Source organism: Megascapheus bottae, chromosome 12 (assembly GCF_031878675.1).
Source record: "Megascapheus bottae isolate mThoBot1 chromosome 12, mThoBot2.hap1, whole genome shotgun sequence".
NCBI classification, from domain to species: Eukaryota; Metazoa; Chordata; class Mammalia; order Rodentia; family Geomyidae; genus Megascapheus; species Megascapheus bottae.
In genome coordinates, this window is record NC_143520.1 from 4,634,399 (window position 1) to 4,706,487 (window position 72,089).

General features: G+C 36.5%; 1 protein-coding gene and 2 pseudogenes across 2 annotated transcripts; 1 reads left to right on the forward strand and 2 right to left on the reverse strand.

The window, feature by feature from the left end:
• The first annotated feature begins 6,433 nt into the window (after nucleotides 1-6,433).
• Cwc22 (CWC22 spliceosome associated protein) lies at nucleotides 6,434-58,326 on the forward strand. Of its 2 annotated transcripts, none has more exons than XM_090342528.1 (20): nucleotides 6,434-6,527; nucleotides 14,290-14,429; nucleotides 22,143-22,210; nucleotides 23,565-23,690; nucleotides 26,655-26,897; nucleotides 28,137-28,265; nucleotides 31,475-31,643; nucleotides 31,974-32,027; nucleotides 34,975-35,110; nucleotides 35,202-35,408; nucleotides 35,492-35,554; nucleotides 42,593-42,697; nucleotides 43,800-43,881; nucleotides 45,638-45,698; nucleotides 49,593-49,670; nucleotides 50,360-50,512; nucleotides 51,874-52,001; nucleotides 52,446-52,547; nucleotides 52,640-52,860; nucleotides 57,004-58,326. In XM_090342528.1, the coding sequence occupies exons 2-20, from the start codon at nucleotides 14,403-14,405 to the stop codon at nucleotides 57,585-57,587; spliced, it is 2,736 nt and encodes a 911-aa protein (XP_090198654.1). In that variant the 5' UTR covers nucleotides 6,434-6,527; nucleotides 14,290-14,402; the 3' UTR covers nucleotides 57,588-58,326. The 2 variants fall into 2 exon arrangements, with proteins under 2 accessions (XP_090198654.1, XP_090198655.1); XM_090342529.1 differs by lacking the exon at nucleotides 6,434-6,527 and adding an exon at nucleotides 9,618-9,638.
• Nucleotides 19,473-22,131, reverse strand: LOC150056121 (solute carrier family 7 member 12 pseudogene; annotated as a pseudogene).
• Nucleotides 24,761-24,891, reverse strand: LOC150056122 (U4 spliceosomal RNA; annotated as a pseudogene).
• Nucleotides 58,327-72,089: the final 13,763 nt, after the last annotated feature.

Below are 72,089 nucleotides of genomic sequence, written 5' to 3' on the forward strand. Positions count from 1 at the left end.
TTTGGAGTGATTCAATTTTTTGAGTTGTTGATATATTTTAGATATGAGGCCTTTGTCCGTTGTTTGGTTGGTGAAGATCTTCTCCCACTCTGTAGGCTTCCTAATTAGTTTACTAGCTATGTCCTTTGCCATACAAAAGCTCTGCAGTTTAATGCAGTCCCACTTATCCAGCCTTTCTCTGATTTGTTGTGATTCTTGGTCCTTATTAAGAAAGTTTCGACCTGTGCCAAGGAGGCCTAGTGTATCTCCTATTCCTTCCTGTAGAGTTTTCAGTGTGTCAGCTTTTACCTCCAGGTCTTTGATCCATTTGGAGTTAATTCTAGTGCAAGGTGACAAAGCAGGATCCAGCTTTAGTTTTCTGCAGGTGCTTAACCAGTTCTGCCAGCACAACTTGTTGAAGAGGCTGTCTTTCTTCCATTCTATTTTTTTGGCTCCCTTGTCAAAGATTAGGTGGCCATAGGTCTGTGGTTTAATATCTGGGTCCTCAGTTCTATTCCATTGGTCTTCAGGCCTGTTCCTGTGCCAGTACCAAGCTGTTTTGAGAATTATAGCTCTGTAATAGAGTCTAAAGTTTGGAATTGAAATTCCTCCAGCACTGTTTGAATGAGTAATCTTATTTGAAGACTGTAGGAAGAGAATTCCTCCTGTACACATGTTCACAAAGGGAAGCTTCAAGGAGAATTTGAACCATGGATCGATGGACCGATCTAATTAGTAATGATTAGGGTTTACCAGATGAATTTCTTTAAAATTCACCAGTTGCCAACTCAAGCTAGTAGCAGAAGTTGATGCTACCCAAATGATACTGATTTAGTAGTCACAGAAGAAGGTAGTAGATTTGGTGTCATTGAGACTTCCACTCAGATTTCTAAAGAAGGCCAAGTATTGAATGGGAGGGAAAAGATAGTGTTGAAGATAAGAGAGTGAGACATAAGCTGCGATGAAACCAAGGGTGTTGGGATGTAAAAGCTAACTTCTGCCAAGGAAATCCTCTGTCAATGACTGGAGCCAGCCTAATAGAGAGGGCATTTGAACTGTGGCAGTTAAGGCCAAGCAGCAGGGCTGCCTACGCCTGTTAGAACTCACATTTTGCCACTGTGTATCAAAGATGCTGGAAATGGAACTATAAGATGTAATGCTTACAAATTGGAAAAATCGCAAACCAACAATTTATCGTGTCACCTTAAGCGCCCGGAAGAAGAGCAACAAACCAACCCTAATTCCAGTAGAAGGAAGCAAATTATCAAAATCAAAGCAGAATTAAATGGAGTCCAAAAAAACTATAGAAAGAATCAACAAAACAAGGAGTTGGTTCTTTGAAAAAATTAACAAAATTGACAGACCCTTAGCAAATCTTACCAAAAAAAGAAGGGAGCATACCAAAATAAACAAAATCACAGATGAGAATGGTAATATCATGACAGAAATTACCAAGATCCAGAGCATCATGAAGGAATACTTTTCAAACCTTTATGCCAACAAATTTGAGAATCTAGAAGAAATGGATGAATTTCTAGCCAATATTAACATACCCACACTGAACCAAGAAGACCTAATCCAACTAAACAGGCCTATTTCAAGCACTGAAATAGAAATGGCAATAAGAGAACTTCCACCTAAGAAAAGCCCAGGGCCAGATGGATTCACAGCTGAATTCTATAAGGTCTTCAAAGCAGAGCTCACACCAATACTCCTCAAGCTCTTCAACGAAATTGAAAACCAAGGCTCTTTGCCAGACTCATTCTATGAAGCCAGTATAACCCTCATTCCCAAACCAGATAGAGATTCATCAAAGAAAGAGAACTATAGACCCATTTCTTTGATGAATATTGATGCAAAACTTCTCAACAAAATACTGGCCAACCGTCTTCAGCAACTTATCAAAAAAAATTATAAACTATGATCAAACAGGATTCATCACAGGGATGTAATGCTGGTTCAACATACGTATGTCAATTAATATAATTCAACATATCAATATGAGGATGGACAAGAATCACATGATTGTCTCAATAGATGCAGAAAAAGCATTTGATAGATCCAACACCCCTTTATGCTAAAAGCTCTGGAAAACTAGGAATCCATAGTATATTCCTCAGTATAATAAAGGCTGTGTATGACAAACCCACAGCTAGTATTATACTTAATGGCGAAAAGCTAAAGCCATTCCCTCTAAAATCAGGAATGAGACAAGGTTGCCCACTCTCTCCACTCCTCTTTAACATAGTATTAGAATTCCTAGCCAGAGCAATAAGGCAAGAAGCAAGCATAAAGGGAATCCAAATAGGGAAAGAGGAAGTGGAACTTTCCCTCTTTACAGATGATGTGATTCTATATTTATTTATTTATTTAATATTTTTATTGTAATTAATAAAAGGGTTACATGATATTTGCCAGATAGAGGTGCATTAATTCACATACATTGATATCCTTTCACATGTCTTGTTCCCCATTACACTCCCTCCCACCCCCCATGATTCTTTATTTAAAGAACCCTACAGACTCCACTCCCAAGCTCCTTGAGCTGATTCAAAACTTTGGCAAGGTAGCAGGGTATAAAATTAACCCTCAAAAATCAACTGCCTTCCTCTATGCCAACAGTGAGAGGAACGAGGCAACAATCAGGAAAGCAACTCCTTTTGCAATAGCCTCAAAGAAAATAAAGCACCTAGGAATTACCTTAACTAAGAATGTAAAGGACCTTTTTGATGAAAACTTTAAAATCCTGAAAAAGGAAATTAAAGCAGAACTGAGGAAATGGAAAAACTTCCCATGCTCCTGGATTGGAAGATTCAACATCGTGAAAATGGCACTCTTGCCAAGGGCTATCTACAAATTCAATGCAATACCCATCAATATCCCAATGTCATTCTTTAAAGAAATAGAAGAGGCAATCCAAATTTTCATATGGATTAATAAAAAAAACCTGTATAGCAAAAACACCTCTTAGCCAAAAGAACAGTGCAGGAGGAATTTCAATACGAAATTTCAGACTCTATTACAAAGCTATAATAATCTTGCACAAGAACAGACCTGAAGACCAATGCAATAGAACTGAGGACCCAGATATTAAACCACAGACCTATGGCCACCTAATCGTTGACAAGGGAGCCAAAAAAATAGAATGAAAGAAAGACAGCCTCTTCAACAAGAGGTGTTGGCAGAACTGGTTAAGCACCTGCAGAAAACTAAGGTTGGATCCTTCTTTGCCACCCTGCACTAGAATTAACTCCAAATGGATCAAAGACCTGGAGGTAAAAGCCGACACACTGAAAACTTTACAGGAAGGAATAGAAGACACATTAGGCCTCCTTGGCACAGGTCAAAACTTTCTCAACAAGGACCAAGAAACACGACAAATCAGAGAAAGGTTGGATAAGTGGGACTTCATTAAACTGCAGAGCTTCTGTAAGGCAAAGGACATAGCTAGTAAACTAATTAGGAATCCTACAGAATGGGAGAAGGTCTTCACTAACCATACAATGGACAAAGGCCTCATATCTACAATATATCAACAGCTCAAAAAATTGAATCACTCCAAAACTAATCTCCAAAGTAACAACCATCCCATTAAAAGATGGGCCAAAGACTTAAAGAGAGTCTTCTCTGAAGAAGAAACAAAAATGGCCTATAGACACATGAAGAAATGCTCAACATCTCTGGTCATAAAAGAAATGCAAATCAAAACAACTCTAAGATTCCACCTCACTCCAGTTAGAATGGCCAGGATCAAGAAAACTAATAACAACCGATGCTGGAGGGGATGTGGCCAGGAGGGATCACTACTACACTGTTGGTGGGAGTGCAAACTCGTTCAACCACTATGGAAAGCAGTATGGCAGTTCCTCAAAAGACTAAACATAGAGCTCCCCTATGACCCAGCAATTCCACTCCTTGTCATTTATCCAATCATCCAGAAACAAGGACATACTAAATCCACTAGCAGAATGATGTTCATTGCAGCACTATTCACCATAGCAAAGATATGGAACCAACCCAGATGCCCCTCAGTTGATGAGTGGATCAACAAGATGTGGTATTTATACACAATGGAATTCTATACTGCTGTCAGAAAGAACGACATCGGCACATTTGTAAGGAAATGGAAAGACAGAAAAAATCATATTAAGTGAAGTAAGCCAGTCTCAAAGGAACATAGGCCCAATAGTCTCCCCCTTTTGTCATAATCAGTAGAAACCTTGGTGTTTCCTAGCAGAAATTTACAATAGAACAAAATCTGGAGAATTTAGTCCAAATAGTACAACACTAAATGTAAGGTCCTCCAGGATAATGTAACAAAAGCCATATAATGAGTGATTGTTGTCCGTTATCTCTCATCTCTTTTTCCATCCCTTGGTTATCTCATATTGTTACAATATTTCACCTTGTTATCTGATATATTTTATATGTGCTTAATTGTTTTTTTCAAATTGGATAGGGAAGGGGGGAAATCAAGATAAGTGAGGGGGGAGGGGGGGAGGAAAATGGGGACCATGTCATGAGAATGGGTATTGATGTTTGTGAAGTTATACACCTTCTATCTGGTGAATATAATGCAACCCTTCTATTAATCACAATAAAAAAATAGAAAAAAAGATTTAATGTTTACTCTTCTGGGCTTTAATCTTGATTTGGTCTCATCTTCAATTTATGTTCCCCATTCCTCCCTTTTGAAATAGAAATACCTATGCTGTGTCAATTATCATTAATGTATAGAGGGTGGGTTTTTTTTGTTGTTGTTTGTTTGTTTGGGCTTTCTCAAGGCTAGCGCTCTACTAGAGTGAAAGCATCATTTCCAGTTCTTTCTGTGTATACATGAAGTGGGGTTAGGATCCAATAAATCACAAACTCCGACTGATGTAAAAAGTCTGAAGTTTCGTGGGCTGGGGACCTAACTGAACTCAGAAGTGAGCGTCCTGGAATTCAGAGAGCAGGGGGTTTATAAAGGCATAAACCACAAGTAGCTGTATATAACCACACACAGGTGACCAATAAGATTACATCACATAATTATCCTGGCCAATGGCTATATTGTAACTGTATAAGTAAACATATCATTTTAAAGGTTAAGAAGAATGGGTGCATAAGAAAGTGAGCGGATTACAGAAGCAGAACTATGTGTTAGTCTTTGCAAAATTTATTTATTTATTTATTTATTTATTTATTTATTTATTTAATTGCCAGTCTTGGGGTTTGGACTCAGGACTTGACCACTGCCTTTGGGCTTTCCTCAAGGCTAGTGCTATACCACTTAAGCTACAGCTTTTTTTTTAAAATTTATATGGCATTAAAGAATTGAATCTGAGTTTTCGTGCATATTAGGAAAGTACTTTACCACTAGGCCAAATTCCCAAGCCCATCTTTGCAAAGTTTTAACCACTTGATTCTAACTTTATCCCCACAGCTCATTTGCCTGGGGATTTTCAGATAAGCTCCCTGTTTGTCTGGGGGGCTTTAGGTAGCCATTAAGCCATTTCATATGGCACCAAAGATTGGAACCCAGGGCTTCATGCATGCTAGGCAAGCTGTCTACCAGTAGGACATACTCCCATCCCTGAAGATTTAAAAAGCCTTCATATAACTGGGAATTGTCTGAGGACCCCAGGCCTGATTGATTAAAGCTTGGGAAAGATAAAAGTTTATTTGTAATTAAGAAGAGAGTTCCTACAACATTAACAAATGATGTAGCTTTTAGGTGTTCCTACTATTAAAAAATGATGCTTAAGCACTTTGGTGCCCTACCTTCGAAACCTGGACAGACTGTTGTTTCTGAAAGGTAACTATCTCCTTATCCATGCAACATCTTGCCAGGTGATACCTTAAGCTAAAATAGGTGCTTTAGGATCATTGCAAAACAGGTTTCATGGTCTTATGTGTTCCATTCATTTGGTCTTGAAACATTGAAAATAAGGTTTGGTCATGCTTATGCTTGATAGGCTTTTAGTCAAACTATTTGCAAAAAGACTGAAAAGATTATGTATTCTCCCCAAAATCTCCAGGGAAAGATTAGGGGAGACGTAATGGTACAATTGTTGCTCAGTGTGAAAGTTGTGGGCTGAGCACCCAGGATGAAAAAAAAGGGATTATTTTGAGGAAATTCTGCCAGTAAGAATACTCTTGGCCACTGATATCATGACTAAATTTCCTTTGAGGGAGGCTTAAGGGGCTCCAGGAGGCTTATCGCTCAGCGGGACTACATTTCCCATCACACCCTGGGCTACCCTTCTCGTTCTAACCAGTCTGGTGCTGTCGTCATTTCCTGCCGCCTAGCAGATGGATGCTGGATTTTGTAGTTCTCGCCCATTTCTCTTTGTCGCCGTCTGGATGATGGGAGACTGTGGCCAGCTAGTTTACTTCTAAGGTGGTATGATGACCCGATGGTACAGCTCCTTCGTAGTGTAATTCCTCAAGGTCCATTTAGTGTACGTGTTTTTTTTTTTTTAATCACGCTCCGCCTTTCTTAGTGCCGGTACCGGGAAGGGGAAGTGACGTACATCCGGTGTCATGGCGGCACGGTTGAGCTTTAGGTAATTATCCAACTCCGTGGCGTGGGCACCGGCGGCGGGCCGGAGTCTGGGGTGGCGGGCTTCCTCGAGGGGCGGGCGGGGGAGGAGGCGCAGAGCAGGCGCGGGTGCGGTGGTCTGCGGTAGGCGGCACGGGGCGGCGAGGGGCTGCGCCCCCGGCGGGGCCCCGCGGTCAGGGGCGGGCGGGGAGCCGGGCGCTCGGCCGAGCTTCCGCGAGGCGCGGCGGGAGGCTGCGTTCCCGCGCCCGCGGGGGCCGCGCGCCGCCCGCGTGCGCCGATGGCCGCCCGGTCCGCCTCCCCGGCCCCGCGTTGAGCCGGTTTAGAAGCGGTGTTGACGTGTGGGGTGCGCGAGCCGCCCTGGGCTGTCGCTCACTCCGCCGGCGCTCGGCGCTGCGCACGCGTCGCCCCCGCGCGGGCTCCTGCGCCGTCGCCGGCCCTGCACGCAGGCTGCGGTCCCCTCTTCCGCCGAGCCCCCCTCCACTTGGCAGGAGCGCGACAGTTCGTGGGTGTGGGTCTAAGACAGGGTTCTGAATCTCACTGAAGAAAAAGTCCTCTTCCCGGGAGGCGGGAAGAGGAAAATGCCGGGGAAGGTGGTGCTAGATGGGTAAAAAAAGAAAAGTGGGTTTACGGCGCAGCCACCTTGGCTTTTCAGAGGATGGGTTTAATAGCACCTTTTACAATAATCTGTGCCTTGACCTGTCCGTTCTGCCTGTCAGGGCAGCAGGCAGGGCCCGTTATCATCCTCCTGTGGAAAAGGAGCTGAAAACAATTGGTATTAAAAGTTGTTTGAACCCAGAGAAACATGACTGCAGGAAGCCCCTGTGAGGAGAAGAGACTTGACGGTGTTGGAGCTGGGAAGCTGCTAGCACACTAAAATTTAAACGCCACTCTTGATCCAGAGCATAGCGGATGTTCTGGGGGCCAGGTTATCTACCCTTGACGTTCCTCATCTGTGCAAGTGTGGGTGATGAGATGTATCGTGGATGCCAGAACCCCTTACCACTTAGAAATTAAGAAAGGTGGTTCATATGATCACTACACACTGTGTCTCAGCTGATAAGTTATTTTTGCTTCCATTCCTGTTCTTTGGTTCTAAATATTATCCTTTGATGGCTTCCTTGGGGAATTGTTCTACTCTTCTGTCTGAGGTCATGGCTAGCACTTTCTTTTATCACCTGAACCAAACCTCCACTGCAGCTTTTTTTTTTATTTTATTTTTTTGGCTAGTCCCAGGGTTTTCTCAAGGCCAGCACACTACACTTGAGCCACTCTGCCACTTCTGGTTTTCTGGTGGTTAATTGGAAATAAGAGTCTCCAGGACTTTGGTGTCCCTGCTGGCTTTGAAACGCAGTTCTCATTCTCCTGAGTAGCTAGGATTACAGGCATGAGCCCCTGGCACCCGCCAGAAGTATCATTTTGTAACACTTCTATAACAATTAGACTTATTTCTCTCCCCCCCTCTCTTGCCACTCTTGGGGCTTGAACTCAGGGCCTGAGCACTGTCCTTGGGCTTTCTTAAGGCTAGGGCCCTTCCACTTTCTGTGTATCCGATACTTACGCATGCTAGGCAAGCACTCTACCACTAGGCCAAACTCCCTGCCCTGACTTTTCTCCTATCTTTCACTCAAATTAGCAGTGCTAATTTGTTTTATTTTATTTTATTGCCAGGGTAATGTATAGAGAGGTTACAGTTACATTTGTTAGGTTGTAAGATGCATTACTTCTGGCACATTGATACCTTCTTATGTTTTTGTCCTCCCTCCCCCCATTCCCTCCCAATCATCTTGTATTCCCCCTTTCCTTCCCTATTTTAAAGAAACAAATAAATGTATATACAGTACACCAGGTAAAGTCAGATACAGTAACCACATGAGATTAATCGTAAAGGGAAAAAAGAGAAAAGAAATAACTTAGGTAAGAATTTTGTAGGTCAATATTTTGTAATTAAACGTGTTTCAATAGTATGAGTAATCTTGTCAGTGTATATTTAGGTTTATTTAAGACTTTTTATTTTCAATATTGCATAGTATTTTCTTCAGACAACCAAGATTTTGGGGGGGGGGTGGGAGGTGGTCATGGGGGTTGAACTCAGGGCCTGGGTGCTGTCCACAGTCTCTTCTGCTTAAGGCTAGTGCTCTACCACTTTACTACTTTGAGTGACAGCTCCACTTGGGGTTTTCTGGTGGTGAAGATGAGAATCTCACAGACTTTCCTGCCCAGGCTGGCTTTGATCTATGATCCTTAGCTCTCAATCTGAGGATTTTTTCTCAAAGAAAGCATTCTCACGTTTAAAATTTACCAAGGTTGGCCTGTGGTCCAATGCACAGGTGCAAACTAAAGAACATTGCTTTGATTCCTGTTTGCTTTAGCAGTTGTATGGTGTTATGCTCCAGTGACTAAACACACATATATATAAGGTGGTAGAACTGTGCTGTTCTTGAAGTAATCTAGAAAGCAGTGCATTTTAGCCATTGGTTGGATATTTTCTCATGGTCTGAATTTTTTAAATGTAATTTTTGCAAATTAGTGTTTCATAACTTGTAGTAGTCTGAAGTACTTAGAAATATTATTGATTGAATATTTTGTTGTCTAATGCTTTCTGAAACAGAAAAATGTTTGTCATGTTAAATTGGTGCTCCCAGGGCTTTATCTCCTATTGTAAAATACCCTCTTTGCTGAGAAAAACAGGTATGATTTTGCTGAGTTGCTTACTTGTGATAAGGCAAGACATTTAATAATTCATCATAAAATTCACATAGCGATTCTAAGAAGAGCAGGACAGCTATAAACTCAAGACAGATTGCTCTCTTTGCAGGGATTTCCAATTAGTCTTAAGTGTCAAGCATGAGTATGTTGAACTCAGAATTTCCCTATAGGCCTATTCTGTATAAATCTGAACAGTGATAAATATTCCATGCATTTCTTTTTGTGGTTGTTGTTAGAACTGCAGTAACAGTCTACCTACAGTATTGCCAATGTTACTCATATCCTGAGATTTGGAGATATGTATAAAAGATGGTACTTGATTGCCAGAGACTTATTTGCTGGAAAAGGTTGAAAAATAAAAGGAGATAGATAACACCAATCAGAAAAATAAGTTGATTAAATTATTAAGGTAACTTGAAATATAATGCAGAAAATTTATGTTTTGAAAAATGTGGATAGGCTAGCAAAAGAAACCTTTTAAGGAGAGAAATGAGTAGCAAAACAAAATGCTAAGTTTTGGCGGGAGTTTGGCCTAGTGGTAGAGTGCTTGCCTAGCATGCATGAAGACCCCGGTTCCATTCCTTGGTACCACATACATAGAAAAAAAACTGGAAGTGGTGCTGAGGCTCAAGTGGTAGAGCTCTAGCCTTGAGAAAGCCCAAGAACAGTGCTTAGGTCTTGAGCTCAAGCCCAGGACAGGCCAAAAAAAAAAAAAAAAAGCTACGTTTTATACAATAGAGTTAAGTGATTTATTTGATTGTACTGTATTTGGTTAAAGAAACTTTCAGATGGTGTATTAACTTAATTAAATATTGTAAAGGATGAACAGATTCAACAGTGGTACTCTGTAGAAATGAATTATATAACTTGTGGGTGAGGCAGGAGAGAAAAACTGGGAGCGAACTAGGAAAGGGGATGATATTGTTCAAAAAGAAATGTACTGTTGGTACAAAGGAGATTGGGGGGAGTTTGGTTGTGGGGCCTGGGCACTCACTGTTCCTGAGCCTTTTTGTGTTCTACCACTTGAGCCACAGTGCCACTTGCAGTTTTTGAGTCATTAATTGAAGATAGTGTCTCGTGGGGACTTTTCTCTTGCTGTGTTCAAACCGGGATCCTCAGATCTCAGCCTCCTGAGTAGCTAGAATTACAGGCGTGAGCCACCAGCACCCATATGAAATATACTCTTTATCTGACTTATGTAACTGTAACCCCTCTGTACATAACCTTTACAATAATAATAAATTGATATTGTAAAAATGTTATGAAGTTAAGAGTGTTACATTTATATTTAAAACTATTGCTTCATTATATTATCTTTGTTATCTGGAACTTCAAGGGAATGGATCAGTTTAGGATACAAACATTTTCTGAATAATTGAGACTTTACATTTTAAAGTGAATGAATTTGGCATCAATTAGAGATATAGATACAAGATATATATCTATCTACAAGGTATGTGTATATAGATAGATATATACAAGATATTATCTATCTTATCTATCTTTCTAGTTCCATCATCTGATAACCATTCTAATATAAGTTTTTCTTATGTCTATCCCCACCAGTAACAGCAGCTATGTATCACTTAATGGTGTTGAGACTTACTGTTTGTGTCTGTTGTCTAGTGAAATGAATACATATTCTTACTCTACATTTCTAGTTACACACTTGAATGACTTACCTGACTTTCCATGTTCCATGTCCATCTTTAAAAAGAAGAAATTAGATCATCTAGTCTTTTTTATTTTATTTTATTGTCGGGATAAAGTATAGACAGTTACAGGTACATTTGTCAGGTAATGGGTACATTACTTCTCAAACCTTGAAACCCCTTCTCATGTTTTTGTCCCCATTTCCCACCCTTGCCCCCTCCCAATCATCTTGTTTTTCTCCTTTCCCTTTCCTATTTCAAATAAATAAGTGTATATACAATATACCAGGTAACAAAATCAGATACTGTAACCTCATGAGATTAACCATAAATGGAATAAAAAGAGGAAAGAAATAACTTCACATAGTATGTTAAGAACAACAATCACAAAGATAAACCTCTTGTTTCCATAACCTAGATTTAATTTTGTTTAGTCTCATCCTATATGACCTATGTACATAGGTTTTGAGACATTGTAATCTTCTGCTAGGAGAGTCCCAGGTTTGTACTAATTATTACAATTGAGGGAAACCCTTGAGCCTTTGTGTCTGGCTTACTTTACTTAATATGATTTTTTCCAAGTCATTCTTTCTGATGGCCACATAAAATTCCATTGTGTATAATAACACATCTTCCTGATCCAATCATCAACTGAGAGGCATCTGGGTTGGTTCCATATCTTTGCTATGGTAAATAGTGCTTCAGTGAACATAGTTGTGCTAGTAAGATTAGTATGCCATATTTCTGGACATTTGATTAAATCCCAGAGTGGAATTGCAGGATTATAGGGGAGCTCTATGTTTAGTCTTTTGAGGAACCTCCATACTGCTTTCCATAGTGGTTGAACGAGTTTGCACTCCCTCAACAGTGTAGTAGTGATCCCTCCTGGCCACATTTCCGCCAGCACCTGTTATTAGATATCTTGATCATGGCCATTCTAACTGGAGTGAGGTGGAATCTCAGAGTTGTTTTGATTTACATTTCTTTTATGGCCAGAGATGTTGAGTATTTCTTAATGTGTTTATAGGCCATTTTTATTTCCTCTTCAGAGAAGGTTTCTCTAAATCTTTAGCCCACTTTTTAATCGGATAGTTGTTTTTTGAGGATTTGTTTTTGAGAAATTCACTTTTTTGAGCTGCAGGTGTATTTTAGACATAAGGCCTTTGTTATATGGCTAGTGAAGCTAGTGAAGATCTCCCACTCTGGGCTTTCTGTTTAACTTGCTAGCTAAGTCCTTTGCCATACATAAACTCTGCAGTTTAATGCAGCCCCATTTGTCCAAACGTTCTTTAATTTATGTTTCTGGGCCTTTATTAAGAAAGTTTCAGCCTGTGCCAAGGAGACCTAGTATATCTCCTATTCCTTCTTGTAAAGTTTTCAGGGCATCTGCTTTTACCTCAAGGTTTTTGATCCATTTGCAGTTAATTCTGGTGCAGGGTGACATATAGGGATCTAGCTTTAGTTTTCTATAGCTGCTTAACCAATTTTGCCAGCAACATTTTTGGAAGAGGCTGTCTTTCTTCCATGCTATTTCTTTGGATCCCTTATTGGAGGTTAGATGGCTATAGGTCTGTGGCTTGATTTCTGTGTCTTCAGTTCTGTTTCTCTGGTCCTTAGGCTAGTATCAATCTGTATAGCTCCGTTATACAGTCTAACGTTTGGTATTGATATTCCTCCAGTGCTGTTCTTTATGCTAAAGATTGTTTTTGCTATATGGGGTCTTTTATTATTGCATAGGAAGTTTTGGATTGCTTCCTCTATTTCCTTAAAAAATGACATTGGGATATTGATATATATTGCATTGAATTTTAGCTAGCCCTTGGCAGACTTGCCATTTTCACGATGTTAATTTTTCCAATCCAGGAGTATGGGCAGTTTTTCCACTTCTTCAGTTCTGCTTTAATTTCTTTTTTCAGGTTTTTAAAGTTTTTAATCATAAAGGTCCTTTACATTCTTAGTTAAGTTAATTCCTAGGTATTTTATTTTCTTTGAGGCTATTGCAAAGGGGATTGCTTTTCTGACTGCTGCTTTGCTCCTCTTGTTAGCATACAGGAAGGTGGTTGATTTTTTTTTGAGGGTTAATTTTATACCCTGCTTCTTTGCCAAAGTTTTGAATCAACTTAAGTAACTTGATGGTAGTGGAGTCTATAGGGTTCTTTAAATACAGAATCATGTCAAAGTTTCACTGCCTTTTTTTCTATTTGGATCCCTTTATGCTTGCTTCTTGCCTTATTGTTCTGGCTAGGAATCATCTAGTTTTTTAATACATTCTAGTGCTCCAATTGAAAATCCTTTTTCATAGCCAGGTGCTGGTGGCTAATGTGTGTGAGGGTTTTTTTTTTGTTTTGTTTTGTTTTTTGTTTTTTGTAGAACTGAGGACCAAATTCAAGGCCTTACGCTTGCTAGAAAGGTGCTTTTCCACTGAGCTAAATCCCTAACCCTCTGTGCCTGTGATTATAGCTACTGAAGGGACAGAGAATCAGCGGATCAGTCAATATTCAAAGTCAGCCTGAGCAGAAACACCTAAGACTTCATCTCCAAAATAACCAGCAAAGAGTAGGGATGAAAGTGTAGTTCCAATGGTAAAGCCTCAGCCTCCCAAGCAAGCCAGTAATCACAGGCTTTGAGTTCAAAGCCCCAGAACCGTTCCTAGTTGTATTTAGTTATTTCTATTCTGGCAGTGTTTTTTCCATATTCTTTGCCTCTTATTTATTTCATTTTTTTTAATTCATTTTATCTTTGATAAATGGGTTACATAATTCCTGTAAAATGCTTGAATGGCAGTTCTATATAAACACTTAATTAATTTTTGCAGAACCTACTAAAATTTAGCAAAATATTTTAACATTTTATAAAGGTGAATAGGTTTATAGGTTTATTCAGAAGGACTTAGTTCTCAGGTATATTTACATCTGAAGCTTATTGCTTTCAGTAGATTTTACTCAGCTACCTTTCACTTTAGCTCTGTACATTTCCAAGTATAGTATTTTACTCATAGATTTTTTTAGAAGTATTGGATATTTTTACTCAGCTTAAAGTATCTCTTAGTTGATTATTCCCTCTCGTTTTTTAAACAAATAAGAAGATGGCTTCATAGTGTAGGTTTAAATCCCTCCCACTGATAGTATTTTCAAGAAAGGTATTATCTCTTTTCAAATTAAGTTTTCTTCCTTTCAGCCATTAGAATAAAGCTTTCTGTTCATTCTTTTTCTTGTAGGATTTTTTTCAGACAGCTGAACTAAGTATTGATATGTACATTGTTTTGTAGTTCTGATGCAAACATTTAAAAATTATTGGTTATAACTGATAATTATAAAAATAAGGTGATTGTCCATTGTGAGGAAGGAATATATTAATATTTCACAAATTGTTTCTCAGTATTAAAATCTTCTTTGTTTTATTTTATAGGTGATGTTTGCAGGCAGAACAAGTGAGCTGTGAAGGAATTCAGTTCTCTGAGTACTTATTACGTGGACCACCTTGACGAATTGTTGGTTTAGTGGATCAACTGGCAACAGAAAATGAAAAGCAGTGTAGCACATATAAAAGTAAGTGTTTAGACTGTTGGTGGGAGTGCAAACTCATTCAACCACTATGGAAAGCAGTATGGCAGTTCCTCAAAAGGCTAAACATAGAACTCCCCTATGACCCAGCAATTCCACTACTTGGCATTTACCCAACCATCCAGAAACAAGAACATACTAAATCCACCAGCACAACGATGTTCATTGTAGCACTATTCACCATAGCAAAGATACGGAACCAACCTAGATGTCCCTCAGTTGATGAGTGGATCAACAAGTTGTGGTATTTGTACACAATGGAATTCTATGCTGCTGTCAGAAAGAATGACATCGACCCATTTGTTAGGAAATGGAAAGACTTAGGCTCAGTGGTTTCCCTCATTTGTCATAATCAGTAGAAACCTTGGGCTCTACTAGCAGAGATCTGCAATAGAGCAAAACCTTGATACTTAAGGCCATATAGTATGAAGCTAATTGAAAGGACCTCCAGGATATTGAAACAAAAGCCATATAACGAATGATTGTTGTCCTTAATGTACTATGTTATCCCTCATCTCCTTTGCTGTCCCTTGGGTATCTTATATTGTTACAGTATCTCACTTTGTTATCTGATATATTGAATTTATTTGTATTTGGTTATCTGAAACTTGATAGGGAAGGGGGGAAAACCAATATGGGGAGTGGGTGGTGGGGGGGGGAGGGTAGTGGGTACCAAGACATGTGAAAGGGTATCAATGTATGTGAATTAATGCACCTTCTATCTGGCAAATATCATGTAACCCTTTTATTAATTACAATAAAAATATATTAAAAAAACAAATATGACATGAAATTCTAACACAAATGAGATGCCCCTGAGATCTTCTCCTGTGAAGAGAATTTTAAAAGCATTTTCCTGTGCTTTCAATAGAATTGGTGTTATGCTATTAAAAAACAAACATAAACTTGGATTTAATAAAAAATGTTTTATTGATTATTCATGTTAGGTTCTGGATGCTTACATCTATAATCTTAGCTACTCAAGATGCTAAGATCTGAGGCTAAGAACCCAGTTCAAAGCTAACCCAAGGAGAAAATTCTATGAGATTCTTATCTCCAATTAATTAGCAAGAAGCCAGAAATAAAGATATGGCTCATCAGACTCAAAGGAACTTAGGCTCAATGGTTTCCCTCATTTGTCATAATCAGTAGAAACCTTGGGCTCTCCTAGCAGAGATTTGCAATAGAGCAAAACTTTGATACATAAGGCCATATAGTATGACGCTAAATGAAAGGATCTCTAGGATATAGAAACATAAGCCATATAATAAATGATTGTTGTCCTTAAGGTACTATGTTATCTCTCATCTCTTTTGCTGTCCCTTGGTTATCTCATATTGTTACAGTATCTCACTTTGTTACCTGATATATCGGATATATTTGTATTTTGTTATTTGAAATTGGATAGGGAAGGGGGGAAAACAAGATGAGGGTTGGGGTGGAGGGAGGGAAATGGGGACCAAGACATGTGAAAGGGTATCAATGAATGTGAATTAATGCACCTTCTATCTGGCAAATATCATGTAACCCTTCTATTAATTACAATAAAAATATATGAAAAAAAAAGTAAGTGTTTAGGATTCATGACAGAAGATGTAAGATAATAGTTAACTAATGACCTATCCTTTCAGTGACAATGCACTTATATAATTAGGACCTTAGAATCAGCCAAAAAGGTGGCACATACGTAGTAGTAATGCCATTAAATTTTAATGTAGAAGCTTGGCCAGGTGGGAATAATTATGTCCAAAGGGGCATGAGACAGCATTCAAGATGTGTATGTGGGTAACATACATGCTCACATTTATGCCTACATAAATCATGTGAGTGAGCAAATGCAAGAGAAAATAAGTTAGAAATGGTGTAGGAAATTCCATCATCATTCTCTCGGAGTTCATTTCCTAATTGTGACTTGGAGGGCAGGAATTTCCATCCTTTGACTAGTCCAGGTTCCTACATGTCTGTTCACATTATGAATTTCATGCTGCATATTTTATATGCGCAGATGGGCTTTATTCTATGCTGTACTTTACTTGGTAGATATTTATATATTCAGCATATACATATGCAATTCTTAATGTATTTTAGTGACTTTTCTGAGCACTTTGATCAAAGTAGTGAGCCACAAAGGTCCTTATTCTTACAGAATTTACATAAAAATCATAAACTTGATACATAAGTAATATAGCTATATGTTAGAGTATTAAGTGCTAGATGAGTTATAGTAAAAGAAATACGATACAGTAAGGAGATCAGTAACACCGAGATGTGCAGTTTGTAACAGGGATGTGAGTGTTGACTCATTAGAAAGGAAGTGACCCATTTGAGCAGAGACTGATTGTAGTCAGGAGAGCTAATAGATACGTGGGGGAAGAGTGCTGGGGAATGGGAACAGAGAGGCTACTGTCAGTTGTAGGAGTGAGGTTAGAACAGTACCAAGGAACCAGAACAGTGTTCATTGTTTCAAAAGTATTCTACTTGTGAGTGGTACTGGCAAGAAAGCACATTAAAAAAAAAATTATCTTTAACTAGATTTGAGTTCAGTGCATCTTAATTAATGTCACCCATTCCCTATCTCTCCCAACGGCACACACATTTTTAGTTGTGCACATTTATAAACCAGCGCATCATTTCTTGGGCCTTGGAGCTAGTTAAGAGGAAATAATATTTTTAATTATGCCAGCAGTCTTCTTTCTTCTCCATTCATTCTGTACTGCTATACTTTCTTCTTTAAAGAGAACTACTAAACGCCTAACTCCTTGGCGTTGTGCAGTAAGGATTAATTCTGATGCATTGTAACTGCTCATGAAAACTGCCTCTGCTTCTATCTTTTCTCTCAGGTGTGAAACCATCTGGCCTACTTCTTTTTTGGGGGGGGAACATTCATTTTTTTTTCTTTTTTTATTATTATTTTTATTGTAATTAATAGAAGGGTTACATGATATTTGCCAGATAGAAGGTGCATTAATTCACATACATTGATACCCTTTCACATGTCTTGGTACCCATTACTGGCCTTGAAAAGTAGATATCCAGCCTATGCTCACGTGTCCCCATTAGTTGGAGTGTCATTCTCTCATAAGCAGCTCCCTCTGCTTCTTTGAGACTTGTAGTCATTGGTCCATTGTTATTTAATAGCTAATTTATTGCTGGTTCCACAGAAGGCAGAAATTTGTTCGGAACTGGAAATTGGAATAGAAAGGAAACCTCAAAACGGGCTTTTTTTTTTTTTTTTTTGCCAGTCCTGGGCTTGGGCTCAGGGCCTGAGCACTGTCCTTGGACTTTCTCAAGGCTAGCACTCTACCACTTGAGTCTCAGCACCACTTCCGGCTTTTTGCTATGTATGTGGTACCGAGGAATCGAACCCAGGTCTTTGTACATGCTAGGCAAGCACTCTACCACTAGGCCAAACTCCCGGCCCTCAAAACAGGCTTTTGATAGAAGAGAGCATTCAGATCATTCAGCTGATAAATTTTACAGAGAAAAATGTTTAGCTTTTCTCAGAATTACCTTTCTGCTACCTATTTGAGGGATTTTTCTTGTGTTTCTGGTAGGTCTTCTATGATATCATCTCATCTCAGATCAGGTGACTTCAACCAGTGTGCCCCTTACTGGCCAGTTCTACTCTGTCCACTTCCTTATTCTTTTCTTTTAACTTCACTGGTTACATGGGAGAGAGGCATTCTGTAGGTGAAGATCTTCCCTAGATGATCTGAGGATTCATCTGTTAAGTCATAAAACACCAGTTGAAGATCTTGTGTTTTCCTTGAGTCTTCTTTATCTAGTCATAGGCTCTCTACCTCGTCTGATCCCATCTTCTTCTTATGGAAGACTTCTTCCTAGAAGATCTGAGCTTCCTAGATGATCTGAGCCCCTATATTTAAATACCCTGCTCCACTGGGCTCCTCATACTGTTTCCTCTGCATTGTTACAGACAAGTGACTCCATAGTATCACCATTTTGCTTCATGAATAGTTTGGAGAATAAAGTATTTTTAACCATTGCATTGACTTATAATCTCAGTTCTATGAGGAGGAAGATAGAGAAATTCAGTCTTAGTAGTTAAACTGTGCTCTGAAGTGATTTTTTTTTATTAGAGAATTTATTAACGTTGATTTTTACATCGTATTTTAAATGACAAGTTTAACAAACAAGTGTTCAAGGAGGGAATCTCTTTGAAGTGATTTTTTTTTTTAACTTAAATTCTGTCATCTATCGAAGCTAATCTCAAGTTCCCCTGTTATTTCTTAGTACTGTGTGCTACAGTGATTGTTCCCAGCTCAAGATTCCTCTAAGCACAGTGTCTACCAGTCATTTGTTACTGAATCATATTTATAAAACTATTCTGATTTCGTGACTTCAATATTTTTTATTTCTCCCCCTTTTTACAACAGATGTTATGGAGATGTGTTAGAAAATCATTAACACAAAATTGAGGACTTCTTCCTAATGTAGTCAAAATAATTGCTTTGTCCTCTAAGAAGGGAAAAAGTAATACAGTTTTATTGTCTTCTGTCTCCTTTCCTTATTCTTCCTCTTCTGTCTCTGGAATATGCCATATGATATTCTGATTAATTGTAGAAATCAATTTTCTGTTTGTTTTTGTTCTGTGTGGACAGGGATTGAACTCAGGGACTCTATCCCTTTTTGGTGCTCTGCCATTTGAACTGTAGCTCCATTTCTAGCTTTTCGATGGTTAATTGGAGCCAGCCCCCTGGACTTCGTTGCCTAGGCTGGTTTTGAACCTACGTCCTCAGGTCTCAGCCTTCTGAGTAGCTAGACTTACAGGTGTGAGCTGCTGGTGCCCAGGCAATTGTGGGCATTTTTATAGTCTTCTCTTTCTTACTAAACACCTTAAATAGAACTGGCAACTAAGTGTGATGATAATACATTATCTCTGAAGATTTTCCTGTATTTGTAGGCTTCAGAATGTCTACATAGGAAGGACTATTTCTTACAGTGAAATGATCCATAATAATGTATTTATGTTATTAATGAATTGGGTGGATTTTATGCTCTGTATTTGACTTAGAATTCATCTATATTCATGCCCTCACCTCCTCCCTTCTTTCTTTGGTGCAAGGGATTGTCCCTAGGATTTCGAGCTTGCCGGGCACTTGCTTTAGTGCTAGACTGTTCATCAAACCCTGTCTTAGAATCTTGATGGAAACGTTTGCAGGAACCCATATTGTTTAAATTGAACAGTTATACTTGATTTTCATTTAGTAAGACTAGTAAATGAAACTTTAAACACTTTGTTGCATATATTAGAAACCAGCTTTTAAGATATTTGCATTTAGTGGGTCCGGGAACTTGGCCTAGTGGTAGTGTGTTTGCTTAGCTTGCACAAAGACCTGGGTTTGATTCCTCAGTACCACATGCATAGAAAAAGCAAAATGGTGCTGTGGCTCAAGTGGTAGAGGAAAGCCCAAGAAGCATAGTCAGGCCCTGAGTTCATGCCCCAGTAATGGGGGGGAAAAAAAAGAAAGAAAAGGAAAGAAAAAGATATTTGCATTTAATGTAAAACAAAGGCAAGCTGTAGCATCTTGAAATTTTAAGTAATGCTTAAACATTAAGTATGCTCTATTAAGTAATGCTTGGTATACCTATTTAATGTATACTAAAAAAAGTAATAGTTGGTTCATGTTTATCTCATATCTCATAAATATTAGGTTTCATGAATCTATTTATTTTTTATCTTGCTTCTTGTTTGTTTGCTTATTTGCAGTATTCAGGGCTTTTACCTTTATTAAAGCAAGTGCCCTCATTGAAGCTGCAACGTCATCTCTAATCCTTTTTGCTTTTAGGTTTTTATTCAAGATGTCCTAGTGAGATTTCATATTGCAGTCCTACTGCCTGGGTCTTCCATGTAGTTGGAACTACAGATGCGTTCCACTATACCCAGCTTGTGTATTGTTTCTTTTTCTGAGGATTTGACATGTGATCTGTATCTTACAAGTTATGTTTCAATTCTTATCATCTAACAGAGTACCACTTATACCAGATGCTCAAATAATATTTGTTGAAAACAAACATGAATTTTGATAAATATATCTGTTAGATTCTCTTAGCTGTTTATTTTATCTAGATTTAGTAATCCATATTAAATGTGAGTTTCTTAACCTAAGGAAATACAAGGTAAGTGCTGTGTTGTGAGAATTAAACAAACATGATTTCTCTAGGAAAACTCTAAAATTGTTCTTCTGTATGAATTTATAACTTAGTTCATAGGAATAAAATCTTACCTGAATGGAATAAAAAATTTGAGTGTTATTCTTTTCTATTTTTTTTCAGTTAAGAATAAAAAATATTTGGTGTAGTCAGGTGACAGTGCCTCATCCCTGTGATCCTAGCTACTCAGGAGACTGAGATATGAGTATTACAGTTCAAATCCAGCCCATACAGAAAAGTCCACAAAACTCTCTATCTCTGGTTAACTACTAAAAAGCCATAAGTGGAGCTGTGGTTCAAGTGGTAGAGCAATAATGTTGTGTATAGAAGCTCAAGGTCAGCACTCAGAGCCTACATTCAAGCACACACTTGTATGCACACACAGACACACACACAATAGAAGGTCTACAATGAAAACAGGTATGGGTTACAGACATTATCTAGAATGCCCCCCCAATTTTCATTTTATAATCTGCCTAGGTGAGTGAATTATTTTTGAAATGTGAAACAAGTTTTGAAATAATTTTCTGAAGTACTTCCAATTTTCTGATGTACGGATTTCATTGTTATTTGTTATTTGTTTTTGTTTGTAGCATAATTTTTTTTTTTTTTTTGTAGGTTGTGGGGCTTGGACTCTGGGCCTGGGCATTGTCCCTGAGCTCTTTAGCTCAAGGTTACTGCCCTAACCTTTGAGCCACAGTGCCACTTCTGGCTTTCCAGTGATTAATTGGAGATAAGAGTCTCAGACTCTTTAGTGCTCAGGCTGGCTTTGAACCAAAATCCTCAGATCTCAGCCTCCTGAGTAGCTAGGATTACAGGTGTGAGCCACCACACCTGGTTCACATAAACAATTTTTTAGTTCATTATTTTATTTAATTGATTAATATGCATACATACCCACAAACTTACATACAAGTCAGAGTTATCTTTCCTCAAAACTTGTGGAGGATCTTTCATACATTTGCCAGAGTTGTTTATAAGTGGATTTACCTGCTAAGTTGATCAGGAGTGCATATCCATAATATGCATAAAATCCTTTGAGAAAGGCTTCTGTAATGTGTGAGACATCAGGAAGTTCTGCATCCAGGGCATTCTCAAACCTGGCCACATTCTTCTTTCCAGTCACCAACAGCACAATCCCAGTTAGGGGAAGCAAAGAAAAGCCATCTTCATCAAACTACTGACAGTCTGAAATTAAGACACTTAATTAATCCCCTTAGGCATTGAGAATTCCTAGTGACCACAAGGTAGCCAAAGCTAGGCATTTCTTTGGTAGCTCTGGGGCTGAGCACCCAACATAGAACGGCTGAATGAGATACCTGAATGATACTAAGCATTGAGCAGCCAGTCCCAGGGGATAAGCAAAAAGTCTGATCCAAAGACTGAGGAAGGCAACATAAGGTCCGAAAGATCTTTTGAGGAAGTAATAGGATGCTGCTCTTACAGGAAAGGTGGCTGCGATCTCTGCTACACAGAGAGCATATATTATCACATAAATAATTTTTGAACTATCTTTTCCCATGATAGCATTCTTCTGGTCATGACAGAAAGGAAAGCTGTGACTCGTATCAGAGGAGCTCCTCTCCAGAAGACAGGTAAGTAGTTTTATGTTTTTAGTAGTATTTAAAGCTTGTACCACATGTTTAATCTATTTGGCTCCTAAGGTATGGGTAGATGTTGAAATATTATTTTTACTAGTTCCTAATATATATATAAAATATGTTATGTATATTATATATATATAAAACATAGCTCTTTTTAGTTTAAAATTTTTCTGAATATCATCATAACTATGTTAAGATCAACGGTCTGGAAATGGGACCATGATATAGCAAACATTTATTCTAGGACTATAATTATATTACCTGGTAAAGTGTAACCATGAAAAATAACCTTCGTGGAAAAAACATATGTCTACTAGAGTATTTGCCTTATGGACATCAAATTATTTGCCCTGGTTTATGACTACTTATTATTTTTGCCTGCCTGTCTGCCTGCCTGCCTTCCTGCCTGCCTTCCTTCCCTCCCTCCCTCCCTCCCTCCCTCCTCCCTCCCTCCCTCCCTCCCTCCTCCCTCCGTCCCTCCCTCCCTCCCTCCCTTCCTCCCTTCCTCCCTCCCTTCCTCCCTTCATTCATTCTTTCTTTCTTCCTTCTTCCTTCTTCCTTCCCCTCCCTTCCTTTACCCTGCCCTCCCCTCCCCTCCTTTCCTTCCTTCTTTCCTTTCACAAAATATCTCCCTTTAACACAAGTAGGTATACATGTATGTATAAGTTAATTGCATGTGAAATATGGGTTGTGTTACTATTATTCAGTATTAAGTATTTTATTTCTCTTAAGTTATCTCATTAGATTGAGGTAAAATATCTGTAATGCTATCTAACCTTGTTGCTAGTAATTTCAGTCCATTCTGTTACCCAATGATACATTTTCTGGGAGACTCTTACAGTCCAGTTTTTAATTGCAAAAAGCTTGGACCAGAGGCTTGGCTAAAATGTTAGAGCAATAGTTATGAGTAAAAGAGCCAAGCAAGAGTGTGAGGGCCTGAGTTTAAGGACCAGTTCTGCTTTCCTTTTCACTTTCCCTTCAAAAAAAAAAGGCAAATGAATGTGTACTCTTGGAGTATAGCTGCTACTTATAGAGACTAAGTCTCATTTGTCCAGTGCTTTGATAAATTGAGCCAGCTAAGCAAAAGGAGTTATCTATAGGGTAGCCTTTTTTTTTCTTCTGATATATTTGTCCCACTAAGATTAATATGAATCATGATGAACAAATTAGGTTAAGTGCATTCTGGGAGTTGCTTTGGTATATGAATAGAGATATTCACAAAATGAACTGTTGGCTACAAAAATGTTCACAAAGGTTCTTTTAGCATTACCAATATATGACTTCCCTAAATATTTAAAATATAGTTGTTTTCAATATTCGACTTTATTTTCTTATTTTATTCTAGATATGCAGAACAAGAAAGGTCCTCCCGGGAGAGAGATTATTTTGATTATAGCAGGTCTGAATACAGTAGGTCAGACTATGAGCGTTCAAGAAGAGGACATTCTTATGATGGCAGCATGGAATCAAGGTGAATACTGGGTTTTTAATTGTAAAAGGCTTTGTTTAATTTTTTCTCCCTCCCTCTTGCCCTCCCTCCTTTTCTTTCTTCCTTCTTTTTTTTTTTGTGCTGGTACTGGGGCTTGAGCTCAGGGCCTGGATACTGCCCCTCAGTATCTTTGCTCAAGGCTAGCATTCTACCACTTGATCCACAGTTCCACTTTAGGCTTTTTAGTGGTTACTTGTAGATAAGAGTCACATGGACTTTCCTGCCTGGGTTGATTTAGAACCATGATCCTCAGATCAATCAGCCCTCTCAGAAGCTTGGATTACCGGATAAGTCACTGATACCTGGCTAAATTTTCTTTATTTTTGTTTTACAACAAAAAGAGTAGCAGCTAGCATTAATTCAGTGTTGGTACCAAGCTTTCTGCTAAAGACTGCATGTGAATTAGTTGCTTATTGAAGTAATATGAGGAATGGATAGTATTATGTGTGTTTTACAGCTACAGAAACTGATGCTTATAGAAGTTTAGTAACTTATTTGTATTTTTAACTTACCCATGGAAAATCCCAAGTCTGTATGACCTAGCGCCAAGGCTTTTAGTTACTATATTGTATTGCAAACGAGGTTGACTTACAAGACATAGTTTTGAGACTGTTTCCTAAATGAAAGAAACATAACATATATTGTATGATATAGAGTGAGCAAAATGGTCTAAACATTATTGATACTTAGTCATAAAGGCAGGTGCTTCAAAGTCTACACACTTACTTGCAACTGAGTTATTTCTTATTATGAATATTGAGTATTTTAGTAGTAACTACCACAAGGAACTGACTGACACCACTTACATTCTGAAAACCAGGTGAAACAAAGCTAGTTGGATGGTAAAAATCATATCCTTAAAATGATCATGTTTGAACAGACTGAATAGGGGGTTCCAGTTTACTCTCATGCATCACAGAAGAGCAATATTGATAATAATGCTACTGAGTTTTAGGTTTGTTTTGTTTTATTTTGTTTTGTTTTTCACTGAATCTTGGAGAACCTTGCTTATTCACTGTTTTCTCCTAGTAAACAGACATACAAGGAGCCAGCATTTTATAATTCCCTAAAAACCTCACTCAAAGGATAGCTTCTATATTTGCTTAGAGGTTTGTCTTTCTACTAGCAATAATTGTGCCTTCGATAAACCTCATTGGCTACAATACTGCCACTGCGCAAAGCTACAGGTTGTTTTTCTTTTGTTTTGTTATTTTGCAGTCCTTGACTATATTGTTAAGTAGTCAGTATATTTGATCTAGCATAGGAGCATAAAGAACTTGCAACATACAGTCATACTGTGAAGCAAGCAGTGTAGTATTCTGTTGTATACAAAGGCTAAAATTTGAAGACAACAAATGTTTATTTAGACTTTAAGAATATTTTTGTGCAATATAAAAGAATAGAATTCTTTGAATTAGTATACATTACTTGAACAAGAGGGATTTAATTGTAGTATTTTCACACTTCTACAATGTATCCTGATTAACTTCACATCATCAGTCTCCTTTCTTCAAATAATTTCAGTAAGTTTTATTATCCTATTTTCATGTGGCTATATTCACCTTCATGCACCCTCTTCATTAGCCTTTCACAATCCTTCTGATATTCTTCCTCCTATTCAGTCTGTTCAAACATGATCTTTTTAAGGATATGATTTTATCATCCAACTAGCTTTGTTTCACCTGGTTTTCAGAATGTAATTGGTGTCAGTCAGTTCCTTGTGGTAGTTACTACTAAAATACTCAATATTCATAATAAATAACTCAGTTGCAAGTAAGTGTGTAGAATTTGAAGCATCTGCCTTTATGACTAAGTATCAATAATGTTTAGACCATTTTGCTCCTCATTCTCTACTGTTTCCTAGTGTGCACAGTCAATGCTCATTGCCAGTAGTCACTCATGTCCTTATCTTTTGGCATCTAAACTATTTTTCCACAGCTGCTTGGATAGGGCAATTGTTTTCCCTCTTACTAGGAAGAATCGCTGTATTTTAAAACTTACCTTCTTGAAAATATACTTTAGATTTTACCAAAGTCTGCACAATTTTAGAGTGATATGGTAATATGAAAGTCATTTGTTACATTTATATAATCATGTTTTGTGTAAAAAATGAACAGAATGATCTTAGTTTCCAAAACAATAAGTAAAAAAATATCTAAGTGAACAAACTATTTACTAGGAAAAGGTAATAAAACATTCCTGATGGACTCACTAAATAATATCCTTATTGTTTGAAAAGGGTTAGGTTAAGAAAGGATAAGCATTTATATTAGAAAGAGTAATTGTTGCCAGAAGTCTTTTTTCTTTTCACATTGTCTCAGGTAACTATTATCAATTGAGATTTCTAGTGAAAATATTAGTTCTCCCAAGAAACTGTTTACTTTGTTTTTTTTTGCTCATCTCTACATCGTTCCAATTTTAGTATATGTGCTGCCAAAGTGGACACTAAACACCATTTTTCATAGTAACCTTGCACCTAAATTTGCCATTGCTAGATGTAAACTCAGGTTTCTTATTTATACAATTTACCTTCTTAAAACACTGCTTTCATGTCACTGTTCTTCATGTCACTTTTAATGACTCTCCTTAGTTTCCGGTATACAAAAATTAAAAGACTCTGGTCTTTCAAAATTTCAGTCGTCACTCAAACTCATCTTTCTAGCTATTATCATGCATGGATCTTTATTGTTTTCTAGTTGTTATACTCTTCTAACATTAATAACTATGTCAGTTTCAGTTATTATTCCTCTGTTAATTGCAGAATGTTATCTTTCCCTTCTTGGTATTCTTTCCCAGTTTGCTCCCAACCTAAATCTTGGAAATCTCTGAGCCTTGGTGTGAGTTTTATTTTCTTTCTGAAGTTCTAGCCATCTTAAACTGGTCTGTGATATATTCCTTCTGTGAATGATTTTATGATATCTTTATCTAAAATAATTTATATTACAGAAGCAGGGACCGAGAAAAACGCAGAGAAAGAGAGAGAGAGATGGATCGGAAAAGGTCCCGGAAGTCCCCATCTCCTGAAAGGAGAAGCCCACCACCTTCAGTAACCCAGAGTTCTGCTCAGGATGAACCTACTACAAAGAAGAAAAAAGATGATGTGGATCCTCTCCTTACTCGAACTGGTGGAGCATACATTCCTCCTGCAAAGCTTAGGATGATGCAGGAACAGATTACAGACAAAAACAGGCATGTTAATATGCTATCTTACAAAGCATTGATTCCTCACTGAAAAATAAGTCAATGTGGTGTAATTAGCCTTCTCTGTTTAGAATACACATTAATCCACAGTGATAGAGACATCTGATTGCAGACCTTTTTTTTTTTTGCTCTATAAGCACTGTGTGCTGTGCATTCCTTGTCCTGAACTAAAAAGTTTGAGAAGATTTCTTATTTTGCTTTTTCAGTAGTGTAAGTAGTGCAAATGTTTTGTAGAAGACTAAGATGATATTGATAGTTTAGATATGAAATGAATCTTTGCACTGGTAGCAGATTTTTGTTGTAAAAGGTAAAATTGTAACTATTTTAGGCTGTTGGTCAGTTTGTCTCTCTTGTAGCAATTTAACTTCAAAAATGTATTGTGAAAGAATAGTCACAAGTAATATGATGTAGATAAGTAGGTATAGTAGGATTCCAAAAAATGCCTTATTTACAAGAGGTGCATTTGGATAGAATTTGGGATGCCTTCTGTTTATTAGTGAGCGTTTCATAGTCACCTAATTTATCTGTGAGCATTTACACATGATAATATGTATAGGTTGCAGACTATTATATGAATCTATAAAAGGAAATTGGTGGCAGTTCTAATTTTCTTTACCTGAATCGAGAAACTGTTTGTTTGTTTGTTTGTTTTGCCAAGGCCCATTGAGATAGTCTACATCATTAGAGGGCTGCACAAAGGCATCCATATAGACAGACAGCCTAGGGCAGCTCATGAGAAGCTTATGTGTGGGTCCCAGTCAGCTACTAAATGATTTCTCAGGCTTTATATCATCTATGAACCAGATGTTCCCCACCTCTGTGCCTGGACTACAATACCGTAGACCACTGTTTCACTAGTCAAGCAAAATTGATAAATGAATTTTCATATTTTCAACATATTTGGAATGATCAGAAGCTATTTATGAAAGAAAGTGCTAAAAAGAGAAAGCAGCTTTGTAAAGTTGAAAAGGTTCTCTAGTGGAAATGCTAAGTAGGAAAAATGAGATTCTAAAACTTGCCAGGAAGTTTTCTTCTAGTGTAGTTAAAGAAAAACAGATATGAAGTAAGCCTTGGAGAAGGAACACACATCTTTTCATGGTATTGGTTTGGTTTTGAAGGTGGAATTCACACATTAGCCTTGACTTACTTTCCATGGCTTTAATTATGGCTTCCTGTTGACAAAATGTTGACAAAATTTTAATCTGTAAAAAATTGATTTCTTTTTAGCTTAGCATACCAGAGAATGAGTTGGGAAGCCCTTAAGAAATCAATCAACGGTCTTATCAACAAAGTCAACATTTCCAATATAAGTATTATTATTCAAGAGCTTCTTCAAGAAAATATAGTTAGAGGAAGGTAAGTGTCATTTTGTATATAGTATTTTATATTATGTTTTTATGTAAATAATAATCATTAACTTATTATGTCTCCTCACTTCCAATGTGATTGATAATTTTACTCAAAATGTATTTCTGTGAAAATATAGGTTATTAAGAAATAATTTGAACTTGGAGGAATGGGGAGGGGAGAAATTGGAAGAAAATGAGAGAGGGGTAACACTATTCAAAAAGAAATGTACTCATTACTTAAGTACGTATAACCCCTCTAAGTCACCTTTACAATGAAATTTTAATTAAAAAAAGAAATAATTTAAGAGTTTTTTATGGAGTTCTTCTATCTTGAGAAGTGATATCACGTAATATTTCTTTTTCTTCTTTTTTTTTTCCTTTTGCTTGGTTGTAGGGCTTGAACTCAGGGATTGTGCACTGTCTTTTTTGCACTAGGCTGGCACTCTACCACTTTGAACCACAGAGCTATACAGCACGTAATGATTTTTACACATTTGTTTTCATTGACTGGTTCTAATATTTTAAATCCATGAGTAGTATTGAGTTTTAAAACATGCTTCCTTACATCAATCTAACTTTTTGTAATTAGCAAATTGTAATGGTATATATTTTGATGAACATGAGTTAATATATGGTACATTGTTCAGCATATGTATTTAACAATAGTTTTTGTGGTGCAAATAGTGAAAATTTACTCTTAATAATTTTCAGTCATGTAATATATTATTACTAGCTATAGTTACCTGAGATACAGTAAATTTCTTGAGCTTACTGTTGTCTAAACAGAATTTTGTGTCTCATGACCAGTGCATCATTTTCCATTATACACAGCTTCTGATAACTATCTTTGTGAGTTCAGCTTTTTTAGACTACATACAATGAGGTCATGAGATGTTTGTCTTTCTTGTCTAATTTATTTCTTAGCATAATATTTTCTACATATATCTATATTATTAAATTTATTGTTAAGGCTTTTTTGATAGCTATTGTAAATGGGATTGTTTTCTTGAGGTTTTTTTTTTTTTTTTTTGCGAGTCGTGGGCTTGAGCTCAGGGCCTGAGCACTGTCCTTGGACTTTCTCAAGGCTAGAGCTCTACCACTTGAGCCTTAGCACCATTTCTGGCTTTTTTTCTATGTATATGGTACCGAGGAATTGAACTGGGGTCTTCGTGCATGCTAGGCAAGCACTCTACCACTAGGCCAAACTCCCGGCCCCATCTTGAGTTTTTTTTATTAGCATATGAGAATGCTTCCCAGTTCTGTGGGGTTTTTTTGTTGTTGTTTTTTTTTGTTTTTTGTGGGTCTTGGGGCTTGGACTCTGGGGCCTGGATGCAGTCCCTAAGCTCTTTAGCTCAAGGCTACTGCCCTACTCCCTGAGCCAGAACTCCACTTCCCCTATCTCTAGTGGAGATAAGAGTCTCATGGTCTTGGGGCTGTGAGTTTGGCCTAGTGGTCATGTGCTTGCCTAGCATGCACAAAGACCTGGGTTCGATTTCTTGGTACCACATACATAGAAAAAAAGCCAGAAGTGGTGTTGTGGCTCAAGTGGCAAAGTGTTAGCCTTAAGAAAGCCTGAGGACAGTGCTCAGGTCCTGAGTACAAGCCCCAGGACTGGCAACAACAACAAAAAAGTTCTCACAGTCTTTAGTGCCCCAGGGTGGCTTTGAACCGAGATCCTCAGATCTCAGCCTGAGTAGCTAGGATTACAGGCGTGGGCCACTGCCCCCCTGTCACTTCCCAGTTTTTTAAATGTTGTTTTTATGTCAGCCTCCATCAGCTTTGTCTTTTTTTTTTTAAGAGTCTGTAGAATATTTTATATAAGATTATGAGTATGGAAAGACTCATTTTTGTCTTTCTGACTCTATAACTTCGAGTTCTGTCAGATTTGAAACTCTTCTTTTTATTTCTCTTGCCCCTATTTCTTTTTCTTTTTTTTTTTTTTTTGGCTAGTCCTGCTGGGTCTTGAACTCAGGGCCTTGAACACTGTCCTTGGTCTTTCTCGAGGCTAGTGCTCTACTACTTGAGCCACAGCACCACTTCCAGCTTTTTCTGTGTATGTGGTACTGAGGAATCGAATCCGTACATGCTAGGCAAGCACTCTACCACTAGGGTATGCTCCCAGCCCTCTCTTGCCTATTTCTCTGGCTGAGATGTCTAGTAGAACATTGACTAGAAGTCAGTGGAAGTAAGCATCCTTGTTTTGGTCTTGATAGGAAAAAGCTTTTAGCCTTTTACTATTGAGTATGACATTTGCTAAGCTTTTCAGTATAGCCTATTTAATGAATGAAAGCGAGAGAATAGAAAATATAATTAATGAAATTTAGGAAAGCACAAGAAAATGACTTGGTTTTTAATTTTTTCTTCCTTTTTTTTTGGTAGTACTAGGGTTTGAACCTTCATAGCTATGTGATTGCTGGGCCAGTACTCTTGTCATTTGAGCCCTTTCTTCCTTCATTTTTCGGATAAGGTACCATTGAGAACAAATGGTAACAATAGCTCATTCTCATTTTATCTGTTTGATTTCTGCAACAGTCTCCTGGTGTAGTCCAGGTTGGATTTGACCTCAAGGTCTTCCTGATTCTCCCTCTTGAGTGCTGATATTACAGGTATACACCACTTTGATTAGTGTATACCTTTTCTGTTCCATTTTGTTTCTTTCTTCTTCTGTGTTGTTATATTTAGGTTCTCCTGCTCTTGCTTAGAGGTTTGGCTCACAGCTGGCATTCTACCACTTGAACCATGCCTCCACTTCTAGCTTTTCGTGAATTCATTGGTGATAAGAGTCTATAATACTCCAGTTTTTAGCCTCCTAAGTAGCTAGACTTATAGATGTAAAAAACCAGTACCTAGTATTTTCATTCTCTTCTTATAATGGCACAAATTGAAGTTTTGTTTCCTCATGAAGCTTTCTTTTTTAAAATAAAATGTATATATAATTAATAAGACTCTTCTGAGAAAGGTAAAGTTGAATTTTAATTTGTCTTAATAATATGTTTATTTTATTCTGTTGAGGCAAAATCTTACTACATAGTCTAGCAGATATCCGAATCTTTTTGGTGGTTTTGGGGTTTGAACTTAGAGCCTGAGCTGGTCAGGCAGGTTCTTTACCACTTGAACAATATTTCTAGCTCAGTTTTCTGAGTATTTACAAAGAAATAATATTTCTGTTTTCTAAATATTTTTTCCCTAACTAAGTACTTCATATTTTATACCCAGAGGTCTGCTGTCCAGATCGGTTTTGCAAGCACAAAGTGCTTCTCCAATCTTCACCCATGTTTATGCGGCATTAGTGGCAATTATCAACTCAAAATTTCCTCAGATTGGAGAATTAATCCTCAAGAGGCTGATTCTTAATTTTCGAAAAGGCTATCGAAGAAATGATAAGGTATTTATGAACAGCTTATACGTAGGTCATCACTTAGGGCTAAACTAATAGACCAGTATCAACAAAAGTAAGCATTGCTAGTTTCTACAAGAGTATTTTAAAAATTCTGTACTTCATCAATATTGTTTTGGTATTATTAAGGTTTCCCTCACATGTACTCAGAAAAATGATGACTGTACTAGACTTGTATAACTGCTTAGCGAGTAATAACATTGTTTCCTATGTATTACTTTCATATAAAATTATTCTTGCATTTTTTGAGTCCATTTTTAAGACAGATACATAAAAGTTGGTTTTGATATATGGATTCACTTTGTTTTTACTTTTCAGCAACTTTGCCTTACTGCTTCAAAATTTGTGGCACATCTTATTAACCAAAACGTGGTAAGTGATTTTCAAAATTTAGTCCCATCTAGTCGCATGGGATTGATGCAGTATTATTTAGATTTCTTTAGTTTTGTTCAGATTTATAGTTTTAAGTTCTATATTTTGGATGATACTTTAATTTTAAAACTATAAGAAATATATATTATTTAATATATAAACAGAACTGAAGTGCCTTTTAAATATTTCCTGAGATTAATTTAACTTAATATTACATATAGTTCTTTGACCAAAAAGTACTTGTTTAAAAAACAAAATTGCTAGGTATTGGTAGATATTTCTACCTACTCAGGAGGCTGAGATCTGAGGATCATGGTTCAGAGCCACGCCAGGCAGGAAAGTCTGTGAGACTTTTAACCTCCATTTATCCACCAGAAAACCAGAAATGAAGATGTGACTTCAAGCACTAGCTTTAGCATTGAGCCAAAAGAGCTCAGGTTCATGGCCCCCGCAACACTTTAGTGTTACCAGCAACAACAACAAAAGAATAAAATTCAATCCTTATTTATTTTGGCATTACGGGGATTTGAACTCAGGACCTTCCTTCCACTTGTCAGCCAGGCACTCTACCACTTAAGACAGTCCTCCATCCCTAAAGTTGTCCTATTTTAAAAGTAATACATTTTCTGTACTCATTTCTCTATGCTTAGTGTTCATGGCAACCTAATAAATACCTAGTAGTCTGTTTCAGACTGTTCTCTACTAATACTTAGCTATGCGTAAAACAGTAAGTTAAATAGGTTTAAATGTTTTACTTGTAAATAATTTTTTTTTTTTACCAGTCCTGGGCTTGAGCTTGGGGCCCGAGCACTGTCCTTGGACTTTCTCAAGGTTAGAGCTCTACCACTTGAGCTTCAGCACCACTTCCAGCTTTTTTCTATGTATGTGGTCCCGAGGAATCGAACCTGGGTCTTCGTGCATGCTAGGCAAGCACTCTACCACTAGGCCAAACTCCTGGCCTTGTACTTGTAAATAATTTTAAGTTTGGTCTTTATTTTGTATTCATGCATGACTTGATGGTTTAGGCTTTTATTATATGTATATTATTTTTTCCAGTGCTGGGGATCTAACCCAGGGAAGTATATCAGTCATACCGGGTATTAGCTCTTGATTTTTTTTTTTTTTTTTTTTTTTTTGCCAGTCCTGGGCTTGAACTCAGGGCTTGAGCACTCTCCTTGGACTTTCTCAAGGTTAGAGCTCTACCACTTGAGCCTCAGCACCACTTCGGTTTTTTTTTTCTATGTATTGAGGAATCAAACCTGGGACTTTGTGCATGCTAGGCAAGCATTCTACCACTAGGCCAAACTCCTGGCCCTAGCCCTTGTTTTTTTGAAATAGCATTATTATGTAGGTCACTGACCTTGAACTTTCTATGTAATACAGACTGGGCTCAAACACAAGATCCTCCCTCCTCTGCTTTGGAATGCTACGTTTTACAGACACGTACCACAATGGCCAGCTTGTACTAACATTGTAATGCAATATCTGTGTGTCATCAAGAACATTAAAGTTAAACCTACTCTTATTTCTCTAATATCTGTGTGTCATCAAGAACATTAAAGTCAAACCTACTCTTATTTCTCTAATATTAAACAATACTTTAATTCTTAACCACCGGAAATTCTGTCTAGTATGAGCTCTCATAGTCAAACTTTATTATGATGGCAATTTGTTATATAAGACCATCGAATATACTTTCCCAGGTCTAAAATTGCTGATATCTGTCTCTAATTTCAAATGTGTGATACACTTACCTTGGAGTTTTTTGGGTTTGGGCTTTTGTTTTTTGTTTTTTTAGCAGTGCCACACAGCAGATAGAATGTTAAGTATTTTGTACCTACCCAGTGATAGCATTTTTCTTGTCACTAATAATATGTCTACTTAGCATCTTCCCCTACTCCTCAAAAAGCAAATAACTCAGCAGGATATTTTTGACACTGTATACAGTATGAAGAGGCTATTTTTCTGAGTTCAAATTCTCACTTCTTCCAGTTGTTCTTTTTTTTTTTTCCTCCCAGTCCCCAGTCCCAGGACTTGAACTCAGGGCCTGAGCACTATCTTTGGGCTTTTTCAAGACTAGAGCTCTACCACTTGAGCCACAGCACCACTTCTGGCTTTTTCTGTGTACATGATACCAAGGAATCAAACCCAGGGCTTCGTGCGTACTAGGCAAATGCTCTTCTGGCTACACTCCCAGCCCTTTCTCCAATTTCTATTAGACAACTGATTTATAAAGATGTATGGTTGGATGGATGGTGTCTTTAACAGTCTTTGCAGATTATTTCCTTTTGAAAACAGTGAGAATTGTATTCTCACTGTATGTGGCATTGCTTATTAGTACTCTTGTAGATAGTGTAGCTTAAATGAAAAAGAGGTAATACTTCAAGTGTTATTGTAGACCCTAAAACATTGAAAATTAGAGTCCTGTAACTTAAGGACTATTTGCTATTTAACGTAGTTACTTACAGAATGATAAAGGTGGATTATATAAAGAACTTGCTGTTTCTTACATGATGAATATGAGAATAACTATTAAAAGTCAGTGCATGAACCCAGCATTGTGGCTCACACAAAGTGTTGAGTTCCAGATCTACAGATAGCAAGACCATGTTTGAAAAATACAATAACAATAATAATTGTGTGGTATTTAACTAATAGTTTATCTGGAATTTTCTGTACATCATATCTAAGAAGATTATTTCTTCTGGAATTAATTCAAATAGTTGTATTCAGCAAGTAAGTTAAGCTTTCAGAATACTTATCCATATATTACTAATAGATATGTGAGTCATATAGATGAATTATATGTGCAGTATTAACATTGTAAGAAAATTTACTTTTACAAATTTGTAATGTTATAAATAGCAGGATGATATATATAAAAGCATGTATTCTTTTTTCCATGCTGAAATGTTATCCTCTTCCCTTTGTTTGCATTCTCTTTAAGGCACATGAAGTTCTGTGCTTAGAGATGCTCACTTTGCTCCTAGAAAGGCCAACAGATGATAGCGTTGAAGTAGCCATTGGTTTTCTTAAGGAATGTGGACTCAAATTAACACAGGTGTCACCAAGAGGCATCAATGGTAAGTAGAGATCTGTAGTGTTTATATTCTTCTGTACTTTTACTTGAACATTAAAACCATTTGTTACTTATTTTTATTTGTCCAATATTAGCTATTTTTGAACGACTTAGAAACATTCTACATGAATCTGAAATTGACAAAAGAGTTCAGTATATGATTGAAGTGATGTTTGCTGTACGGAAGGATGGCTTCAAGGACCACCCCGTCATTCTGGAAGGACTTGACCTAGTTGAGGAAGATGATCAGTTCACCCACATGCTTCCTTTGGAGGATGACTATAATCCAGAAGATGTTCTTAGTAAGTGTGAGGGACGCAAGGGGAAAGTGGGATGGCAACAGAAGTAAACACAGAAATTCAGTACTTAACTTTTATTTTTTAAGATGTTTTCAAGATGGATCCTAACTTTATGGAGAATGAAGAGAAGTACAAAGCTATTAAGAAAGGTATGTAAAATTTCACACAATACTTATTTCATTTAGTTTGAAGAAATTCAAGTCGTTATGTAAGAAAGGATATTTATAGATCACTGATCCTTACGAAGTGAAATCTACTTTTAGGAAGCTGCTCACCCTTTATGATTTCCCCATGTATTATTTTTCTTTGTGATGTTTGCCCACAGTATTACTTAATCTTGAATTATTTACCTCAATCGTTGTCTCTCTCTTCCCCTGTAAATTTTGCAACCTTAAGTCTTACCTTTCTTACAGAATGTTCATAGGTTACCAGTGATCTAAATGCAAAATGGTATGATGGTGCTACTGCATCACTACTGCCTCATTAATGAATTGTAAACAGTAATTGCACAAATGTAAGTTTGTGTTTTGTGTTTAACATTATAACTAAACAAGTGCCTTGTTCAATGTTGTAAGAGTAATGTTAGTTTATGGAAGGATAAATAAAATAATTTGTGCATGCTTTGTAGTTCTATAGGTTAAATATTGTTCTTGTTAACATTACTCTTAGGATTTTCACATTTGCATTATTATTTTTCTCCTAAATACATATGTCCATATGTATTTATATAGTCATTTTTCAGATTTATTTTTCTTTCTTTCTTTCTTTCTTTTTTTTTTTTTTTTTTTTTTTTGCCAGTCCTGGGCTTGAGCTCAGGGCCTAAGTACTCTCCTTGAACTTCCTCAAGGCTAGAGCTCTACCACTTGAGCCTCAGCACCACTTCTGGCTTTGTTCCATGTATGTGCTACCAAGGAATCAAACCTGGGTCTTTGTGCATGCGAGGCAAGCAGTCTATCACTAGACCAAACTCCCGGCCCCATAGATTTATTTTCTTTGAATGGTGATTTATTTAATTTATTTATTTTTTGAGGGTCATGGGGCTTGAACTCAGGCTGGGCACTTTCCCTGAGCTCTTCAGCTCAAGGCTACCATCCCTTCCTTGAGGCAAGCCCCACTTCCCATTTTCTAGTGATTAATTGGAGGTAAGAATCTCAGATCCTTTTGTGTCCAGGCTGTCTTTGAACCTTGATCCTCAGATCTGAGCCTCCTGAGTAGCTAGGGTTACAGGTATGAGCCACCATGGCCAGCTGAATGGTGATTTTTTCCCCCAAAAGTACATATTGCTCTGGATGTTTCCATGAGAAGAGAGTCATAGAATTGTCTTGGCCTCCTACACTAGTCATACTTAAAAGTAGAAAGCAAATGTGTAAGAACTTCTGTTTCTACATAGTATCCTAAAAATCTGGTATAATAAACAAGTTTCTCATTACTGATTTCTTGGCAGCTCATTTCTTTTCCATTGCTGATTTCTTGGCTGCTTTCATTGTCATTGACTAGAATTGCTTTGGTCTGTTACACTTCAGTTTTTAAATACGGAGAACTCCTTAAACGGTTTTGCCTCCCCCCCTCCCTCCCTCCCCCTGCCTCTATCCCCCCCTCTCTCTCCCCCTCTTTCTCTCTCTCCCACTCTCCCTTCTTTCTTTCTTAGAACTCCTTAAACCCTTTTTCTCTCCTTTCTTTTTTAGAACTCCTTAAACCCTTTTGCCTCCCTCCCTCCCTCCCTCCCTCCCTCCTTCCCTCCTTCCCTCCCTCCCTCCCTCTTTCTTAGAACTCCTTTTTTTTTTTTTTTTTTTTTTTTGCCAGTCCTGGGCTTGAGCTCAGGGGCTGAGCACTGTCCTTGGACTTTCTCAAGGATAGAGCTCTACCACTTGAGCCTCAGCACCACTTCCGGTTTTTATCTATGTATGTGGTACCGAGGAATCGAACCCGGGTCTTCATGCATGCTAGGCAAGCACTTTAACCACTAGGCCAAACTCCCCGCCCCTCTTAGAACTCCTTAAACCCTTTTGCCTCCCTCCCTCCTTCCTTTCCTTTCCTTTTTCCTTTCCTTTCCCCTTTCCTTTCCTTTTCCTTTCCCTTTCCTTTCCTTCCTTTCTTTCTCTTCTGGGTCATTGGGCTTAAACTCCGCCTGGGTGTTGTCCCTCAGCTCTTCAGCTCAAGGCTACCACTCTACTCCTGGGCCTGGGTGTTGTCCCAGAGTTCTTCAACTCTAAGCTACCACCCTACCCTGGAGCCAAGCCCCACTTCCCATTTCCTAGAAGTTAGTTGGAGATAAGAGTCTCAGGTCCTTCTGTGCTTGGGCTGGTTTTGAATCTTGATCCTCAGATCTCAGCCTCCAGAGTAGCGAGGATTACAGGCACGAGCCTATAATCCTTTTTCCTTTTTCTTAACAAGTTTTTTTTCCCCAACATCTTTCCTAAAAAGGGCTAAATGGCATTTTTTAATTTACTGTACTTGATAAGACTTCCTTCTATTTTAATCTTGAGAATCCCCTATCCATTTCATTAGTGTTTAGGCAGTTAGCCAGTACCTGGAACGTATCATTTCCCTACATTCTTGAATTCTTGTCTCAAGATCCCTTAACATTTTTGAAAATTACTATGGATTCCAACGAGCTCTTCTTTGTGTGTTGTATATACTGATATGTACTGTGTTGGAAATCAAATAAAGAATATGAAACTATGTGTTAAGTTGTTTCAAAATACAACTAGTATGTAACAAACTATGTTTTTATGAAAATAGTTCATAGAACAAAGCAATTTAATGAATACAATTGTACATGTATTATATAAGTTTAATACCTCCTGGCCTAAAGCAAAAAGCTCCATATTCCAGGTTCTACATTCAGTATGTTTTAGTTCCTTGTCTAGTCTCACATAAATAAGTAATTAGGAAAAGGGAGGAGTATTTTGATAGCCTTTTCACTTAAGAATCTTCCTTAATACTATGCTAATATTAAGCAGATAATAGTTTCTTAAAGAATCATTTCAGTTGGAAATCTAAATTACTATAGATGAAATTTCAAACCCTGTTAAATTAAAATCCATTAGGATGTCACTGTCAGTGGGTCATTAAACCATGTGTTTTGTTACATGTTGCACTGGTCATTTGGAGAATACTGATTCACTGAGTTACATGCGTATTCTAAATACCAAGACATAAATATTATCATTCTCATTTTAACATGTTAGTATATTACCAGAGAATCACATTTGTTAGTTACTCCCTCTTTAGAAGAGTCCAAGTTTAGGAAGTTAGTTATCAAGCTTATATAGATATACGTAGGTTTCCTAAAGTAATACTTTCTTTGAAAACTTTACTGTTACCATGATAGCAATTACTATTAGTTGTTTACCCGGTAATGACAGTCTTACTCTGTTTATATTTGTGCAAAACCCTGCCAGATATCAAATAGCTATAAGTGGCTATTTCTTTTTTTTTTCAAATATTTTTATTGTAATTAATAGAAGGGTTACATTATATTCACCAGATAGATGGTGCATTACTTCACAAACATTGATACCCTTTCTCATTTCTTGGTCCCAATAAGCATATATACAATGTATCAGATAGCAAGGTAAAATACTGTAACAATATGAGAAAACCAAGGGACAGCAAAAAAGATGAGAGATAACATAGTACATTAAGGACAGCAATCACTTGTTATATGGCTTTTGTTTCTGTAACCTGGAGGTCCTTTCATTTAGCGTCATACTATATGGTAGGTGGCCATTTCTTTCCAACTAAAATGAAATAACTCCAAAAGTCATATCATTGCCTATCTTGAGGGAACTATTGTTGCTCTACACTATCTTTAACAGAAGTGATATGTACCCAAACTATATATGTTATCACTTAGATTATGATAACAGTTTCTACTCAAGTACTAAGATTTAAGAAAATTAATGTTCTACATGTTCATCGAGAAAATTTTTTTCTACTTCATGTATGCAATGAAGAATGCATTGACTATTTGTACAGTTTATTTCCTTAATTTATTCTGGGACTAAAGCAGTTTCAAGCTAAATTGACCTGGACCCTCATAGCCTTCAGCAGAGCAGACATACAGATTAAAAAATGCCTTGGTATGATTATGAAAACGATTGACTTCACAGACCATGGAGGTCTCGACATCCCCCTCAGACTCTTAGACTATTCTTTGAAACCACTACTTTATTCATTTAAATGAAATCCATTTGGCATTGCCTAAGTGATTTCAGTAAGTAGATTCTAAAGTGGAAAGGAAAAGAGGATGATGTAAACTATTAGACAATTTATTTGACCTTCATTCCTTAGTAAAATGTTCTTCTAGAAGTGGCATGAAAAAATGGCCACAGCAGGAAGTCATCACAGCTTTAGTAATTAGCACCTTGGAGTGACCCAGGTGTACTTGTGTTTTAGATTTTATAGCATTTGGAAAAACAGCAGGAGAGTCTGCCTTCTTACTATTGAATACTAAGTAGTTTCTTTTTGAAAATCTGTCTAAGCTGTGTTACATTATAAACTAGACACTGGAGGTTATTTCTAGAAGCTGAATTTATTAGAAATATTCTTGAGATTTATATATCAGGTAAGAACATAATGTTAACTCGACAACTTTAAAATTATGTTTTTTCATAGTATTAAGTTCTCAATTAAAATTAAATACATGGTTCTGGTTATATACCAATTTATCTTTATAATGAAATTAGAAGTTTTCTAAAAATGAGTTGACTCTAAAATTTAATCTTTTTTTGTCATGGGGCTTGAATTCACGGCATGGGCATTGTCCCTGATTTTTTTTGTCATGGGGCTTGAATTCATGGCATGGGCATTGTCCCTGATTTTTTTTGTCATGGGGCTTGAATTCATGGCATGGGCATTGTCCCTGATTTTTTTTGTCATGGGGCTTGAATTCATGGCATGGGCATTGTCCCTGATTTTTTTTGCTGTGGCTAGTAGTGCTCTACAGTGCCACTTCTGACTTTCTGGTGGTTATTGGAAAGATAAGAATCTCACACTTTCTTGACCAGGCTGGCTTCAAACTCGTGATTCTCACATCTTAACCTCCTGAGTAGCTAGGCTTATAGGCGTGAGCTACCAGTGTCTGGCTAAAATTTGATCTTAATTGTATTAGCTTACTAAATATATAAATTTTGCCTGGGTTTGCAAAAATCTTATCAGCCTAGCAGCACTGTTAAGTAAATAAAATTTTAGTTTCTGTCATGTGTTTACTATTAACATAATAAATGGTTTTACATAGTTGTGTGTAAATCTGTAGTTTTATTCATTTCTAAATGAGTTGTACTGGGCCTGAAGTGTGACCTATTGGTAGAGAACTTGCCTAGCAGGCAGGAAGCCTTGGATTTGAATCCTCTATACCATGTACACAAAAGCTGGAAGTGGTGCTGTGGTTGAAGTGGTAGAGTGCTAGCCTTGAGAAAGCTCAAGGACAATGCACAGGCCCTGAGTTCAAGCCCTAGGACTGGCAAATAAATAAACAAATAAATAATAATAATAAATGAGTCGTATTTTAAGAAGTAATAATTCAATAAAGTGATTCTATTGCCACTTTTTTATTTTATTTTTTTATTAAAGAATTTATTAACATTTTTATATCATATTTCAAATGACAAGTTTAACAAACAAGTGTTCAAGAAGGGAATCTATATATACAGTCACTGGGACTTAGTTGTTAGAACTTATTCAAAATTAGTCTAAGGGTTTTATAAAATAAAACATTATGTCTGTAGAGCCATAGGTTTTTATGTCTATATAGTTGTGTTTATATTTCCATTACCATGTCCATAGCATTGGGCATGCAAATATTGAGTCCTCGCTCTTGTACTCTTTGGATTTAATAGCCACATATTAAGGATACCATGGACCTTTTGTTCCTTAGATCTTGACGTCTCACTCAACATGATTCACTCTAGATTCATCCACTTCCTGCAAATGCCATTACTATTGCCACTTTTTTAAATTGTTTTTTATTGTCAAGGTGATATATAGAAGAATTCGTTACATTCGTCGGGTAGTGGGTACATTACTTCTTGAACATTGATACCCTTTCCCATGTTTTTCTCCCACTTTCTCACCTCCTTCCCCTCCCAATCATCTTGATTTTCCTCTTTCCATCCCTATTTCAAATAAATGAATGTGTATACAATATACCAAATACCAACGTCATTACAGTAACAACATGAGATAAACCATAAGAAGAGGAGAAACAGATGCAGAGAGAAGAAATAACTTCACAGAAGCCACACTTTTTTTTCTTCTTCTTCTTTTTTTTTTTTGGCTAGTCTTGGGGCTTGAACTTAGCCTGGACACTGTCCCTGAGCTTCTTTTCTCAAGGCTAGCACACAGTACCACAGTGCCACTTCAAGGTTTTTCTTTTTATGTGCTAGTGAGGAATTGAACCCAGGGCTTCATGCATGCTAGGCAAGTACTCTAGGCCACATTCCTAACCCCTTAAGATTCTGTATTAGCATATATTAGTTTTACAAGTGTGATTTTATTGTGCTACTTCTACATAAGCATACAGTGTATTCTGACAAGCCCATTCCCTCTTGTCATTGAGCCTTGTCCCACCATCTCCTTGTTAGAACAATTCCAACAAGTTTTTTTCTTGTTTCCATATATGCAGTAAAATACTTGACCAGATTCACTACTATTCACCTTCATTCATCCTCCCATGATACGTCTCAAAAGAGTATTAAGAAAAATCTTTAACTTGATTGTAATAGTCTGTTGAACAAGTATGTATTTCAGTGAACATATCAATACTGTTTCTTTAAATTACCTTAAATTCTGATCTTATATGTATTGGTATGGAATTGCAACGTAGACTACTCTCTTTCCAATGATGCCGTAATACTTTCTTTTATATACTAGTTCCTAGGAATGTTTTTTTTTTTTCCAGTGTTCATCTCATTCAGAAACACTTATCTACTTTTTCTTTATGCATCTTGTTTCATGGCCACTTTAATCTGGCAGAATGATACGCATGGCTCTTCGGTGAAATCAGTTTAGTGCTTTCTTGCCACCTGTATCAACACAAGCAAGACTTGTGTGGTTATTCGTGTTGTCAGGTAAATTGTTATGACACTTATAACACTGGTTTTCTATGAGAACATGGATTGCCAGAATGAAATACATGTATCTTGCTCATTAATTTTTTTCCTAAAATGTACTTTGCCTCACAGAAATACTTGATGAAGGAGACAGTGATTCAAATACAGACCAAGATGCTGGGAGTAGTGAGGAGGAAGAAGAAGAAGAGGAGGAAGAAGGAGAAGAAGATGAAGAAGGTAAAATCAAATTCTGATAATAACATCAATATTCTAATTTAGATAATAATATCAATACTCTGGAATTAAATTTCCAAAGCAGTAATCTTAACGCCGTGTTCTCAGTCTGCTGGGAGGGTGTGGGAAGGAACCTCTGTGGTATCTAGTGGGTTAAACATCATAAAATAAAGCCTGTCACATAAAAAAATTCTGTTCATTCCAAGAGTAAGCTTTCTGTTGTTGCTTGTTGTGCTGGGCATTAAACCCAGTGCTTCACACATACTATCAGGCACTCTAGCACCTATATTATGAACATAGGCCCCAAGAAGTATTAATATGGAAATTCATTTTTTAATTTGACAGCTTATGCCTTTGATAATGTTAGAAAGTGTACAAAATTTGTTCATGTGAAGTGCATGTGATTTATTTAATCCTGGTAAGAATGTGACCGATAATTTCTTTTTGGCAAAATAGAGTGGGGAGGCCAAACACTATACTTATACAGAAGCAGGCCTGATATTCTTCTTCAGTGTTGATTATGTTATTACACAGAAAAATGTCCTTGGACAATTTTTGCTCAAGGCTAGCGCTCTGCCACTTAAGCCATAGTGCCACTTTTGGCTTTTTCTGTGTATGTGGTACCGAGGAATTGAACCCAGGGCTTCGTACATGTTATGTTAGGTGAGCGCTCTACCACTAGGCTATGCTCCTGGCCCCGAGAGTATAAATATTTGTCAAAATATAAATATAATCTAGCTTTCTCTTAAGCTGAATTTCTGCCTGTAAATTGTAGCTCTTCTAAATTACCAAAATGTTGTTTATTGTTCTGAAAGTAATATTTTATCAAACGAACAAGAGTTTAGTCTTTTCTAATGAGCAGATGACATACAAACAAAACTGGTTATTCTGTCCTAGTTCTGAGCTTGGAGCTAAGAAAATGATAAAGCAAAAATATTTAAAGTAATTACTTGTAACCATAAATGCCAATATATTACAGTAGAAAAGGTTGCTATTAAGTTCTGAAAGATTCTAAATAGATTTGTGGAAAGATTTGCAGGGATACATTGTTATTTCTTCAAGATTGCTTTTGTAGTTTCATAAGTTATTTTTTTATTTCTTTCAGGACAAAAAATGACTATTCATGACAAAACAGAAATTAATCTAGTCTCATTTCGTCGAACAATATATCTTGCTATTCAGTCAAGGTAAGACACCATACCTTAGTTGGTCCTATTTTCCTTTCCTTTTCTTTCTTTTTTCCTGCCTAAAGGCTGACTGGGCATTGATGAAAATGAACTAAGCAATTCATGGGCAGACGTGGCAAGGAGGGGATAAAAGAATGAGGGAACAGCTGATATTAACCAAAAGACAAGAAATGTGCTTTCCACCTGATAGATGTAAAGGTAACCCTGCTGTATCTCACCTCTACAATAGCAATAAAAATCTGAGAACCCCAAATTTGACACGATTTGGACACCATCTCAGAGATCTTACCTTTTTCTTTACCAAAGCTTGTAGGTACATACCAGTTTGTTCTTTAATGGTGAATGGTCTTAATTGGCTAAAAGTGTAATAGTGTCATATTAGACATTTGAGCTATGTCATTTCTCAGAGTTAAATACTGCTAATAAAATCCAGAAAATAATATTAAAAACGAACATAGTTCTTTCATGATAAAAATGTAGTGTTGAGCATATGTCTGAAAAATTTGGTTTCTCGTTCTGGTGTAGTAGAGAAGCATGACTGTGATGACTTCGGGAAACTGACTTCTTATGTAGAGGCAAATGAATATAAATTGAGAATTAGATTTAGGAAAATTGTAAGAATCCTTTGCAATAAGCTCAAGGAAGACAATGTCATGAATATAAAACCTACTTGTTTTGAAGATAGGAGTTCCATTTTAAAGATTTATTTGAGAATATTAAATGCTTAATGCATCTTTTTATTTTGTATACAAAACAGCTATTGATTTAGTAGGAACAGTGTTTACATTGTATACTGAAGGAAGAATTCTCTTTTTTTACTTGGCTTTGGATATTTCCACTTAGTGTGATGCAATACTAATAATGATCATAAGTAGGAGTCATCATGTTTTTAGTCAGTCTACAAACTTTGGCCTTAGATTCATCTTCAAATAGAGGAATATTAAAAGCAGAACAGAAAGTTTTAGGTTTAATTTATTTCTTTGCTTTCCACATGAAAAGATCTTAAAATGTTGGATTATTTTATATATATATACCTGTACCAGAGCTTGAACTCAGAGCCTCAAGCTCTTGCCTAGCCTTTTCACTTAGGTCTGGCACTCCACCAGTTGAGTCACCCTGGCAGTATATTTTTTTTTTCTCTTTCTTTTTTCTTCTCTTTTTTGGGGGTGTGGGGGAAAGGATCAGTGCTGGGGCTTGAACTCTGGGCCTGGACACTGTCTCTGAGCATTTCAGCTCAAGGATTATACTCTACCACTATGAGCCACTTCCTGTTTTCTGGTGTTTAATTGCAGGTAAGAGTCTCATGGACTTTCGTACCCTGGTTGGCTTTGAACCTCAATTCTCAGATTTCAATCTCTTGAGTAGCTAGTATTACAAGCATGAGCTACTGGCTCCCAGCAGTCCAGCTTTTTTTCTGATTAATCAAAATTCCCAAGAACTATTTAACCTGTACTGACTTTAGATCATGATCTTCAGATCTCAGTATCCTGAGTAGCCACATCCTTTTTTTGTATGACTTTTGCTTACCCTAATTCCAAATTTATCCATGTTGTATTATGCATTCATTTTTCATTCTTTGTGGAATTAAGAGCTGTGTTTGGTTTATATTTGCAGTTAAAAAACACATGTACTTCCAATAAAAAGATTATTCAAAACAGTAGTAAAGGTATAAAATAGTTTTATATGTTAAGTTAAAGAGACCATAGTTCATTACTGTAACCTTTTAACTTATTATCTCTATCTTATTTCTCCATAGTTTAGATTTTGAAGAATGTGCCCACAAATTGCTGAAAATGGAGTTTCCTGAAAGTCAAACAGTATGTTAATGTTTTAAGTACAATGTATATATTGTTTGTAAAAATGTTTAAGTCAGTTAGTACTTAGCTTTTATGAATTGCAATACCAGTTCAAGGTTTAGGTTTCTTGAGGGTGTTTCATATCTACCACTTGTTCCACTGAATTAAATTATTTGCTTGACTTGAAAAATAGCCTTGAGAACATCACATTTTACATAGAATCCCTGCCTATAAATTAACTGTGCCATAGTAGGAAATATGTCCTTCTGTAAATTACCTGACCAAGCCCTTTATGTATTAAAGAATTATTTTGCTGTAGAAATTAAGAGAATAGTATATGCTGTTACATTGCTCTAGTTGAATATAGAAGAATTTGTTTTTCATTCATTAGTTCAGCATATTTTGTGTATCAGACTTTGCAAACTCAGTGATTTAGTGATCCATAAAGTACATATAGGGCCTTTCCTTTGTCCCATGGGACTTACAAATCACTGTACCTCAATCTTTAAAGTATTGATAATAAAGACCAAATTGGTAAATAAATTGTCCTGTATTTATTTTATTTTATTTTCTAATTTTTTGCCCATTGTGGGGCTTGAACTCTGGCCCCGGACACTGTCCTTGAGCTTTCTCAAGTCTAGCTCTACCACTTGAGACACAGCACCACTTCTGGCTTTTTCTGTGTATGTGGTACCCAGGAATTGAATACAGGCCTTCATGCATGTTAGGCAAGCACACCATCACTAGCCATGCTCCCTGTCTTGTATTTTTTACTACTTGTCTTGAATTTATTATTCTCTGCCTCTAGATTTTTAGGTCATAGAAACTGAGCCAAGGCTTTGTTTTCCTTTTACTTTGCTTTCCATATGGTAGATTCTACATGGATACTAGAGTGAATGTATCAACTCGAATAAGCTGTTCAGTTTTTAGTTCTTGTTCCTCTGAGCTAAGTTACTATTAGATGTAATTTTTTTCATGACATAATTTCTTTGCCTTAAGTCAGTAATCATGGTCTGTTAGCAGACTGTGACCTAGGCCTACTGCTTGTTGTATAGAAATAAAATTTTATTATAGTAATACCACTAATTGGAACTATATCCCTAAGCCCATGACTGTTTTCACATCATGGTAGCAGAATGAGTAATTTTAACAAACATTATATTATATCTAACCCTTACAATGTGTACTGCCTGGCACTTTGGGGGAAACACTTCCAAATCCTTATTCTGTAATATAGATCCATTCCTAAAATGCTGTGCTATAGAATTTTGAGGAAAAAATGTCTTCAAATTTTAAAAAATTCTTTTGATGGCATGCTAATTACAATGTTCCTGTGTTTGTATTTTGGGGGCAATTGATATGTCATCTTTGGAGGAAATATGTAGTAATAAATTAACCTTTACAATTATACTCAACACCAAGTTTATAAAATTTTCTAATTAATGTATGGTCTTGTTTACATTATTTGTATAATACAGTTAAGTCATTATAAACATCAATCCAGAGGATAGTGGTTCTAGAACTTAACCTCAGCATATTTTGAGAGCACTTTTAAGTACTTTAGTTTTTGTGTGCTCAGTAGACTACTAAATTGCTCTAATGTTTAATTGAAATATTAAAATATTTCATTAGTATAAGCCATAGGGAATAACTCATAATTGTATTTAATCTAGGGAAGAAATTAATTTGTTTTTTGAGTAGTGCTGTTAGTAATGCTATTGGCACTTTACCATGTTTTATTGTTTAAAATCTAATTAACTGCTATATTGTACAACATAGTGTTAGAAGTTGAAAGTGAATTTTAATAAATCAAGTCAATATAGTGGAATTTAGAAAAGCCTCATTTAAAGTTTTTAGTGCCATATGGAATTTTGACAAAGCTTATTTTTTCAGAACTGATACATTTATAAATACTTTATTTAATTGAGTTAACTTGCGACTGAGGTTTTCTTTAAAAAAAATGTTAGCAATATGATGACATTACTATTGTGCTCTGAGTGAGACCTCTGTTTAAGCTGTTTCTTTGTCGCTATTAACTTTGTGCCAGGATAGAATATTTTTATTCTACCCTGACTAGTATAGTAACCACTAGGCATGTGAGGATTTTGACTGCTTGAGATATGGCTAATGTGACGTAAATAAAATTTCAGTAATGCAAATAGCCATATATGCCTAGTTGATACCATGCTGGACTGCACAGTTTTAGAGTATCAGTTATCTGCTTTTTAGACTCCCTGCTGATCTCCTATTGGGCAGGCTTCCATCAGATCTCTTAATATTATTTACGTAGATGAACATAGTAAATGCTTATTAACTTGTTTCTTTTTTCAGATCTCTTAATATTATTTACATAGATGAACATAGTAAATGCTTATTAACTTGTTTCTTTTTTAATATTTATATTTTAGGTTATACCTGTTTTACTATGACAAAAGGTCCATATAAAGATGCACAGATAAAAATTAACTGAAAAAAATATGCATTTTATTTTTATAGGAGTGCTTTCTATTTAGAGAAAGCCAATACATTTGGTTATTATAACAAATGTCTTATAGAATATGAGAATAAGGCATTTTACCCATATGTAGTGGTGGTCCAAGAATGAAGTTATGACATTTGTATTTGGTCTCCATTCACTATATTGCTTGCCTATGAAGTCATGGTAATCAATATATAGTTCATCAGGATTATGTTAGGAGTTAATTGGTAGTATTACTTAAAACTCTCTAGTTAAATAGAGGTTTTTAAGGCACTTAAATAGCTAATTGCCTAAGGTATCAGCAATTAGAAAATGATTATATGTATATAGATCTGTCATTAGATAAAGTTCATTTTGAGAATAGAAAATTTAGTCATAGATATCTTTCTTTTTAATTTTTTTATTCTAAAAGTGATGTACAGAGGTGTTACAGTTACATAAGTCAGGTAATGTACATTTCTTTTTGAACAGTGCCACTTCTTCCCTTGTTTTCTCCCCATTTTTTCCTTCCCCACAAGTTGTATAGTTCATTTTCAATATAGTGTATAGTGAGTATTATTGCTGCATTAGTTCACCCTTTTGTCCAACCATTTCTCCGGTCCCCCTTACCCTCCCAAAACAGAGAGCTTACATACAAGACAAAAAGTTCAGAAATCAAAAAAAAAAGGTGACAAAGGGACAAAGAAAAAAACACAAAAAGAAAAAAAACCAAAAACCTCTTTCTATTTCTGGAACTTTATGTTTCCATCACAAAGGATGACATTGCCCCATTTATAAGGAAATGGAAAGACTTGGAAAAAATTATATTAAGTGAAGTAAGCAAGATCCAAAGAAGCATAGGTTGCATGTTTTCCCTCATTTGTAGTAATTAAAATGTGCCTATAAATCTACAAGTAAATACACTGGAAGGTAAAAGACAAAAAAATTACATTTGGACATGGTAAACAGGACTACACATTCACATAGAATGAAGGAAGATATTCTTAGGAGAGGATCACAAAGGCTCAAGAGCTGTGAGCATATGATCATATAAATTGATGTTTATTGAAATGGAATCAGATACATTTTTTATTCGTTTTTTTACATTTGTTCCTTTTTAACTGTAAGTAGGGTCTTTTAAATTACAATTTAAGTTGTTATGGTCACTTATGTCTTTGCAAAGATTCATATTTGCTATTTGACTATATTTGCTAAGTATATTATATTTGGAAAGTGTAAAACTAAATTGTTAGAGTCCTTCTAGGATACAATATATTTAGTCTCTACTGACATACCTGTTGCATGTGCCAGGGTTTTTAAAGAAATAATTTATATTAATATGAATTTAAAATTTCATCATTGCTATATAAATAGCCTTAGACTTTATAAGCCAGACAATGTTCTTATAGGGATTGTTGTGTTTTAAATAATTACTGTGATTTTTTTTTTCTAAACAGAAAGAACTCTGCAATATGATACTTGATTGTTGTGCTCAACAAAGGACATATGAGAAATTTTTTGGTTTATTAGCTGGGGTGAGTTTCAGCCAGGGTTAGAATTCAACAGAAGCCCTAACGGAATCTTGGCATGAATATAAGGAGTTAATGATTCTGCTTCATGGTTTGCCCTAGTCTACTATTAGCAACATAGCTCTGATGAAAGTGAATTGTCCCTCCTTACTGTAGATTTCCTACTTCTTACTGTATGTTGGCAGTGTCTTCACGGGTCAGTCTTCTAGATTTTCTTAAAATTCTTTATGCTTTGTAATAGTTTAACATAGCACAAGTAAATATTCTTTCAAGAAATCTCAAAACAGTCAATAAAAAATAGGCAATATAAGTAAAACTTGGCCTTGTTTTACTGTGTGGTACTTGAATTTAGTCCCTGGCACTGCTAGATAGGTGTTCTACCACTTGAACTGTGCTCCTAAGCCTAAATATTTTTTTTTTAATTTAGATTTTACTTAAAAGATAGAAGTATATACCCTAGACAAATGCAGGAATCTAGGGTCAATCCACATATCTAATTTTGTTTTCATTTATAAATCCAGGTAGATAGAAATCATACATATTAACTTTGAGCTCGTATCTTGTAACAGAATAATAGTAACGATGCATTTTTGGAAGTATAAAATGTTTATTTTAGATTTAATTAAATTAGATGAATATGGTCATAACTATTGAAATTCAATTTTAATTGATACTGACATCAATTTTTTTATTAGCGATTTTGTATGCTAAAAAAAGAATACATGGAATCCTTTGAAAGTATATTCAAAGAACAGTATGACACTATCCATCGCTTGGAGACAAACAAATTGAGAAATGTTGCCAAGATGTTTGCTCACTTATTATACACAGATTCACTTCCATGGAGTGTAAGTAGTTGCGTCAATATTCTTCTTTCCTAACTCCTGTTATTCTCAAGTGTCTATTATACACTAGCGATGCTAATCCTGTTATGAAATGTGAACTAAAATGATATTTGCAGTATACTTTTCTTAACTGCTATCTTTGAGATTATCTTTTGGTAGCCTCTGATTTAAAAGGTAAATGATAATAGCAAGAATAAGAAATGTACCACACTTGAAACCAGAGTGGTGATTAATAGTGATGACTGAGACTGTTCTCAGCAGAAATGTTAGATATTTTCATCTCTCTTTGAACATAGATCTGTGCCATTTGTCATAAAGGAGAAGCACAAGTTGCCCTCTAGTGACAAATGTCTCAGAATTTCTGCCTGTTTCCCGACTTTCCGTAGTTCCTCTTGTTAGAACTCAAGAAAAATGTACTAGAAGGATATGTGCTTTTATGTGTACATTGATGATGAGTACACATCGCATGATGTACTCATGATGTAGTAACTAACGTTAGTGTTATAGCAAGGAAATACATTCTTGATGGAGAAATGTATGATGGACTAGAATTTGACTTATATTCATTAAGCTGCTATTTATTATATAAGTACTAATCATTCAACCACCATTATTTAGCTACAACCTATGTATCTAGTCATGAGAGAAGTACTAGGCAATCAAAGGAATTTAGAAAGGAAGAAAGGGAGGGCGGGAGTCAACCCAAGAGGAAAGAGAATAAAATTGTAGAGTACCATAAACTAATAACACAAGAAGGTAACCATTCATCTTGTAATCGTGGGATGATTTTTGTAATACATTAAATCTTATGTATGTCCAATTATGTTTTACGGGTATTTGTAAACCAACCCAGCATCTTAATTATATTAATCTTTTAACTTTTTTTTTCTTCTGTTCCAGAAAATGAGTTTTGCTTTAGACAGTTAACTAAGAGTTGACTAAAAAAATAGGTTCCAGTGGTAACATTGAACGCTAAAAACAGTTACTTTATCTGTCCCAAAATATTTTTAATGAGCTTCTTTTTAAGATACAGTCTTCGTTTTCAGAGTATACTTTTATTCTTTCTTTACTTTTAGTGTGTATGGTAAGTGTGTGTACCTCAGTGTTACATACTCAAGGCAAGAATTCATCCCTGCTATAAAAAATCAATTACTCAAGAATGAAATGTATTTCTGTTACAGTTTAAAATTTGAAAAAAGTCTAGAGTAGTCTTATCTTTGCTTAGTAATAAATATCAGAAATGATATTCAGAGATAATTCTGGGTGAAGATGAAAATAAGTGTTAATAGATACTTATGGTCACGTCATCCTACTTTCTGAAAACAAAGGTAAAGTTGTCTTTTTTTTTAAACTTTAATTTTCAGGTTCTTGAGTGTATAAAACTGAGTGAAGAAACTACTACATCATCAAGTAGAATTTTTGTCAAAATATTTTTCCAGGAGCTGTGTGAATATATGGGTCTTCCTAAACTTAATGCAAGACTAAAGGATGAGTAAGTTCATCATTAAACATGTTTTCGTTTTGGTTGTAGACATTTCCCTCAGTCTTAAAGTGAAGTATATGCACATATGTGTATATAGAGACAAAGGAAGTTTTACAAAAACTGTTTATGTACACATAAAATATACATGTGTGTATGCATATAAATATATGCATACATATGTGTCTATATACATTCATATGTATGCATTTGTCTGAATTGTGTGTGTTGGTATATACATATATCAAAAGTCAGAAACCTCTATTGTGTAATTATGGCAATTGAGTTTAGTAAGTTGTTACTTGATGCTATTTCTTTCATTTACCTTGTTTGTGACCTAACCTATACTACTTAGTTAATTAAATTTCACTTACTAATTTAATATCTAAAAGACTTTTGAAAGCCATTTCATCTTTATCTTGATGTTTCTTTGTTTCTATTTCTTTTCCTTTTCAGAACCCTACAACCTTTCTTTGAAGGATTATTACCCCGAGACAATCCAAGAAACACACGGTTTGCCATCAACTTCTTCACTTCTATAGGGCTTGGAGGTTTAACGTAAGGATTATTTTCAAAAATTCATTTTCATTTTTCAAAATTAACTCAATCGTTTTTTGAGGCATAACTTAACAGAATGTATTTCCAATTAGGGATGAATTACGTGAGCATCTCAAAAATACACCCAAGGTCATCGTGGCACAGAAACCAGATGTTGAGCAAAATAAATCCCCCCTGACCTCTTCCTCCTCTGCCTCATCTTCTTCAGAGTCAGACTCCTCTGACTCTGATTCTGATAGCAGTGAGAGCAGTTCAGAGTCTTCCAGTGAAGAGAGCGATTCCTCATCCAGCGGCAGTCAGAGCTCAGCCTCAGGTATTGAAGCTCATTTATAATTTAATCTCCTGTTTCTAACAAGTGATCACTAGTGGTAGTTATAATGTGTTGCTTAAAAGCTACAGCTAATTAAAAAAAATATTTAGTGGATTATAGCATTTATAATGCTAAAAGATTTTGGAATTAACCAAAAATGAAAATATTCTTGGCAAATATTTATTTGAATACTGTCTAAATGTCTATGAATAGCTATGCTTAGTTTTCCTGATGTTTATATTGAAATATTCATTTTGTTTTTTACTTCTAGTACTAAAGATTTATGTAACTGACTTGTATACTTCGGAATTTTTGTAGAGAAGGCAACTAGCTATACCTAGTTCTTCGTTTCCTTTTATTACCCTCCTCCCTTCTATATATACCTTGTGCTCTTGGCTTTTTGCCCATGTTTAGTGCTTTATCACTTGATTCATATTTTCAGTCTAGCTCTTTTGCTGGTGAATTAGAGTCTTGCAGACTTTTCTTGCCTGAACTGGCTTTGAAACATGATCCTCAGATCTCAGCTTCCAGTGTAGCTAGGATTGCAAGGATGAGGCACAGGAACTTCCTTTTTTTTTCAGTCATGGGACTTGACCTCTGGGCCTGGGCACTGTCTCTGAACTCTTCAGCTCAAAGATACCCCCCTACCTCTTGAGCAGTAGCACCACTTCTGGTTTTCTAGTGGTTAGTTGGAGATTAGAGTTTCACAGTCTTTATTGCCCGGGCTGGCTTTGAACAGTGATCCTCATATCTCAGCCTCCTGAATAGCTAAGATTACAGGCATGAGCTACCGTGCCAGACTTGTCCCACTATTTCTGTGCTCTCCTTTACCCTTCCCTAAATAGATAAACTTACATTCAAGACAATAAGTACAGAAATCACAAGCAGTAACAGGAGAAAACAAAAAGCAAAATAACAACCAAAAAAACCCTCTTGATTCCATTTCCTGGAGTTCATTTGGTAGACATCATTTTATATGAGCAGATGCACACGGCTATTGAGCCTCTGTGATCCTGTCCTCAGAATATCCTTCTTTGGTCTCACTCTGTTAATGTTAAGAGTCCTATTTAGTCTATCATGTCCAAATAAGGAGTAATTTAAACTGAAATACCAACCTTACTTAGATGTAACCAGAAGTGAAGAAGCAGATGAACTGATCAGAAATCATCAAACATGTCTTTTGTTTTGTTTTGTTTTCATCATTTAGGATGAATTAATTACATTCTCTTCAGCCTCTGTTACCTCCCTGCCTCTCTGAGTATTTTACAGTTCTTTGGTCATTTACTTTGCCATCCTTCCATCCTTCGGTAAAAAAAAAAAATAGTTAATCTGCCTCTTTCTTTTGATTAGAATGAGGGTAGGCATTTTTTCCAAGAGTACCATAGAAAAGACGTTCTAAGTGCATCATATTGCTTTGTCTTAGTTTTGTAGATATTAATTCGAGCACTGGATTAAGATAGTATCTGCCTGATGTCTTCACAGAAGCTATGTCCTTTTGTTAATAACTCATATGGAGATATTTTATTACTATGGAGAAACTTTATTACTGTGCAAATCTTTATCCTCCATCTTTCACTTACTGATTCTTAGCAGCTTCCTTTGAATTTTACTTAAGCAACGCTTACTATGGTTCTTGCCTAATGGTGATCTTTAAAATTTTCCTACTCCTACTCTTAATATAGCAAATGACTTTCTTCTATAAGAAGGAGTTGCCCCTTTTCCCTTATTTATTTATTCAACTATAATTTTATATTTGTATGCACTCATCGTTGTCATCTTCTGCTATCATTTATCTTGTTGAAGATATTTCACTTTAGGCAGTTAGGTTATTCTGCTTTAAAACTGCAGTCTTACAGTCTCCCTTTATTTGAGTACTTCCTTTCATTCTAGCATCTGAAATTGTTTCAGATAGTCATCAACTTTTTTTTTTTTTTTGCCAGTCCTTGGCGTTGAGCTCAAGGCCTGAGCACTGTTCTTGGGCTTTCTCAAGGCTAGAACTCTGTCCCTTGAGCCACAGCACCATTTCTGGCTTTTTCTATGTATGTGGTACCAAGGAATCAAACCCCGGTCTTCATTCATGCTAGGCAAGCACTCTACCATTAAGCCAAACTCCCGGCCCTATTATCATCAACTTTAAACAGAGGATTTTAAAACCAGTCTGCTATTTGTAGTTGCTTTCAGGAAAGCTCAGATAGTCTTGACCATCACACTGTGAAATGCTGTTGAGACATAATTTTTTAAGATTGATTCTTGGTCATTTTTTGAAAATGTCTTTGTTGTTTAACCCAATCTCTCCTTTCTTAAATTGTAGTATCTTAAATCTGTGTGAAAGATGGTCTGCTTGTCTGAAATACACAGTATCTTTTGTTTGCTCTTATTTCATATTTTCTAGGAGTCTCAGGTTTGAAGGGTTATTATTACAGTCATTCTCTACCTGGTTAGATCTTGGAGTCTTCTACATACATACTATGTGAACTCTATAACTCTGAAACTGTCAGTCTTATGGTCAATCTGTATTTTCTGTTGTTAGATTTCATTTCCTTATGGGAACTTTAATTGAAACAAGGTAAACACTGTTTATTCAATGTTTACCTCTTAATTCTACAGAATGTATTTCATGGTGTCCATTCTGAGAACAGATGATAGCACAGCATAAAGTACAACAGTAAGGAAACCTGTTGATACAAAGTTAATTATCTTGCAACTTTACTAGAGAACTATATTGGGTAAAATTTTAAATAATACTATGACAGTTTGAATTACCCACAAATTAGAAAACTTTAGAGCATACCTAGCAAGAAAGATTGGGTATTGATGCATGGCTTGGTTTTGCTGTTAGCAGAGCTAGCAGAGTAGCATTGAGGAGGGGCGGGGGTCAAAGAGAGATGTGTTTTACATGGAACATGGTTTTTTGCTTGAGTAGCTGCAGCCCAGAGAACTGTGTGACAGAAACATAGGAAAGAAGTTAATAGTACCATATAACAAGGGTAGACTTTACTAGAATAAAAAGGATTTGATGTAATAAAAGTTAGAGTTTGGGCAAGAAGAGATCATTCTCTCTTACATTCCTTTTTGATATATAAAAATACTTGAATTTTTAGTCATCACGGCACTTCTGATTATGTACCCAAGTTAAATAACAAAGGTAAAGTGACTAACTTTGTTTTAGGATTTAAAAGGGTATTTTCTATTTGTATTTGTGATTATATCAGTATCATTAAATCCTTCAAAGTCTTCAGAAGCTAAACCTGCGTGGCTCTCATAAAGTCTGTGACTATAAATCCTAACAGATTCTCTTGTTGGTACAGCTAATGACCCTGACAGTACCAGCAGAAGCTATTGCTTTCATAGAAAGAGGGTTTTATTTGAAACTCATATATTTAAGCAATTGTGCGTCCCGCCCTGTGTTAAGCAAGTGATATCTCTGATGTGGTGGGTGATCATTGTGTTTTGATTATGTACCACAACTAGAATTAATATGACATGATGTATATGGGCTAGAATTTCTATTTTGAGTTAAAATATGTAAATGCAAATGTATAATTTCTTTTTTTGTTGTTGATTGTGGGGCTTGAACTCTGGGCCTGGGTGCTGTCCCTGAGTTCTTCAGGTCAAGACTAGTACTCTACCATTACAACGCCACTCCTAGTTTTCTGGTGATTCATTGGTGATAAGAGTCTCACGGACTCTAGTGCTTGGGCTGGCTTTGAACTATGATCCTCCTCAGATCTTAGCCTCCTGAGTAGCTAGGATTACAGGTGTGAGCCACCGGTACCACCTGGCACAAATGTATAATTTCTAATCACACCATAAAAATTCTTATATTTCTTGTATTTAAACTGGAAGTGACCCTGTAGCTAAGTGGTAGAACACTCAGCTTGAGCAGAAAGAAGCTGAGGGAGGTGCCCCCAGGACCAGCCAAAAAAAAAAAAGTTTATTATTTATTGTCTTGAAGTATACTTTGGTAACTAATATTGATATTGACATATTGAAAACATGAAGGTGAACATCTTGTCAGATACTCTATTGGACTTAGGGCTTGTTTCTACTCTATGTGAAGGAGGAACTGCAGTGTATCAGTAAATGCTTTTAAATTATAAATTACAGTTAAAATAAATGCTAACTTCATTTTATTTTTTTCTGTAGCTAAAAGTGTAAGAAATAAGGGGCAAGGGAAGACCAGAAGTAAAGACATAGATAAATTGATCAGGAACCAGCAAGCAAATGATAGGAGAAAAGAAGAAAGAATTGTAGAACAACGGCACCAGGAAACAAGGACTGAAAGAGAAAGAAGGTCAGAAAGACACAGAGGTCAAAGCTCAAGAGATACAAATTGGAGAGATCCCATAACAAGACATACATCAGACAGAAGTATTCCTTTCGAAGGAAATAGTTACAGTAGAGCTGGGAATGACCGAGACCAAGAAATGCACATAGACTTAGAAAATAAGCATGGTGATCCAAAAAAGAGGAGAGGGGAGAGGGGAAATTCTTTTTTTGAAAATGAGAAGCACAGAATTCGAAGTCAGGATAGTGAAAATTTTAGAAGAAAAGCAAGATCAAAATCAAGGGAAAGGAATAGAAAACACTCATCTAAAAGTGATGAAGATAGGTATCAGAATGGTTCTGAGAGACGGTGGGAAAAATCTAGTAGATACTCTGAACATTCCAGAGAATCTAAGAAAAATCAAGACCGGAGAAGAGAAAAGTCTCCAGCAAAGCAAAAATAATTCTGCAACATGACAAACTGAATGTGCCTTATATTCCATCAGTGGAAGTGTATTAAATTGTAAACTTCATAGAGAACTCTTGTACAAAGCACTGGTTTGTATTTGTAAGGTTTGAAAATGTTTTCATTTCAATGTGTTTTATAATTGATGCATCTCAAGGCCCTCTCTGTGTAATTATTGGGAGAGAAGTCCCCACAGAAAGATGTAAGTCTTGCTTATATTTTATGAATAAAATGATCATCCTCAAACCAGTATTTTTTTAATTTACAATATTTTTTTCTCTGACACTCAATAATCATTACAAGTGACTGTAATTAGTGTCTTTCTATATATGATTGATGACAAAACTAGATAGATCACTTCAGTTTAATTAATTTTTTATGAGTGAATATTATGAACTTTTCAGATGGTCTTTTTTGAAAGTAGAGGATTAATTATAAGTTTTATATTATGTCTTAAATAAGCAGAGTAAGTGTATGTTAGTCTTTAAACTGCTTTATGGTACATTATTTATAATTAGAATTCTCTGTTGGTCACAGTTCTTCCCTCTGACTACTAATTATGTTAAACTACAATTCTTTGTGATTAGAACTCTTTTTCAGTCTTGATATTAGTGAGTTAATATTTATTTCATTTTTAATTGAACTGGTAGATTAGAAAATGTTGTCATATAAATAAGCATCCTGAAATTCCAGTTTTTTGTATGAATTTTTAGGGTTTCTGTCATTATAACTTTGGTCAAATCATTTATTACATTGAAATAAAATATTACATCTGAGATCTTAAATTGATTGACCGACATTTAACTCTACTTACTAATTTGGACTTACTGTGCTTGCTTGCTTGCTCTAAAAGTAGATGTGGTCCATTTTAGTCAGTGCTTCCATTTAAGAATAGTGAATAACTTTAAGGCATGTTCTGATTCAAAATGCTTTCTATTTTTGTTATCTGGAAACTTCATTGTAAGTAACAAAGTCCATGTAAATAAACCTATCTTTCTCTTCCCCCCAAACAATTAGAAATTTAGATATGACAGCTTGGAATTTTTTTTCTTTATTGATCCACTTCTTTTTTGAGTTCTTGAACTCAAGCTTCACTCAGCTTTCTTGCTCACACACATCTGACTACAGACCCAACTTTATTATTATTTTTTAAATTTGTTTTTGTGCGTAGGTCATATGGCTTGAACTTGGGCTGGGCACTGTCCCTGAGCTCTTCTGCTCAAGGCTACCACCCTATCCTTGAGCCAGCCCCCACTTCCTGTTTTCTAGAGGTTAATTGGAGATAAGACTCTCAGGTGTTTTGTTCCTATACTGGCTTTGAATCTTTTTTTTTTTTTTTTTTTGCCAGTCCTGGGCTTGAGCTCAGGGCCTGAGCACTGTCCTTGGACTTTCTCAAGGCTAGAGCTCTACCACTTGAGCCTCAGCACCACTTCCAGCTTTTTTCTATGTATGTGGTACCGAGGAATCGAACCCGGGTCTTCATGCATGCTAGGCAAGCACTTTAACCACTAGGCCAAACTCCCGGTCCCTGGCTTTGAATCTTGATCCTCAGATCTCAGCCTCTTTAGTAGATAGGATTACAGACTTGAGCTACCGCACCCAGCGCACCCATGCTCAGCTTTACAATCCCAACATTTTGCTCCTCAGTTAGAAATGAAGTCTGGCAGCCCTTTCTGCTTTTAAGCATGATCCTCCAGATCTAGCTCCTAAGTAGGTAAGATTATAGAGATAAACCTGGAAAAATTCTTTGTGTTTCTCCTATCATAGTCATTGATTGACAATGAATTAGTTGACTGTTGTTAAACGACACTATCATAGATGTGTGTCTTACAGACCTGCTGCTGAGCGAACTGTACATAGGAGCATGTAGGCTGTGAGGCCCTATAGGAAGTAAATTCTAGGAACAAAAGAGACCAGGAATTGCAGTTTGCTTTCTTCATTTTAAAATGTAAAAATTATTTTTATTGAATACTTAAAGACTTTTAAAAATTACTGACATATATTGTATTTAAAATTTTAACTGAAAATTCATTGAACTTCTACGATATGCCCAGGTTTGTTCTACTATTGAAAATAAAACAATGAACAAAATAGTTTCTAACCTTACATTGTCTGTGGACAATGTAGAAAAAAGCAGACATCTCTGGTGGAAGTGAGAGTATTTGCTTTTAGGGAAAGATAGATTCATGTTCATATATACTGGTATCTACACGTTTGACTATGAGTGGGTTTTTGATGTCATCTTTTACTGCTTCTTGCTGTTGACCTTTAGGCAGGCAATTTAACCTTTGCCTAAGCTACTCTTGTCCCTCCGATGGTGAAAGATCTCTGTAGCATATATATATATTTATTCTTTAAGCAGTTGTACAAAGGAAGTGCCATTTAACGAAGCAGTTTATGAATACAATGCATCTTGATGAGTGCTATTCTTAGATCAGTGCCTGCATGCTTATACTATTGTTACCATTTTTGTTGTTATTGTCATTAAAGCTGACCTATACCACTAGACCAGGAATTACAAACTCAGATACCTACAGTGGGCAAGAGGATAACACAAATGAGACCAGCTGCACTAGTGGTAAATCAGTCATTTTCCAGTCAGCATTTGCTCAGCTCCATTAGTCCTGCTTTAGAAATGGAGGCCTGTGGTTGGCAATCTTTCTCATGGTCAACAGAATTAAAGAATCTTTATATAGCTCCAATTTTTAAATGTTGACACTGATCTGTACAGTTAAAAAATGGACCAGATTTTTAGCATATACCTATGGCATTATGTGTGTCACATGACTAATTCCAGGACTCAAGCTTAAGCAGAAGGACCCTAAGTTCAAGATCATCTTAGGCATCAAGAGTATCAAAATCATGCAATCTAAATAAGATGATCCATAGTTTAACTAGATTTGGGGTAGTTTGTGATTATATAATCCATATTCAAAAATTATTTACTATTCTATTTTGAAATGGCAGTATTTCTTCCAGAAAAATCATTTTTCAGTTTCTGCTCTTCATACAGTAGAAAGGTCCTTCTTCATTCACAAGAAACTACATGCACTCTGCTAACCTCAGCATAGACTTCTGACTATACTGTTACAAAACTTGTCAATTTTAGTTTCTTGACACAGGCCCTCCTTAAATATGCATTTGTTTTCTTTTTCTCTGTAATTTGTTCTTGAGTATCTATCAGTTTTGAGTTTTCAGTGCTACTCTCCTCTAATCAGTAAATTGTAGCAGAACTTAAGTGTATATCCCAATCTTTCCACCCAAGTATGACCAATGTGTTTCTGTCTCTTCCTGTTTAGTTTTAAGCTAGACTGTTCAGCAACACTCTCCTGCTACCTACTATTTTGGTTGGTGAGGGTGTAGCTGTGGGTAAATGAGGACCTGCTCACACAAAAAAACATTACACAGCAGGAAATGTTCATTCAGAAAAGCTAAACTAGTAGTGAGTACACTGGCCACCTGTGTCTTACTAACCGCATATATGTGTTTCTTTTCTCTTAAACTTTTCTGAATACATAATCTTGTGACTGGGCTGGTTATCTACTGCTCTTTCTTACCATGAGTGTCTGTCTGCCACCTTTATCAACTGAAACACCCTCTTGTGTTTACTTGAGAGTTTCAAGACCCATATTTACCTCAGACTCATGATGTCTTCTCTGACAAAGCACAGCACTTGATGCAATTCAAAGCACATTTGGCATAGACCTTGTAATCGGCACTTAACACATTGAGCAGTGAGATTATTTATCTTATCCTACTGCCCTAATAGTTTATTCATTCCTCTGGGTCAGGAGTTTGTCTTAAACATTGTCTTTTTCTCTGTACTGTGCTGTTGTAAGACCCAGGTTTCTTCCCTATTTCCATTTTGGTCTAGTTAAATACTGTGTAGTGTATGTACCAATTATGCTGCTAGTCCTAAACTAATCTTGTCATAAGGTGGTTTTTTGTTGTTTTACCAGTGTCACTGGCCTTACCAGCTAACTTCCAGGAGTACAAATATCCCAGTTTAATATAGTAATTTGTTTGCAGACATTTCCAGGTAAGCAAGACATCTTACCAGATGGGACAGTGTTACATCTAGTTGATCACCACTGACATGGAGCTGGCAATTAGAAGGTACTCCTTAATGTATGGCCATGGCAGTGCTTCTTTTGCTCAGTATCACAGTGACCCTGAATCCAGAGCTGTGTTGACTTGTTTTTTGTGAGGGCAAGATTTGTTTTAAATAATGAGCTTAGCACTTAACAGAGCAGTGGAAAGAATTAGTCCTACTGCATTTGGTAGCTCGTTCTTAGAAAAAGAGTCTGGTTGATATTTTAGTAAGGTTTCTGCAAAAATGGAGGTGTGATTAGCCTGTTAATATCCCATTTAAGATTTGTCCCATTTAGGGTTTGGTTTTTCACTGTAGATACTTATTACTTTAATAATGGAAAACAACCGCCTGTGACTATTGAATTATTTTTGATCTTGCATTACAGAACTAGGTTATCCTGTTTTCATAAACTTTTTAGAGCAGTTTAAGCTACATAGCAGAATTGAGCAGTGGGTATAGAGATTTCTCAAAAACACTTTGCCTCATTCCTGCACAATATCTCCAGTTGTCAGCATCTACTAGTTGTTTATTTGTTACAGTTAAATCTACCTTACTACATCATCACCACCCTATATCCATAGTTTACATTTGACATGGTCTATACAAGCACTTGAGTGACAGTTCAGTTATTAGGGTGAATAGCTGATTGTTTAATGCATTGTTTTAAGCATTACAAGGCCTAAAATGTTGGGCAGATGAAACTGAACTTGCTGTAAGTCAACTTTCCTTCCAGAAATAACTCCTGGAATAGCACCTTTGGTGTGATCAGGACACCTTTGGTGTGCTTATGAATTGCATTCCTGCTTGACTTGCTATCTTCTCTCCCTAGAATTGTTTTTGTGGTCAGTAATGGGCAGTTCCTGTGAAGGCAATGGTGAACATTCGCTGCTTTTGTCTGAGGATTATTCTTCTTCCTGAGCAGATGGTTCTGGTGAACCTGCCAAGTAAAGAACTCCTGCCATTGCACACATAATACCCCGTTTTTCTTGGCAATGTAATTATTTCTGGAGTGAGTGTGTGACCTAAGCTCATCAATTTAGAATCCCACCCTGGTAGTTTTCCAGTTTGAACCATGAAATGAGATGGTGTCGCTAAGGGTATGCAGAACAGGGAGTTTACTAGAGGTTCATTATCTTCTGTCCCATGGAGAAAGCTAGTTTGCATAGTGGAAGAGGATCAGACCAGCTCAACAGGAAGCAGGCCAGATGGAGGGGAGAGTCCCAATAATGTCTCTGAATTGAATTGAATCTGAAGCTAGGTTTTCCAGTTACATGAGCCAATGTACCCTCGATTCTACTTAAGCAGCTTTGATTTGGATTTGCACCACTTGCTCTTACAATATCAATGTTAACTCTGATTCCTGTTGAGGAGAATTTTAATCACTGGTGGTCCTATACTTGTGTTTACATTCTTTTTTTTGTTGTTGTTTTTTGCCAGTCCTGGCCTTGAGCTCAGGGCCTGAGCACTGTCCTTGGATTTTTCTCAAGGCTAGAACTCTACCACTTGAGCCTCAGCACCACTGCTGGCTTTTTCTAAGTATGTGGTACCAAGGAATAGAACCTGGGTCTTCTTCGTGCATGCTAGGCAAGCCCTCTACCACTAGGCCAAACTCCGGCCCCAAAGCCGTCTTTTTTTTTTTTTTTTTTTTTTTTGCCAGTCCTGGGCTTGAGCTCAGGGCCTGAACACTGTCCTTGGACTTTCTCAAGGCTAGAGCTCTACCACTTGAGCCTCAGCACCACTTTCGGCTTTTTTCTATGTATGTGGTACCAAGGAATCGAACCCGGGTCTTCGTGCATGCTAAGCAAGCACTTTAACCACTAGGCCAAACTCCTGGCCCTGTGTTTACATTCTTTTCTTTGAAGTTTTTCTTTTTGGTTGTAAATAGAAATTACAGAACTAGTAAAAGTGGCTATTAAAATTACAGCATGGGTCCAGGAGTTTGGTGGTAGAAAGCTTGCCTAGCATGCACAAAGACCTGGGTTCAATTCCTCGGTAACTAGTCCCCCCCCCCAAAAAAAAATACAACAAAAGACCTTTGAGTGTATGTACTATATGGACACATGTATGAATGCTTTTAGATGATGTGAATTGTGTTAATAGAAAGCAGTGATGCATTCATTCATTCATTCATTTATTTATTTATTTATTTATTTTTGCTAGTCCTGGGCTTGAGCTCAGGGTCTGAGCACTCTCCTTGGGCTTCTCAAGGCTAGAGCTCTACCACCTGAGCCATAGCACCATTTCTGGCTTTTTTCTATGTATGTGGTACCGAGGACTTCAGCCCAGGTCTTTGTGTATGCTAGGCAAGCACTCTACCACTAGGCCAAACTCCCAGCCCTTGGTGATGCATGTTTTGTAAATTACAGATAACTTCTACAGCACTCAGACCTTAAAAGTCTTAATACATCAGTGCAAGAATGCAATTTACAAAAACGAATTTAACATTACCAATGAGAAGAACTAATGAGCTATTTTGAACTTTTTCACATTACACTTAAGCAGGAAAGATAACTGAGCACATTACCTAGAAACTAATGTATCCTGGTCATATTACAGTATAGAATACTGAGCAGTGAGAACACTATAATATAAATGTATACTACAATATAAATGTAGTCTGAAAATCCCATTTTACACAAATGTATGAGGTCATCTTCCTTGAAATACAAGAAATTTGAAGAGTTAATTATACCACCATTCTTCAAATTTCAGAATAATTTCCATATCCCTATTACTATTTTTGACCCCCCAAAAGAAAGGAATCAAACTTGCAGTTATCTACTGAGGTAAAAGAGAAGAGGAAATAGATTTGTAGTGGATGAATGATGAGCTACAGTAGTACAAATAATCCTATCCATGGCGGCTGAGCTATTGTGTGTTGCTTTCTCAGGCCCAAGGCAAGTGCTAGTGAAGAGGAAGAGTTGTTGAAGTGGAGAGCATGAGAGTCACTAGCTACCATGAGTCTACTTAGAGGTGGAAGGTTCAAGTATACATTGCATTACATCTCCATATGTAAATCTAAATTCACTTGTAGGTGTGCAAAAAAATCTTTGATGAATGAGTGGAACAGTTCAGATCCCCTTGCTTATTACTAGAGACAGTGATTTGCTATACTTTAGATTTGCTGAGATTTTATGTAATTTTAAATAGCAAGTCTACCATTATTGACCCAGATAAAATTTATATGTGAGTATTTTGTGGTAAAACTGGGGAATGAAGAAGGTAAGAATATACTAGCTTAAATCCTAGGACAACAATGTGAAGATAAAATACATCCACAAAAGTGTGATGAAGAAACATTACCAGCTATGATTCAACAGTCCTACTGCTAACTGTATATTCAAAATGTACATTTAAGAGAGGCTCTTGCCTGTAACCCTATCTGCTCAGGAGGCTGAGATCCGAGAATTGTGTTTCAAAACCAGCTCAGTCAGGAAAGTCTGCTAAGACTTATCCCCATTTGTTCAGCAAAAGCTGGAAGAGGAAATGTTACTCAAGTGGTAGAATGCTTTCCTTAAGTGAAAAAGCTAAGGGACAGTGTCCAGACCTTGAGTTCAATTGTCAGAAGTAGTGCGCACGTACGCACACACAACACTATAAATGTACACCTGAAGATGTACAAAAATTTTCTAAGGAGCATTATCCTTAAAAGTAAAAAACTGGAAACAACTAAGATCCACATTTGAGTTATATTCTTACAACTGAATACTATAAAAAACGAAAATTATAGAGCCACAACTGCTTAAAATAGGACTAACCTAGTTGTCATAAATGTCAAAGAAGTCAAACTTAGAAGAATATATGCTATATGATTCCATCAATATAAAGCTCTAAAACAGAACTAGTGGAAACAGTGACTATATGTGGGGAGAATAAGAGAGGAAAATAGATAAACAGAAGCAATACTGTATTAGAAATGTTCCATTTCTAGATATAGGTGTTAGTTACAAAGTATATTCATTTCAAACCAATTCATTAATTGGTAAATTCTTAGAATTTGTCCATATTTTATTCGGTGGCAAAAACAAGGTTAAAATAAAATGTAAAATATAGTAAACTTATGACATTCTTTCTAACTCAAATACAGCTAGAATTACTCTTTTGTAAACCATAAGCACAAACTTGTGATATGAAAGGTTACACCATGCTTATAATTCTATGAACTCCTCTCAGGGCCAAGAGAAATAGTCTATGATTTCATCTTTAGGACCAGAAGATTATAAATACTGAGTCTTTGTTTAATGAACCGAGGCTCAAAAATTGTCAATAATGAGGCCGTCCCTGTCACCAACATTGAACCAGCTGTCACCTACATGAGTCCTACTAAGACCACGTAGGCTTCCAAGTGCCAGACATGTGATTCAGCCTTGATCTGTTTAGCATAGATCAAAGGATTCACCTGACAACTTTCAGAACCTTCATAATCAAAAGCTCTTTAAAATAAAGTTTGCTTTTATTAACTCCTATTTTTAGAGCAATCTAACTGATTGAATAATGATCTCTGAACTTACTGCATAGCAACTAGTATAAGACATTTTTACACATCCAATAAATATTTTTTGTGATAATTTAGATTTCTTCTTGTTCTTTCAGTGTTTTATTCTGTAGTCAGTTTTAGAAAAATAAATCTCTTTGTTTACCTTCAGCAGAATATATAGAAATGCCACTTTCATCATTTTTGCCATTGTCTGATACTTGTTTATATACCAGCTTTTTTTGAAAGATCTAGAAATGAACTTAAGACATGCTAAGAGTTTCCATACAAACCATTTTGATACTGCTACTCTCTTTTTAGATAATCAAACCTCTTCAAGAGCTGCATGATTTTTTTTTCTTAAGAAATATATTTCTTACCAGTGAAAAATTGAACAGATTTACTGTAGAGTTTGTGAAGTCTCCATTAAGCCTTTGAAAAACAGATCACATTCCTATTTGGGCATATAGTACATCTCCTTTGATCTCTTGAGGCCAATTTACGTTATGATTTTAACTTATGTCACAAGTACAACATAAAGCAGAAACCCCAGGAAAAGTCTGCATGCATGTTTTTGTAATGCAGAAGAGCTGCAATCAATTTTTATAATATTCTTAATTGTAAGAGTCTTATAGGGGTTGTCTTATTTTGTTTTAGGCATTTTTATTAATATTGTCTCCATGTGTTTCCATGCAAACAATATACATTGATGAAATTCACCCTTCTATTGCTCACCCTCTTGATAATCTTTTATTATGTGACTTTTGAGGAGAATTTTATATAATCAATTTATTTTGGAGTCATGTCATTTTAGATCATACTCTAATGTCTTGGCCACTGTTCTGATGTAAAGTAGAGGAGACTGGTGAACAATGAACACATATACAGCTACAACAAGAAAAAGAACCCAAATATATACTCTAATGATAGAGGTTCAATGGCATTGTCTAGTAACAATTTCAAGATTACAGAGAATAAACCTCTGCTTCTGTTTTTTTCCTAACTCTTCCTAAGTAATTTTTTTTTTTTGGTCCTGGACTTGAGCTCAGGGCCTGTGCACTGTCCTTGGCTTTCTCAAGCCTAGAGCTTTACCACTACACCACTTCCAGCTTTTTTCTATAAATGTGGTACCGAGGAATCGAACCTGGGTCTTTGTACATGCTAGGCAAGCACTCTACCACTAGGCCAAACACCTGGTCCCCTAAGTATTTTTTGAAAGATGAAAAGGAAAGCTAATGGGTAGATGCTTTGAGATATAAACTAATGTTTCCCTTTCCCTTCCTTCCTATTATTTTTTATTACCCAGTATATCCTTTCTATCATTAGACAGGAGGCCCCAATCAAACTGCAAAACAAAGATGTCAGGTCTTAACTTTAGAGTTTCAGAAGCTTTAGTTTAAGGATAAGTCAGCAATATTTGGGAAAATTTGAGATGAGGCAGAATCTATTTTTATTATTTCCACCTAACATGAAATTTTTCTGAACATCAAGAAAGAACAAATGCCCCCCAAAAGGTTTAAATCGTCAGCATAGAGGAGTCTTACCCTACCGCTCTTCTGTGTTGCTGGGTAAAAGTGACAAGTTCTTCAGAAATGTTATATTATGATAACACGAGAGAGTATATTAAAATTTTCTGAATACTGCCACAAACAGACAAAAGAATTCCAGAAAGTCACAGATTCATTGTGAGACTTACTCAACATGGAGAAGCTGCCAATAGACTTTTCTGTGAAGATGACACTGAGAAGGTGTGAGTTTGCAGGGTTAGGTGTCATTGGAGAGAGAAGAGACCAGCAAAGACAAGATGGGAGCACAAACCTCAGGTTTTTAACATCAAAGGCTGGTGTTAACTGAACTGTTCCAAAGATACATGACAAAAAGAGATAATTTAGGGGGGAAAATTGGAAGCAAGAAAGTTTCTATGTATTTCCCCAAGATTAATGCCATTATTTTATTCTACTAAGCAGGATGGAGTTCAAAGTAGAGAGTTGTTAGATGAAAGTAACTGCTCATCTGTGATCCAGAATGGAGATGTAGAAATTTTGCAGATCATAAATCACTATCCATGTTTCAGAGTCATTGAAAGACTCTAAAACTGGAGAACTACAGTATCAAATCGTTTTAGGAATTGTTTCTCAGAAGGGTGCTGAGTGGATTGGAAAGCAGAGAAGGTTAGCAAGGTATTTGGGTTTGGGCAGCATTGGGCAGGAGAGAGGTCATGGTTGAAGAAACTGCTTAGAGAATGGTTTATTTATAGTAGACATGCTGTCTGATAGCCACAAAACTTCTGTAATACTGAAAGTAATTGATGAAGAAAAGATGAAACAGCCTGGGAACAAGCCTAATTTAATAGTCCTTGCCCTCTGTGAAGGCAGGAGACCACATACTTCTCTGAAGAACTGAAAAAAAAGGATATGAAAGATAGCTATATGTTATTAGGCATGTATGAGCTGCTGTTTGTCCAACAGCTGGAGGGGTAAGTTGCCACATTAAGAAGAAAATAGCTGAGCTTTTAGCACATTTTCAAAAGCTGGCATGTTGATCTGAAACCCAAAAAGCCCCCTGCTCAAAAACAGTTTGCTCTTTACAGATCTTTTTTCACAGGCCTACACTTGAAAGAGTGGGAAAAGGACAGGAGAACAGTATGAAGGAAGACAGAATGGACAAAGCTCCTCAGAGAACTACAGGCTTGAGAATGAGGGGCTTCCCACAGCTGACTCGGGTTGCTGAGCTGAAAGAGACATCTTTCTCCACTGACAAGAGCTGGGTCTGCTGACGCTGGGCCTGCCTTAGCAAGAGAACTGAAACCAACAAAAACAAAAACAAATTTAAAAAGCAATACTTCCAAGCATTCACAGCTTCAAAGCAGCACCTCCCTTGCCAGCCCATGTGGAAGACTGTGGGAGGGCATACAAAGCAGTAGATAATCCCCTAAGAGCAGGTGCATCACACACAGTGAAGGCCAAAGGCAGGGAATGAGAATTTATATAACCTGTCCAAATACTCAGACCTCCAGCTATGCTGTAGGGAATATTCTAATTGTACCCAAAAGGCTTTGAAGTCTGTGGTGAACTAAATCTAACTAAGGCACCAGAAAGTCTGTAGTCATCTCAGTTGTAGCTAGCTTGACTTAACCCCTGTCATTAACAGTCTGCTAAAAAAAATACTCTGTGCTGAAAAAAAGTTGCCTCCAGCCCAATTTCACTCTTCTTTATGGTTCAATTATCTGTGTATATCACATTTATTTTCTTCCTTCATGAACACGGGCTGATTCCATAGCTCAGTTACTCCGAATACTGTTGCTATAAACACAGGTCTGTGGTTATCTCAATTGGACTTAATGTCTTTCTACACAAGCCCAAGAGTAGCATAGCAGAATCATATGGCAGTTTTCTGTTTAGTTTTCTGAGGAACCTCCATACTGATGTCCACAGAGGCTATGCTAATTTACATTCTCACCAGCAGAACATGGGTCTCCTTTCCTGGCTTGCTACTTGTTTCCCTGGTGACAGCTATTCTGACTGGAGTGAGATGGAATCTCAATGTCATTTTAGTTTACATTTCTTTTTTTAGTTTTAATTTTTATTTTTTATTGTGATTAATAGAAGGGTTACATTATATTCACCAGATAGAAGGTGCATAACTTCACAAACATTGATACCCTTTCTTATGACATGGTCCCCATTTCCCTCCCACCCTCCCCCCGCTTATCTTGATTTCCTCCCTTCCCTATAGTTTACATTTCTTTTATGTTGAAGGGTGTTTCACATTTCTTCGTGTACTTATTTATCTTTGACTGTCTTTTAAAACAGCTAGATAAATATTTACTCTATGGTTTAGCAATTCCAATGTAGGTGTTTAGTCCAAACTAGGTATTTAATCCAAAAGAAATTAAAACATTGTCACCAAAATCTGATACAAAAATATTCATAACAGTTTTATTTATCATAACTAAAGCTAAAATCATCCCAGATGGTTATTACCAGCAGAAAAGTGAATAAAAAATTGCCATATACAGTAGAATATTTTTAAAGCATTTTCCCCAGGAGACTGAAATCATAATACCAAAAGTTCTGGGCCAACCTAGGCTACAAAGCAAGACCCTGTCTTCAATAAATCATTAAAAAAATGAAAGAAAAACTCAAACACAAAGTCTGGGCCTATCACCCTTGAAGACCTGAAGAAGTACAGTAGGAGGAAACCAACCCAGGCCTGCCCAGATGATACCTTGAAAATAACAGAGTTGAGATTCAGGATCCTGTAGTCCTTACAATCCCGCAGACTACAAGAATAAATAAATTAAAATATAAAAACTACATCTATACACACTTAAGTGTTACCAACATATTTACTCATAAGTTTATAAGTTAAATCTAGCTTCCACATACAAGGGAAAACATTTATCCTTTGTCTCTCTGGGCCTGACTTACTCAACATACTTTTTTCCATGCCTTTCCATTTCTCTACCCATGGTACCATATCATTCTTTCTAATGGATGAGTGCAATTCCATACAGTATGTGTACTATAGTTTCTTGATCCACTGACCCATTGAGGAATGTCTGTGCTGATTCCATACTTTGGCTATGGTGTCTATGGTTGGTGCTAGTGACTTCCTGGTTTTCCTTGCAAATTCTTAGAAAGCCATGTCAAAGTTCAGCACAATAAAACACAGGAAGCAGGTACTCCAAGGAGGTAGGATAGGGAGTAGACAAATGAACAAGAGAAAAGGGGAAGAATAAAGTCAAGAATCCAACATGAAACCTACAAAATGGAGAAAGTGATGGGGAGGGATGGATGGGAGTGTTGAAAGGAATGACACTCATCAAGATGCTTTGTATTCATAAACTGCTTTGAAAATAGCAACTATTTTCTATAACTACTTAATATTTTTTTAATTAAAAAGCCCTACATGTGACTAGCGGGAATAGAAATCAAGACAGTGATCATGTGGGGTCAGACTGAATCATAGAGGAAGTTTCTAGGTTGATAAAATGAGATAGAATTTTTTTTTTGTGGGTCATGGGGCTTGAATTCAGCCTGGATGCTTTCCCTGAGCTCTCAACTACCTCCTGACCCTTGAGCCAAGCCCCACTTCCCATTTTCTAGAGGTTAATTGGAGATAAAAGTCTCAGGTCCTTTTCTGCCTCGTCTGGCTTTGAACCTTGATCCTCAGATCTCAGCCTCCTTAGTAGCTAGGATTATAGGCATGAGCCAACTCGCAGGCAAGAGAATCTTTATAGAGTTAAGAGGTAGGCAGTATTTTATCAGAAAGGGCCAAACTTTATTCTTAATATCTGCACAGTTCATTGTCTATGAAAACTTTGGTTTTCAAAACTCAAAAACTATCACTATAAACTGACAAGATAATCATGATAACTTATTTTCCTAACTAAAAATGCTTGGCCTTTCTAATTAGGAAATAGAATAAGAAAAAGGAAACAATATTCAGCGTTAAGAACTTTACAAGAGAATTTATTTATGTACAAGAATAAAGTCACTGCCAGTGAAATTTATCTCTTTTTGGCGCTTAAATGAGATTTTGTAAATGATACTTTTATAGCAAGTCATATTTTGTGCGTAGAACATTTTTATTTTACTTTTCTGTTTTCTATTTTCTGTCATTGTTAGTTTTTTGAAAGTGCTGTGAAGGCTAAGCAAATTTTGATCTACAAATCTGCCAGTGTCAGTATTTTTGTTACCAATGTGTCTTACTATAGCCCCCCTTTCTACAATGAAATTAATGTTATCATTGCCACTAATTTTGTTTAATGCAAGTTTAAAATCTCAGAAGTGCTATAATAATCTTACCAGTCCCACATCTCTAATTAATTTTGTCGTTAAATACAATTAAGAAACTGAAATAATTTATAAGAACCTGCATAAGTTCCAGATAGTAATTAAAACCCCTCTTTGATTAGAAAATAGAAAAAA

Excerpts from the sequence above, each read along its gene's own strand:
- Cwc22 (XM_090342528.1), top strand. The coding sequence starts at position 14,403 with ATGAAAAGCAGTGTAGCACATATAAAA. Across the intron at positions 43,882-45,637 it reads TATCTTGCTATTCAGTCAAG|TTTAGATTTTGAAGAATGTG; the intron begins GTAAGACACCAT and ends ATTTCTCCATAG. Across the intron at positions 52,861-57,003 it reads CAGTCAGAGCTCAGCCTCAG|CTAAAAGTGTAAGAAATAAG; the intron begins GTATTGAAGCTC and ends TTTTTTCTGTAG.